At 46.9% G+C, this 71,835-nt stretch overlaps 2 protein-coding genes, 2 long non-coding RNA genes and 3 pseudogenes across 4 annotated transcripts; 5 read left to right on the top strand and 2 right to left on the bottom strand.

Annotated features, from left to right (window-relative positions):
* The first annotated feature begins 19,257 nt into the window (after positions 1-19,257).
* LOC136528889 (uncharacterized) lies at positions 19,258-20,248 on the top strand. Its single transcript, XM_066521884.1, has one exon. It carries the CDS (start codon positions 19,388-19,390, stop codon positions 19,793-19,795), a length of 408 nt encoding a protein of 135 aa, XP_066377981.1. The 5' UTR covers positions 19,258-19,387; the 3' UTR covers positions 19,796-20,248.
* A 6,017-nt stretch (positions 20,249-26,265) lies between these two features.
* Positions 26,266-27,453, bottom strand: LOC136525160 (uncharacterized). The gene is made up of 2 exons (XR_010776442.1): positions 27,031-27,453; positions 26,266-26,960 (listed from the first exon to the last, which is right to left on the bottom strand). It is a non-coding gene; the product is annotated as an uncharacterized lncRNA (long non-coding RNA).
* A 6,380-nt stretch (positions 27,454-33,833) lies between these two features.
* On the top strand, positions 33,834-34,994 carry LOC136529976 (uncharacterized). Its single transcript, XM_066523030.1, has 2 exons — positions 33,834-34,587; positions 34,824-34,994. The coding sequence occupies exon 1, from the start codon at positions 33,925-33,927 to the stop codon at positions 34,486-34,488; it is 564 nt and encodes a 187-aa protein (XP_066379127.1). The 5' UTR covers positions 33,834-33,924; the 3' UTR covers positions 34,489-34,587; positions 34,824-34,994.
* Positions 34,995-43,354: 8,360 nt separating this feature from the next.
* Positions 43,355-44,169, top strand: LOC136525742 (uncharacterized; annotated as a pseudogene).
* Positions 44,170-54,104: 9,935 nt separating this feature from the next.
* LOC136525741 (uncharacterized) lies at positions 54,105-54,919 on the top strand (annotated as a pseudogene).
* Positions 54,920-63,498: 8,579 nt separating this feature from the next.
* On the top strand, positions 63,499-64,625 carry LOC136529490 (uncharacterized; annotated as a pseudogene).
* Positions 64,626-69,107: 4,482 nt separating this feature from the next.
* Positions 69,108-71,684, bottom strand: LOC136528306 (uncharacterized). Its single transcript, XR_010777047.1, has 3 exons — positions 71,205-71,684; positions 69,444-69,656; positions 69,108-69,329 (listed from the first exon to the last, which is right to left on the bottom strand). It is a non-coding gene; the product is annotated as an uncharacterized lncRNA (long non-coding RNA).
* Positions 71,685-71,835: the final 151 nt, after the last annotated feature.

Raw genomic sequence — 71,835 nt, 5'->3', positions numbered from 1 at the left:
GTATAGTGTCAGTGTAGTAGCAGTAGCTTTGGAATTTCAGCTGTGTGGTAGTGTGCGTAAGAAATGACGACATAGGCAAAAGGGAGAATAGCAGAACCAAAGGAGGTGGTTGAATAAACGAAGGGAAGCGGTACAAGCAAAACTGCCGATTGGCCACTCCATGTCACATTTCCACGACCCGTCGGATCCACGGATGCTTTGCTTTGGAACGGAGCGGGGAGCCTAGGAGGACCGTACAATCTGAATATCTGATCCTGTATATATGTATCACAACAACTACAAGTGAAGAGCTCCTGTGTTGTCCTAGCGACAAGCGTGCTTGGACGAATTGTTCACCTTGTGCTACAGAAAACGGGCCGGGGAAGGCCGGGACGCTGGCCGTGCGGAAACGTGTACACAAACAGATCCTACAACTACACCTAGATTCCACGATCGCGTCCTTTGTGAGATCACCGGGTCCATGGATCCGTAGACGACGAGGTGCGTCGCATTCACTTCGTGGTTCCACGCGCGAGAGGCAACATAATTATTTTGGGGACTAACCCCGGTGAGACACCAGGAAATCGCAGCCGCTGGGGCTCGATCCCTGGCCGGCAAGGTCCAACCACCGGACCTTACCACCCGAGCTACGCTCGGTTCTCTACTGCACTCTACGCTTGCGCACGCGCCAGCACGGCCCCGGCCGCACGCCTCGTCCGCGCCGCTCGAAAGTGGCCCGTGCCATCAGATTACGCGTCGGGACCGCCCCTTCCCCTCGGATTCTCACGTGCATTGCAACATGTGCAACGACTGATTTTTTTTTACAATATCTAGATAAAACACTTATAACTTATATCTGAAATAAATAAAACACTTGCAACATACTTCTGAAATACTTGCAAAACATCTGAAAAACACTCGAAGGCCATTGCAAATATATGCAATATCCAGATGAAAACACTTGCAACATATATATGAAACATATGCAACATTCATATAATCACACTTGCAACTTACGTCTGGAAAAACAGATGAATGCTTGCAAAATATGTGTATGATCATTACAATATATGCAACATCCCGATCTACTTTTGCAATATCCATATAGAACACTTGTAACATACCTCTGAAACATATGCTTGCAACATGTCAGGCGCGACACTTTAGTGGGTGGCGAGCACCATGTGAGGCACATTGAGGAACTCAATAACGACATCGATGGGTAGATCGGGGTTGGGAGGCGGTGGAGCAAAGAGCACCACGAACTTAGCCGCCATGAGCTTCTTCCATTGGGGCACCAGGGCGCAAGGAGCCTCGAGACGGGTGCGAAGTACGACACGACCGATGAGGAGGACACTAGCGATGCAGGTAGGGGAGGTGGGAGGCGGGACTCTAGCGGGGGAGCCTGGCGTCGCGGAGGCGGGTGAGGGCCCTGGGGCAGAGGAAGTGGAGGTGGTCGTCGCTGGCGATGGTGGACGGGGAGCGGAACTTGTGGCGAGTGCGCGAGGCGAAGTGGGAGACTTTTTTTTAGAGGCCGCATCCGTCCGTCTGTACGCTCGCACCATAGCATTACCGTAACAAAATACAACAAATCTAGCGAGGCGGACAGTTGGTCTTTTTTGAACTATAATATTTGCAATATTTAGATTTATTTATTTATTTTTCTAATCTAAGCTAACTCTATTTTCATTAATCACAACGGGAATACTTATGTCCAAAAAATATTTGGATTTGTTACTTGAAAACAAATTTACAATAGTTTTATTTATTTATTTTATTGTAGTGTTCTCTGTCCATGCATCCTATTGCATTTATTGGCATAAACTTCATATAATTATTGTCGACCAATTTCTTGACGTGAAGCTATTGACCAATTGTCATCTCCATCTCCTCTTTCTATTTTTTCTCACTCTAATCCTGTGGCAACGCAACTTTTGTGAGGCGAAATCAACGTAGCCTTCGACTTTCTCTAGGTGAGCTTCATTTTGTACCTTCTCCTGTGGATCCGTAGTTGACATTTTTTTTCCTAAAACATCATCAAATTTATCATAACGATGCTCACCTATATCAGAGCCACTGCAGTCAAACAACTGTTGGTCCGTCTGGTCTTTGCACCAACATCAATTGGCGCTTCTAGCCTTTCCATACATACAATGGGACCGTCATTGGCGTTAGTGAGCTATTGGTCTTAGGCCCGCTGCCCATGTCACTCTACCACACTGTTATTTGGCCATGCTATTACCGCATTTGTTTGCGGTTGCGACCACACTGCCATTGGCAAATGTATACTTTATGAAACTAACTTTGAAGACAAATCTATCCTACTCCCAAGCATTCAAACTCGAGAAATAAAAAGTATTTTAATAGTCCTAATCTAGAATAGAATTGACTTAAGACACTTGAAAACCGTACTTATTTGTCACGAAGGGAATATTCAAAATTGTTTTTGTTTTCTAAAAATATGACTTGAAATATTCCATGCTTAATCCACCTTGCCATATTCAAAGACACGAAATATTTCATTCTTAGGGCTTGTCTGGATGCACACGTAGCTATCTCAATATGCGTAGGTTGAAGTGGATTGAGATGAAAATGAAACTCGGTTTGTTAGGACATGGATATGAGTCGCAGAGTACAAAGTTCGCAACCACTATAAGAACTAACGGCTAACGAGCTTTATGAACAGTGTGCAGGGAAATGAGGCATAGGCCTTCGCTCGGAGATTGCGCGAGGCGAAGACTAGGGAGCTGCGGCAAAGGCACCAGGACACGGTCTCGGGCAGAGGCTCTCGCGGCACAGGCGAAGGCTATGGCTCGGGCGCCAGAAGCAGAGGTCGGGAAGCTCCGGCGAAGGCTTCTTAGGTGGAGGCCCCGAAATAAGGGGAAGCCTCCCACTCGGCGGCGTTACTGGGCCGTGGGCCGGTGATGGGTTGTCGACGGTGGCCCAATAGACGACGGCAGTAAAGGAAAGGAGATACCCAAATTGCCCAGGATGCTTGTAATAGCATAGGAATATTCTGGGAATGTACTGTAACCGACAAGGGGTAGAAAATATAAAGAGTAGCTTAGGCAAGCAGAGCCCTATAAAAGGGGGACTCAAACTCTATGCAAAGAGAGAGACATTAATACAGCCCCAGTCAAGTTTGGGCCCACCTCACATTACTCTCGCCTTCGTCTGAGGCTCCAGACCGAGCGAAGGCAATCGTTGCCTTTCTTTGTCTCAACCGCTGAAAACTCAGCTTTCCAACATTGGCGCCCACCGCGTGTTGGCCAAGTAAGATCCACGATGGCAAGAAAGAGAGCAGCCTCCGCTAGGATTCCCGCGGAGCCCTCAACGAGAGGACGACCCAGGCGTAGTGCCCGCAGCACCTATGCTAGCGCCCCAGAAGATCAAGTTGAAGAAGAGCCCGCGGTCGAAGACCAACCTCCGGCATCCAAGGAGCAACAAGCCCCAAGTCCCACTCCGAAACAAGAGCTTCAACAACTACAGGCTCAGTTGCAGAGCATGCAGCAAGAAAGAGATAGGGTCACAGTAACCTTCGCCGCAAATCAACGGGCAGCCCAAGCATCAGCTCAGGCAACAGAGATCAGGCACTAGCTAGCCATCCTATAGGCCGAGATACAAAGTATGCAGCCTTCGCAATCTAACTTCAACACATCCAACCAGCTCCACTCATCAAATCAAAGCCATCCCAACCCCCCGCCATGTACCATAGCCAAACCAACCTTCGGCACACTCTACACTTTGTCACAAACCCACAGAACCATCGATTCCAAATCACCACTATCCGAAGGCATCCAGAGCTCATCTTGGCCCCCCTCCTACAAACCCATCACCTTGCACAAATTCAATGAAAGATTGGACCCATGACAATTCATCATGAGCTTCGAGGCAGCAGTAGCTTCCGCTGGTGGAAATGAAGCGGTGCTATCCAAATCTTTTGTCATCGCAGCTGAAGGCGACGCGCTAGCCTGATATTCAATGCTAAAGCCTAGTTCTGTCTATTCATGGGAAGATCTTCACGACAAGATCTTAGCAAATTTCAAAGGGTTCACAAGTGAATCCTTAACTTCCATGGACCTATTTCAATGCAAGCATAATCAAGGAGGAGCCTTAAAAGACTACTTCTAGAAATTCATGCAAATGAAGGCAAAAGCACCCAATGTCCCAGAGGACGTCGCTATCGAAGCAACAATCAAAGGCCTTCGCATAGGACCCTTCACAACTCATATAGCCAGGGAAAAGCCACAGACCATCGGAGACCTTTACAGCGAATTTGAGAAGTATTGCAGATTAGACAATGACTTCCGTAGAAGACTAGAAGAACAAAACCTGAGCAAGCAGTTCTATAGCAACAGTAGAAACGCCTAGAAGGGCAACCGAAGCCAAGGCTAGCCTTAGCCACAGCTAGAGCAAAGGCAGCAAGTCTTCAATATAGAACAACAAGGAAACAGCGAGCAGGGGCAGCAACCAGCGAAGGCAAGCCTAAACAATGTGCCCTAGAAACAATCTAAAAGCAAGGGAAATAGCCAAGGCAGAAACAAAAGCACATCACCATGGATTTCCCAGATGCCAAGGAGACCCAAGAAAGGATCAAAAGTAGAGTAAATCTGCCACAACAACCTGCAAAAGGTAAACCATACCTTTGCAGCATCTCAGCGGCAATACTGCCCAATTTACCCAAGCCTAAACTCCACCCAAATTCATCCGTCCGCTTTAGCCGCTGCCTTCTACCTAAACTTCCTACCCACATGGAGACCAAGTGCTTAGCAGCAGGGGCTGACTAACAACCAATGGGTAGAGGCCAACCTTACCTACATAAACCTGAGCCCTCCGCACATAACATTCATTGAGACCAACCAACCATTCCAAGTACATAATAGATAGCTAGAGACATTGCCTCCGCCTCCAACAACATAGCTGGCCACACCCAAAAACAAACCTAACCTAGAAACCCAACTCAACCCTCACACACCCCTACCCACCATCGACATGATACTGCCTATAGCCGGAGGCTCCTCGATGGAGTTCTAGACAAAGAAGCAGAAGAAGGATCACCTTAGGTTGGTCAACAACATAGCAGTTCAAGGCCTAGTGCGCTACATAGATTGGTCAAAGACGCCAATCACCTTCTCAGAACAAAATTTGCAGCTAGAAAGTTACCCTCATACTGACGCCATGGTAATCAAAGCTAACATTGTAGGATGGGAAATCAATAGGGTCCTCATAGACTCTAAAAGCTCTGTAGATATTATCTTTGTCAATGCCTTCGACCAGATGAAGCTAAGCAGGAGCTAGTTGCAGCCATCGGACTCACCATTAATTGGTTTTGGAGGGAAGAGGATCGATGCATTAGAAAAAATATCCCTGCCAGTCTCCTTCGGAGGTAAAAAAAATGCACGAACAGAATATTTGACCTTCGACATAGTAGATCTCTACTATCCCTACAATGCCATCTTCGGAAGAGGGTTCGCAAACAAATTTAATGTAGCCATCCATATGGGTTACCTATGTATGAAAATGTCAGCCTTGCATAGAATCATTACAGTCCACTGCAATCAGAAGGAGGCAAGAAACATAGAAAGAGCCATCTACAAATCGCAGAGCAATATCAACTCCGTCGAAGCTGCCAAAACCAACTCACCGGAGCCTTCAGACATGCCGAAGGGGAAAACATATCTCAAGGATCAAGAAGAAACAAAGACAGTCATGATCAAAGGCAACCTATCGAAAGAAGAGGAAGCAGAGCTCATAGAAACCTTAGCCAAAAACAAAGACATCTTTGCCTGGTCAGCCTCCGACCTGAAAGGGGTTAGCAGGGACATTATACAACACTCCCTTGACATCAATCCCAGAATAAAGCCAAAGAAGCAACGACAAAGGAAAATGTCGGAGTTTAGTAGCCAAAGCCAAAGTGCAGAGGTTGTTAAACACAAACATCATCAGAGAAGTCAAGTACTCAGAATGGCTGGCAAATGTAGTGCTGGTGCCAAAGAAAAATAGAAAGATGAGAATGTGCATAGACTTCACAGATCTAAACAAAGCATGCAAGAAATATCCATTTCCATTGCCAAGAATAGACACTTTTGTCGACAAGGCAGTAGGATGCAAGCGCTTCTGTCTCCTGGATTGCTTCTCAGGATACCACCAGATCTGGCTCAACAAAGAAGATGAGGAGAAGACAAGTTTTACTACCCCTTCGAAACTTATTGTTACACAAGAATGCCCGAAGGATTGAAAAACGTAGGATCAACCTTCGCTAGAATGACGATGGCAGTCCTCAGCCCACAGTTGCAGAAAAACATTATATCTTATGTTGATGATATTGTGGTGATGAGCAAGAATGAAGGAGACCACATAGCAGATTTAAAGGAAACCTTCGCCAATATAAGAGAAGCCGAGCTAAAACTCAATCCAAAAAAGTGTGTCTTCGGTGTAAGCAGAGGTAAAATGCTCGGGTACATCATAGGACCCGAAAGCATAAGAGCCAACCTAGAAAAAACAAAGGACATAATCTCAATGGTGGAACCATCAACTAAAAAGGAAGTCCAAAAACTCACAGGAAAAATAGTAGTCCTAAACAGATTCATTTCAAAGTCAGCAGAACATAGCCTCCCATTCTTCAAAGCTTTGAGAGGCGGAGATAAGGTAGAATGGGGGCTAGAATAGTCAAAGGCCTTCCAACAACTCAAAAATTATTTAGCTACCAAACTCATGGTGACAGTGTCGGATCCAGAGGCTCCATTGCTGTTATATGTTGCAGCCTCCGACCATGCGATTATTGGGGTGCTTGTCCAAGAGAAAGAAGAAGAGTCGAAGGTCGTTCAACAACCGGTCTACTACATCTTAGAAGCCCTATCAGGAGCAAAGTTGAACTATACAGAGGTTGAAAAAATAGCATATGCGGTGTTGATCTCTTTAAGGAAATTGAAGCACTACTTCCATACACATGAGATCACAGTACCCTCTTCACAACCACTCGGGGATATACTTAGCAACAAAGAAGCCTCCGGAAGAATAGGGATATGGGCAACAGAACTATCCTAGTTTGAACTCAACTATGTATTAAGAACAGCAATCAAGTCGTAGGCGCTAGTAGATTTCATGGCAGATTGGACACCTTCGGCACACTCATGCTCTAGATGAAGGCTCTAAAGCATAGAACGACCTCCTTGGCTAAATTAGCCCGTAACCTTGAGAAAGCCCTGTCCACATTTAGGCTTCAAGGATTCATCAAAATGACCAAAAAGGCCAAGCAAACCCGACAAAGACCTACCTTCGGCCTAGGCATCGGAAAAAGGCTTGTCATTATCAAGCTTCATATAACTATAAAAAATTAATGGCTAACGTACAATAGCAATAAAAGCTAGAAGATACACCAGGTATAGGAAAATCCGATGCTCATTACAACTTAAAAACATATCCAAGCAATAAACACTGGCCAACCACCAAGATTTATTAAAACATACAAGTAATAGGCTATAAAATCTAGCACCTAGTCAATACATTTTCATACCCCTACATCTAGAAGAGCGCCAGGGGGGAAGCCAAACCAATCAAAAAGCCAGTGCACTATAGAGCCAACCTAGAGTAAAATGGAAGCCGGAGTTTTTTTAGAAACGACAGACCAGGAGGTATCGTGCGAAGACTCGTAAATCCAGCAACTCACGCAGCCCGACAAAAGCCACGTTGAGGTTGTGCACATCATCCACCCGATGTTGTATAGCCTTCATGAGGCGTTGAATGACTTGAGTTCGACAACAAATAGTCAGTGTCAGAGGTTGCGGGAGGGTATTGCACGAAGGCTAGTAACACCCCCCCGCAACCGAAGACACCATCTGGCACAACCCGACATCAACCATGTTCGACGGGAGCGTAGTTTCTCCAGCACAGTTGAAGGCAAAAACAAGACAATCCAGGTGCAAGCGGAGGCAATGTCCAAGAAATGCTTCTTCGATCTCCGTTGCTTGCTCAAATTGCTCTGTGGCCTCTAGAGAAGCATCAAGAATAAAAATTAGCACCTCTGATGAATGCTCAAATTGCGCCAAAGCCTTTGCAACATCAGCAAGATCAAATACGAGCACCTCAGTTCCTCCACTGCGACGTGCTAAAACGCCCTTGTCAACTTCAAGCAAGCACAAAGACGGAGGCCAGAGCGACAAAACAAGCACCAAAGCCTCCACAAGGTGCCGAAGGTCAAAATCCAACAACTCAGCTCCTCCGCGCAAGAGCACAGACTCGTATTCAACGTCGGCCAGAGAAGAGAGAAGCGGAGGCAAGAGAGAAACTAAGGCACAGGAAATGTAACCCTTCGGCCTAGCCAAAGATTATAAGCAAGAATCCTTTGTAAAAAGAACCACACAAATAAACAGTCAAGGAAAAGTTTACTACAAAGCAGATATATAATTACAACAACGGCGCATTAGAAGCGCAATAGTACAAAAGCCCAAAGGCAACAAAAGGGTAAAGAAAAAAGAGGAGGCGTTATGGCCTTCCAAGTAACACCTACAAAGGCGCGAAGGCCAGCCAAACAAATCAGTTAAAAACTAAGGTTCACGCTCTCGCCAGGCTAATGACCTAGTAAACTCTGCACGTTCATTATCAATATCATACTTTACAAAAGCAAACACATATCATGAACAGAACGACGGGGGAAGGCTTCCCACCAATATTGCCATAGTTCACCACTAACATAAATCCCGTCTTGACACATAGTAACAGGAGGCATGTCCTGGACAGTCCCAGCAAAGGAGACCTACGTAGGACAACTTAACAATTTAGACCTAAATATATACAAAAGAAGGGCATCTGCAGCACATCGCCTTCGACCAAGCCTAAGAAAACTAACTAAAACCTACACTACACCTCCTAGTCAGTAGGAACAGGCGTAGGCTCCCAAGGCTTCAGGACCTCAGTAGCTGGAGATGGAGCCTTTGGAGCTGGCGCCTTCGTAGTTGGCAAGGATTGTGCCCCAGCAACACCATGTGCAGCCTCCTTCTTTAACTCCTGCAAAAATAATACCAAGTTATAAAAACAGCAAACAAGCAGCATAAAACTTAAGAGAAAAACAACAAGATATGAGGAAAAAACCAACCTTAGCTCGGTGTGCCTCTGCCATCGAGCGAGCCTCGGCCTGGCCAAATTTCACCCAGAATGACTTTATGAAGTGGCGGACTGATCTTCTGATATCAAGCGAAGTCGTTCCAAGATCAGCCGGACCGTCAAGATCTCTCTCCTTCACATCCTTGGCATGCAGGCAGCCATCCTACGCTAGCATCTTTGAAAGGTTCGTAGCGGAGGCCAAGGCTCCAAAGTCAACAACACCGCTAATGAAGTCAGGCAGCTTCATGAAGTTGGCCTTCATCTAGGAGAAGATGTTGAATGCCGAAGGCTCAGAGGGCAACGACGGCGTAGAGCCTCCGAACTGCTCAAGCGCACCCATGTAGAGCTCAGCTGCGACCAGTCCAATGGACTTGGCGTCTTCAAGGCGCTTGGGCAACATGTCCACTTGCGCCTTCAAGGCAGCGCCAGACTCCCTTTCGGCATCAACCTCCTTGCGAAGGTTATCGGTCGTCTCAATAGCCTTCAGGGCACGCTTAGCAGCCAATTGCTCGGTAGCCTTCGCGCCATCAGCCTCCTTGTTCAGCAAATCAACCTTCTTCTGTAGCTCCTCCAGCTCAGCACGGGCAATGCGGAGGCCATCAACCTCCCCTGCAAGATGACTCTTCTCCGCCTCAAGAGTTTCCACCTCTTTCTTCAAGGCCTCAATGGCCAAGTTGCGGTTGACCACCTCCCACGTGCCACGCTCCTCGATGGCCTCCGAAAGATAGTGGCTCTGTCAAGACAAACGTTAGCCACAAGCATAATAGAGTAATAGCTAAGAAAATGAAGAACAAAATATACCACACATTGCTGCTCTAAGTTCATCAGCAGCAACTTGAAATAGTCGACATTCTTCAAGTGGTGGCGAAGGAGGCCTAACAGCAAATCAAGCGAAAGAAACGTAAGACAAAAAGCAAGAAAACAAAAGATATAGGAAGAACAACCTCCCATATCATTGTAAATAGCTTCAAGGACATCCGCCCACCCACTTATTGTGCTGTCGGAGGCACCTAGAACAGCAACCAAGAATCAACAAGACCGAAACATAATATAATGTAGAAATGAAAAACAACAAGCAAAAAGCAACCTTCGCCGCCATCCAAGCCAGGTCCAGATGGGTGAGGAGCCACGCCCCCAAGCGGAGGCCTTAGAGGTGCTCCCAAGCCAATCTAGGCGAGGTCCACACCCAAAGGATCGTTAGGGTTTTCATCAGTTTTCCCAAGGGCCGTCAAACCCCCTGGAAAAATAAAAATAAGTCCTGATTTAACAGGAAAATACAAACAACAAAGGAAAAACAAAGCTAAGAGGCAACTTACCAAGATGTAAAGGACTCGGGGCAGCGTTTAAGCCACTAGCATCCTCGGCGTGATGACCAGTGGCCTGAAACCTCACATCTTGAAACAGAGCAACTGGAGAGCTTGCCTCCACCTCATCCTCGGACACCTCCACAAAACCGGCCATAGGACGATGAAGGCCAGTACTAATGGCCTTCCCTCCTCTTAGCGGAGAAGCATCACCACCAACACCTTCACCCTCAGAGCTGAAGGACTCGTCACCCAAAACACCAAGCATGGGCGCCACGGCGAAGGGTTCAATAGTAAGGCCATCGTGTATTGCTTGGAGGGCAGTGTTCACTAAATCATTGCCTCCAAGATCTAAAGAGGCAGTAGAGCGCTCTCCTCCCGTGTCGGCAGCAACGGAGCTAGAGCCTCCGCCAACATTTTTAGCAACCTCCTCATCATCATTGGTGGAGGTGACCGCAGATGCATCGGCGGAGGCGGCAGCAGAAGCAACCATGGTCTTCCACCTCTTGGTAATGACCTTGGGAGCAGCACCCCCTTTTCTCTTCTTTGCATCCGTCGCGATAGTTACATTCTTGGTGGTGGATTTCCTTGCTTTGTCCTCTATGGACTTGTGCACCTTCGTAGGAACATCATCCTCCTCGTGATGGATCCCGAACTCCTCAAAAACTCTGTTAAGTCGGAGAATTGTACTAGCGATGGTTTGGTGCGCCAGATACTCTCTGTCAGACATTTCCCTAAGTATCTCATGCGCCCCCGCCTCGGTGGACTTCACCAACTTCTCCGCACCCTAGCCCTCCTTCTTCTCAAACCCAAAGCATGAAAACAGAACCCCAACACCTTTGCCAAATACAGGCAGTCTGACCATCTCAATGGTCATGGCAGGCCTTTCCTGCCAAGGGGCCAGCAGTTAGCTGCCACCATCTCCTCAACCAAATCAAGGCCTCTAGAGTACCGGTAGGCTAGAGTGAAAGCCTTGTCGCATGCTTCACGACCCTCATAAGTCCCTGGACCTAGGGTCCCTTGAGTCAAAGGCCTCATTGGAGCCATCACTAAGGCCAGCAGATAGCGGGTATTCTTCTTCCCGTCTGAGCCGATAGATGTCATGCCTCTGGTCCTCACGTAGAACCAATATTGTATCCAATCCTTCGACCACTTGTTATTCTGGGCGAAGGAGATCTCCAACTTCTCGCCCTTTTGGTTCCTCCGCGGCATAAAAGTGCAGCTTCCATACTGCGCTACCAACTGGTCTTCGCCAACTCGCTTAGGCTAGTGCTGGAGCTCGTAGTACTCGCAGAAAGTACCAACGTTGGGCTCTGCGCCATAAGACAAGTGTTGACATTTATTAGCGTCGCTACTAAGAACAGAGTTTTAAATCTAGTCCCTAGTAACAGCACCAGAAATGCTTGCTGGTATTTATTAACGTGTCACTTGTTTTTAAGTAGCCACCTATTATAAACTTATGTCTCCTAACTTTACTAGGTTGTCATCCCTAGTGATGATATCAGAGATATTTGTTGGTACTACATAGCATTATTACTAAAATAATGCTAAGCAGTTCTTTATTAATTATGTGACTACGAAAAATAAATAAATATATGAATGAAAAGGATCTGTAAGCGCACAGATAATATACCATTGTAGCATTTTACCCGAGAGTATTTCATGTATCGTTATTTATATTTTTACCACATAGAAGGTCTAGCATGGACATGTATTGATAACTTGTTCTATTGAAGGAGAAGTAAACCATAACCAATATTCTACTTATAACAGGGGGTAAGTCATAGGATAAGATATATGATAAGTATTGATAATGATAAGTCACTCAGAGTACTCCTTTTTATGGCATTAGCATGGTAAGATAGAATATTAAAGGAATAATTCCTAAATCATTCTTAATTACAAGTCAAAGCATACAATGATTAGTTCAATTATACCTAGTAATCATTGCTAAGATCATCATCATATCTACACATAAGGGATATTACTAAGGAATATTAAGAACAGAGCTTGCTCTTCCTTCATAACCGAACCCTACATGTGCCTATATTCAGGGAGTGGACTACAAAGGACTCAACGGGAGTGTCACATCCGTGATCTACCACATGACCCAGAATATAGGGTGTATCCGCATGTAAATAACGTATAAGCACCACTCTTACACAATGTCGACCACCCACCCATGGATCCTTAGAGTGAGCGCTATACGAACTTATGCATGAACATAATGATAATCCAACTATACTAAGCATATATAATCAAAGTAGACCATGAACATTATAACGAAGAACATGAATAATATGAATACTAATAGTGTCATAACAATTGTAAATAGCATATAAAAGAATGGATATACAAAAGAGAGAAGGGTACAAAGATTATACCAAACCACGTTCTTGACAAGATCGAGAATCTAAGCGAAGCCTACTTGCATACCTCTAGATGTAGCCTAACTAGCTATGTCCTAGAATATGGTGGAGCTTTGAGGAGGATTGGGGTTTCTGTCTTCTCAAATGACTTATTGACTTGGGTTATGCCTGGGGGTGGCAAGGGCTGGTATATATAGGCCGGAGTGTCAACGTGAGCCCTTGGATCAAACTGACTTAAAGGACGGTGTAGATGCAACCTAGGAGGAGGTGGAGAACTGACATTGCAATGAGGGGTTGATAGGTGGGCCCTAGAGGCTGGGCAGGGTGGCATCTCGCCCTTCGCTTTGGTGTGGAGTCCTCCTGAGTCTTCTAGAACCTTCTGGTGTCTGTTTCGCTGTGGATAAGCGCAATTAATCTGACATGTAGGCCCACCTTGATGGTTTTTTGGATAAACCCTGCAGAAAATACAGATTCACTAAAACTCATGAAATTTGTTAGTTTAAACCCCTAAACCTTCATTGGTGATTATATTTATGCCCTTATACATGTTATATTGATGGTTTATAATGGTTGTTAACTACCATCAACAAACTCCCCCAAGCTTAACCTTTGTTAGTCCCTTAGCAAAGCTAAACTCAGTAAGTGGATCAGGAGTTTAAGCATTTTGAAAACATTGACGCAACTCCTCAAAAGTACATATGCGTTCAAACAAGAATTATCCTCCGGATTAGAATAGACCGATCTGACTTTCGAACGTACCCATATTACATTCAACCATGGAGCTTCTCAGCCTTCACTTAGGTCTTGAGCAATTGAAAGATAGAACGATCAAGTCAAGTACTATGTCTCAAGTTCTTTGCTCAACCATTATTCTAGAGTTTTTATAGATTTTCAAAATAAAACTCAGAACTTCCTTTGTATGACACTCTCAAGTCTTTCAATATATGTGATATTTGTAGATCCTCACCAAGGCAATAGTGATGTTATATCTTTCTCGTCCTACAACTAAAGCTTACGTGGAGCTTATAGGAATGGAGAAAGCATGAAAGAGCATACTTGCAATACATATATTGTAAAGTCAAACCTCAGATCTGAAGAGAGTTGAGTCATACAATCAAATCAAGATGTGCATGTGTATGGATATATTTGGTGGATATATATGGTGGCTAACCTAATTCTACTATGCTCCTTGAAAACATATCTCTCTCTCTTAAAACTTAGAAACAATTTTACAAGAAAACATGGGCTATCTTATTCTTCTTTCTTTTTTTAGGCGGGCATCTGAGTACCCATTGTTTTAAATATCTCGAACACTTGTTCATTTTTTTCTCATCTCTTTTTTCTTTTTTCTTTTTTTATGAATAACTTTTATATAGCCCCATGTCTCTTTTCTGCAACAAAACTTTTAAGAGATAGCAACAAGAACTTAGAGCATTTATTTGGTGGATATCCTATCAAGAATATTTTTCGTGTTTTCTCCTAGTGTAGGACAAGAATATTTTTGGTATTTTCTCCCGGTGTAGGAGTAAAATATTTTTGGATGGATCTAGATGGATTGGCATGTTGTTGCATCTACCCCCAGTGTAGGAGTAGTGCATATTTGGGTGGTGTGTACGTGATCTGAATTTTAAGAGCATGACAAACCTCTCATAAGGGTCAACAAAACTTGACTAAACTCAATGCAAAACAAGCAGCATATATGAGTAGAAGTTTTTCTAATCTAAATATCATGTATGGCTTTGGTAGGAATTCAAGCTTTGTCGTACAGGAGCTCATCATGCAGGATTTTTATATTTTTCAAAAGATAAATCTCTAGAACTTTAGTATCACTAGGAATAAGATAAACAGTAGCTCAGATCTTCTCATATTATATCCATCAATTACCTAGACTTAGATGAAGCATATGCAACCCACGAGTTTCAAGTTTAGAGTAAATTCTTATATCAAAATAGTCGTATCCAAAACCCAGGAGAATTCAAGGCTGAAAACTAGGTACTTGAAAGGAATTACGACAGTGCAACTATTCATTATTTCCATTACAAGAGATTATCCTCATAGTTCATTTATTTATTTAACTCTTAAAAATCTAACTAGACACACCCTTTTTTATTTTTTTTATTTTAAAGATCACACCTTACTATTATATAGCTAAGATATATTTTTATTTTGTTTTTAGTTTGTTATGCATCTTTTTATTTCTTTAGCAAATATGAAGCAAACTTAAAAATAGTAAAACCAAAAGGGAAAGTAATATTTAGCTAGATACATGGGGATGCTCCTTCCCCAAGTTGGATGTTGTCGTGGTCTTTCTTAGAGTGAAAGTCCTTCTCATCCGTCCAGAAATTGTGTTCCTCACGCAGCGAATGTAGTGACAGTTTGAGTAAATGTACTTCGGATGGATGGCCTTACTCTTGATTATCCTACAAAATATTCCAACAAGAACACCAAAACTCGTGGCATAGATTGAGATAAGGGGTTAGCGGACAACCATTTAGAGATTTGTTGTCCTTGAAGGTTTAGACATATTTCCTAATTGACAAAGTTCTAGTAGGATGTCTATTTAATATTTTTGGATTTTCTTATTTATATAATGCAGAAAGAAAATATGCATGCATGATATATATATATTTTTTATGCCACCACAATGAATCTTCCCGTGGGTGTTTACACACTAAAACTCGTGGAATTTATTAGTTTAAACCCCTAAAACTCTATTGGTGATTATGTTTATGCCCTTATACATGTTATATTGACTGTTTATAATGGTTGTTAACTACCGTCAACAACAAGCAGAACTTACTCAGGGTAACAATACCATTGGGGGTAAGATGGTGAAGTTGTACCTTGAACGCTTCCAAGACTTGGCGAAGGAAGCACGCTGCCGAGAAGCGAAGGCCGCAAAGGAAGAAATCCCTAAAAACCACGACATCAGTGGCTTTTGGCTTAGGAATCACCAAAGCAGCCCAACTGCCGTAACTCCTCGATCATGTCCTTCGTCATAAGCGAAGGTCCAAAATCCCATGTCCTAGATGAGCCAGCCATGTCTCCTGCCTCTTCAGCGGTTATCAAATCAGCGACGGAGGCCTCAACTCCAGAAAGCCTCCTTAAGCCCTAACGCCTCCGCACTAACAATCATACACTCCTCAAACCGCGAGGACCACCCACTAGACCTAACATCGAGAAGGTGGCGGTACGGCCCAAAGAAGGAAGCCCGGCACGGAGGAGGACTGACAGGCGTAGCCACTTCTAAGACTCAGCGACAGCCCAAAAGGGGAGCGAATGCAAAAACCAACTAAGTGAAAACTAGGCGTAAAGGGACAGTGCAGGAAGCAGTAGTAGCGAAAGCGATGGCTCGGATAGGGACGGGGAGAGTCTTCACCTACCGACCCTTATATAGCCCCCGCCGTGTCGCTTCGACTTCAGGGGCCAACGGTCACGTCTGTTCAAAAACACGACGGTTTCGCAGCCACCACGACGAATCAAATAACGACACGTCACCAACTCTGTGGTCTGATCTAGGCGTCCCAGGGGGGAAAGCGGCCAAAATCTCCACGTGCGCAAAAAGCCTCTGTGCCTCAGAGCTTGAGGACAAGGCCTGCCAGGGGAAAAGCCTCCGCGCCTTAAAACCTGAGGACTATGTTCTGAGGGCAAGGCCCGCCAGCATCAGACCAAGCCCTCAAGGGGAGAATTATTGAGACATGGATTTGAGTCGTGGAGGACAAAGTTCGCAACCGCTATAAGAACTAACGACTATCGAGCTTTATGAATAGTGTGTAGGGAAAGGAGGCATAGGCCTTCGCTCGGGAGATCGCGCGAGGCAAAGACCGGGGAGCTGCGACGAAGGCGCCAGGACGCGGTCTCGGGCGGAGGCTCTCGCGGCACAGGCGAAGGCTATGGCTCGGGTGCCAGAAGCGGAGGTTGGGAAGCTCTGGCGAAGACTTCTCGGGCAGAGGCCCCGGAATCAGGGGAAGCCTCCCACTCGGCGGCGTTACTAGACCGTGGGCCGGTGATGGGTCGTCGACGGTGGTCCAATAGGCAACGGCGGTAAAGGAAAGGAGATACCCAAATTGCCCCAGGAGGCTTGTAATAGCATAGGAATATTCCGGGAATGTACTGTAACCGACAAGGGGTAAAAAATATAAAGAGTAGCTTAGGCAAGCAGAGCCCTATAAAAGAGGGAACTCAAACTCTGTGCAAAGAGAGAGACATTAATATAGCCCTAGTCAAGTTCAGGCCCACCTCACATTACTCATGCCTTCGTCGGGGGCTCTAGACCAGGCGAAGGCAATTGTTGCCTTACTTTGTCTCGACGGCTAGAAACCGAGCTTTCCAACACGGTTCTACCCTGATCCACCCCAAACAAACATGGATTGAGGTGGATTGGATACAAGTGCATCCAACCAAGACGTTAACAAATCTGTTTGTGTTGTTCCTCCGATCCAATAATGTAAACTAAGAAACCATGGTTGTATATAAAACGATCGAAGGAGCAGTTTCATTACCTAGGCATGTGCCAAGCGTGCATCCTGTCACGTGCAGGCGACTTTGTTCCATGATCACCAGTTCACCACTGCTGACTGCAGGCTTTAGTTTTAGGCCATGAGTCCATGACCATGAAGTGATCCAGCAGACGCGTCGACGCGATCACCAATCCGGCCGAACTCTCTCCAGGGGATTTGCACTTGATGGGTGTGAACTTGATCATATCTCGTAGACTCGTAAGCTCGTGGTGCACCCGCCGTAAGCCCGTAACTGAACTGAAGGCGATGGCATGCTTTGGAGCGAGGGGAGGCCATCATGCTTGCAGCCATGGACACCCTTAGTTATACGCTTTGGTTGTGTGTGCCATTGTGCCATCACAAAAGCCATGCATACCACGTCCCGTGCTATATATATATATATAGCCTGGCAAAATCGAGCTTCCGTTGAACGAGACATCCACGAGTGACAGACATGGTGCATGCATCGATGAAGCGGGACGAGCGCGGTCCGACGTGTCTCTCGATCTCATCCGTCGAGTTTCAACGAGGGGAAGTTTCCGGGTAGCCCTGTTGAGGCCATCGAGTGTTAGTTTCGGCATACTTTGGTTTCTTGCGAAAATTCGCCCAACTTGCGCGGAACAATTGTTCAATTCAGCGGGGAGCTTCGCTCGAGAGGTTACGTGTCGTCCGTGCTTGCATTGCATGTCTGGGTCGAGTAACTACCGACCAGGGGGGTAGGAGGACTGAGATACTCCTGAGTGTACTCTGTTCTAAGGAGATAAGAAGGTGGTATCTTGACGAGGTCCTTTGCCTTTTTCTTTTTTTTTCTCTCGAGGAGAGCAGAGCTGTTGTGATTCGCACGCCGACGGATGATGTGGACTCTTAAGTTCACAAGAGCAAGGCTAATAATACAGCCGACTTGCTAGCTCTCAACCTATACATATAGTAGATAGCTCTTCATTGTTAATATATGGTCTATTTATCGGTTTTACAAAGTTTTTTGGTTCTTATTCTTAAGCCGGCTGTAAGCTTATAGCTCACTTTTCTTCTCTCCCCTTCCTTTTCTTCTCCATCTCAATATTTAGTCAGCTTACACCATATTATTATACTTGCTCTGAGTACGAAACGACTTTTTAGGGTTTAACCTGGACGCATGAATCCAAAGCCAGCTAGTATGGTTTAAACAATTGCATCCATGGTAAATAAACACCCGGCCGTTGCTTGACCAGGCCCCTTTTTGTTTGGCATTGAGATTTCGGAGGCAGGTATGCTTTTTGTTTGTTTCGGAATTCTTTCTATGGTACGGAGTACATTATATATCTATTGTACAGCAGATTCACGGTGGCTGACTGGGGTGTTTGGATACCTTCGGTCATGTCATATCGGACGTTTGAATATTAATTAGGAAAACTAAATATGAGTTAATTATAAAATTAATTGTACAGATAGAGATTAATTTGTGAAACGAATTTATTAAGCATAATTAATCCATCAAAGCCGTAGCACCACATAGCCGAATCATGGTCTAATTAGGTTTAATAGATTCATCTCATAAATTAGTCTTCATCTATGTAATTAGTTTTATAATTAGCCTCTAACTTAGTGTCAAACATTTGATGTCACCAGCCGTCCTGATCGTGGCTGATAGGAAACTAACCGTGAACCTACACGACGGCACACGGCAGCAAGTGTACGTGGTGCATTCGTGGCTGATAGGAAACCTACACGAGCACACAAATGACCTGGCACCTGCGGTGAGTGCTGCTGACTGTGAGGTTGGCCCGCGCACGCCACACCTTTTCCTTTTGCAACCTCCAACTCCAATCAATATACAGCCGAGCGCACGAATCGTGGGGCCATTGCCACGAGACAATTGCAAAAATGAAACTCGAAATATTAGTCGTGTATAAATTTGACACTGAATTCATATTTATAGACACAGATAAATCTATTTATTATCCACCCGACTGTCAACGTGATCGAAGAGTCATTCTTTGGAGTCCATTGCCACCCACGCCGTCTATTTGTTTTTATAAAAGTCCAGCCTCCGCGATCTCGGCCTCAGTCATCTCCTTCCTTCGCTTCGCCCTTCATTTCAAGCCTAGTCCAACAAGAAACTCCACCACGCACGCACGGTCACACCTGCTCCGCCATGGATTCCTTCATCGCGCTCACCTTTGTGTTTGGCTTCAACGCCCTCCTCTTCTGCCTCCAACTTCTTGGTAGTGTTGCGGACACCATGACCACGGCCCAGGCCGCTTCGCAGAGTGGTGGCCTCGCGCCGCGCCTGGCCGCGGCCGCTCTCGTCCCGGCGGTTCTGGCCACCCTTGTGCTCACTCCGCTGCTCTTATACGCGCACGTGTGGGCTCTCGGCCGTGGCGGCGCCGGGGGCGGGGGCCGTCTCGTGACCGCCCTTGCCAAGGCGACCGTCCTCGCGGCGACGGTGGCTCTCGCATGCGCCCTGCTGCTGCTGGGTGCCGACGGCGCCGTGGTTCAGCTCGGCGCCGACGGGCATCTCGATCGTGGCCGCGGCGACGTCGCGCGGCTGAACATCAAGTGAGTAAGAACCGATCCCCCCCTTCTCCCGACTAGTAAAAACAACCTGTACCAAGTGGTTGCAGGCTTGCAGCGGCACGGCCCACGGCGTGTCGCTGCCGGACTCGCAGGCATCTGGACGATCGGACCTCTAGGTCCTCTGCGCCTGAGTTCTGTGACTGGGCAGTCTGAAGAAGGGGAAGGGGACTGGTTCTGGATTATATATGATAAAATGTTTGGTGCCCCCGTGCCAGTAAAAAAGAGAGGATACTGTACCTCATTTGATCATCGATGATTGTTGCCGTACTACGGCTTTTCGTTTGTGGTGCACACTACTAGTAGTTTACTGTCTTAAGTAATCCCGCTGTGTATTGGTATTGGTATTGGTATTGGTATGTGTATGTGTATTGGTATTTGTATGTGTATGTGTCTTGTAAAATACAGTATTTCAGTTATATATGTTCTTGTATGCTACAAATGCTACTTGTGATTTGGATTTGCTCCTTCATCAAACCATTCAGTCGCAGTACAACCGGGACATATTGATTGATATGACTCGGAACTAAAACAATCATGGCCAAAATTCCTGATTTTTTTTTCTCCTCAAGTAGCTCGGATTCTTTTCGCTTTTTTTTTGTACGAAAGTATCTTTTCACTTTTCAACGCTTATTTTTCAACTTCAAGTTTTGTTTTCTGTTCTACTGCCAGTAGCACCATAATCTGTCCCAAATATTTTGCTCCTTTCTGTCGGCCAATAATTATTACTAGCTTTTGTGTGGTGGATACTTGTGACCCCACGCCAGACGGGTTCAATTACTCTTTTCTTTTCTTTGACTCGAAAGCCTCTTCCTCTTTCTTGTCTTATATATTATCTCTTATTTTATTTTCATTATGCACTCTGCAGTAATAATTTCTTACGGTAGGGTTCATCAAGTACGGTAAAAGGATAATATATCTAGTATTTTTATATTAGAAAGACAAATATCCTCTAGTAAACTAGTAGCATATTTTGGCACCTATAAATCAATAAATCAGTGGAAACAATTGCTATGAGAGTAAACTAGTAGCATATTTTGGCGGTGTTTCTAGAAGTTTTTAGAGCGTTATTATTCTCATTGCAAAAATTATTCATTAGCGACAAGCCTTGTTCACTGCCTTCACCCACCTATGCTTTAGGCCCAGTTTAGATGCAAATTTTTTTACAAAATGAGCACTGTAGCGTTTTCGTTGTTATTTGGCAATTAGTGTCCAATCATAGTCTAATTAGGCTTAAAAGATTCGTCTCGTGGATTTCGTCTAAACTGTGTAATTAGTTTTATTTTTTATTTATATTTAATGCTTCATGCATGCGTCCAAAGATTCGATGTGACGGGAAATCTTGAAAAATTTAGCAAAACGAAGTGGAACTAAACAGGGCCTTACTTCCAGGCTCCGGCCATCTCTGACCACCCCCATCTAAGGGCGTCCACAATGGTCCTACACTATTGCTAGCTAGGAGCAAGTCCACATCAGCTAGAGAGACAACATGGCCATGTTTAGTTCCCTCAAAATCTAGAATTTGGCACTATGCAAAAAGAAGATTCCCCGTCACATCAAATTTGCGGTACATGCATGGAGTACTAAATGTTGACGAAATCAAAAACTAATTACACAGTTTGGTTGTACTTTACAAGACGAACGTTTTGAGCCTAATTAGTCAACGATTGGACAATTATTACCAAATAAAAACAAAATGCTACAGTAGCTACAGTATACCGACTGAATTCGGCGGCGCCGATTCAGTGGCCATCTAAACACGGCCCATACAAATTTCTCATCCAATAGTTCACATTCCCCAAGAAGTATAGGTCCCACTTGTAGAATTTTTTTTACTATAAATTAGCACCGAAGCAGCAGGGACTTCTCCTCAAGCCATGCGCTGGATGGTTCAAATGTGCACATCGTGGGCTACTTCCTTGGGACACGAGCAAATAGATTGACTAGGGGCTACTTCCTTGGGACACGAGCAAATAGATTGACTAGTTGCTCGTCGCTAGCGACTTTGGTTTTCTACGTCCTCTTGTCTCCAGCTCAGCACTAATCTGATGTGTGCTACGTCGCCCATCGTGGGGGACGCCCTAACCAAACGCCATCCATCACAGATTTGGATGTTGCGACCAACGTGCCAAGCAAACAATGGAATAAGAACAAGAGCCTCCACGCTAGTATAAAAAGTCACCACCGGGCCTCTAAACAATGGAATAAGAAGTCACCCAAAAGATAAAAACAAGTACCGCACTGGCGTACTTTTGCACGTTCTCTGAATCCGTCGAGAATATATGGCATGTTCGGTTTGCTGATAAGCAATGACTAAAAGTACCGTTGATTGATTTATTGTGAAAGAAAAATACTATTTATTGATTAAAAAAATTTGACTTATAAGCTAAGCAAGACTGTACTCATGGACCCCTGCTGTACTGCATAACGTATTAACATGAAGTCACTCAGTCTGAAAGAGACTATTATTTTAGAATGAATCTGGACAAGCACTTGTCTACCTTAGTTCCTAAAACAATAGTCTTTTTTTAGGGAGTACTACCTGGGATGAGTCACCACCGGGCTCCGAAAATTGAAAAGGGCCCAAATGACATGCCATTTCGCCGCTCGTACGGATGCCTGAGGCGAGAAGGCGAAGGAGACGAGTCATACGGGGAGCTGCAGTGAGGCGAAATGCATAGCTCCAGCCTCTTGAGAATTTTCCATCACTAGTCTTGGAGAAAAGAACGAAATTCTCGTCACTTGACATGTTTTATTTTAAAGAAGAAGAAAAAAAGTGCACGAATTCTGACTGGTTCAGGTCGCCGCTTGGTTGGACGGTTCGATTGGGCGGACACACAGTACTCCCGTGGCTGACTGGCTGTCGCTCTCGTACCTCAAGCATGCTGGCTGGTTCGCAGACTGGCGGGCACATTAATCACCCCGAGCCGCAAAGTGCGTTTTGTCGATCCTATTTTGTCAGTTAAAAGATAGTAATTTTTTTCACACTAAATTAACTTTTCGGCCATGTCTTATCAGTCATGCGAATATAACAATAATTATTAGGACCTCACCGGACCGACGGTCCGACCTATAAAAGACCAAACCCGAGGCTACACTGGTTCGGTTCACTTCAAAGGCCGTTCATGCAATCGGACCGGTAAAAACCGGACGGACCAGCCGGGTTTTTTTTTATAGAACCGGTGAACAGGCCGGTTTCATTCGAACCGGGCGGCTTGAAAAGGCGGCGTGCGGCAGCGTGCTCTGGCCATGCACCTGCGCGCCTGCCGCGGTGGAGGGTGGACCATGCAGGGCCCCACATAGCTACTTTTGCCGCTGCCCCCTGGTGATTCGCGACTGGATTGGAGTACTACCGGACATTGCATGCATGCGTACTGGACTATTTTTTTATAACTCATGCGTACTGGCCTTTGCTGGTGCTGCAGCTCACGTTGGCGCTTTCTTTTAATTTCAAAATTTAATAACTTTTTCTTATGAGTTTTAAACTAGATAAATAATATTATTTCAACGAGCTCCTTGCAATAGTGCAATCTATTAGGGCATCTAAGATTATTTTGGCCATGTTCGTTTCTCTTATAATCGGTCTTTTTCAGCTTGCTTTTCAGCCGAAATAGTGTTTTTCTCTAACAACAAATCATCCGAACAGTGTTTCGGCTTGTTTTTTCAGCGAAGCGAACGATACCTTTATAACAATGAATATTTAAATTACTATTTAAGTCCTTTTTCCACCAATTTGTAAGTGCTCTGTATATTCTTTTTTTCATGCGTATTTTTTACATGATCTTGTAAAAGAACTCTAGAGTTGGTTATGTAATTGTGTTTTTATCATCTTATTTGTGCATTAATCAAATACATGTTGCTAATTATTTGTTGTATATTATTAAATTGTACCTGTTCAAAGTATTTGTGGGCGGTTCAATTCATCCGGTCCAAAACAATCAAACCGACGGTTCAACCGGTTCTTAACGGTTAGACCAGTGAACTAGCGAACCGAAGGTCTCACCGGTTCGATGTCCGGTCCGGTCCTAATAAATATGCTTCTCATCACCCTCATCTAGAAAGCAGACGGCAAGAAGCCAACAAGTGTGAAACGAACTGGCGCGTTTGCGTGGACGGTTTGTCCTTCCTACATCACGAAAATAGCCCACGCAAGAAAAATCGACGCCGGATCAGACTGTGACGACCACAGCTTATACGGGCGGCGAGACTCGCTCTGCGTCTTCGATGAAGCAAAGCGGGACAAGAGAAGAGATCCACTTACCGGTCCGCACCTCTCTGGACACACGGTAACAGAGACGCAGTGCGGGCGGAGCCTGAGTGAGCGCAGAGGCCGCCGGATCGTAGCATTAGAGTCCAGCGCAAGCGCAACGTGATAGATACAGCCCACAGCCGTGGTACTAGTACTAGCCCAGCCAAGATGGGCGGCTGCGGTGGTACGAGCCGGATAGATCAGACTAAGCACTGAACAAGTCAGCCCAAGGCAAAGAGGATGGGTTATTCCGTTTTACCTCCTCCGTCACCAATGACCTCTCCTTTCTTGTCACCTTTCGCTTCACAGAAATGATTGTTTGGTGAGTAGGAACCAATTCTAGTTTTGGCATTATCAGAAGAAAAAAAATCTAGTTTCGGATTTTGTGGCCACCGGTGATGCCGCGTCGATTGCTTCGGCTAACATGTCATCGCTGAGTTCAGACGCTAGAGAAAAAGGCCTAAGCTGTCCTTTCCTTCAAATAGTCGATGCATAGACAGTGACAAGACACGGCACTAGAAAAAAAAAGTACATTAGATTTATGAGACTGTCTCCAACAACAACAACACGTACCCAATCCGAGACCCATTCAATGGTTTAGGTCACGTACAGGTACAGTAGCCCGAGTCCGGCACCCAAAACAGGTCTTCTCCAACAGCGTATGCAGAAGTCATCGCCAACCACCGCCCGCTCCACATCAGCCTCTCCTCTCTTTCCCTTCTCTCGGCGACTGGAGAGGAGCTGAGGAGAAGGACGAGCAGGAGGAGGAGGCAGAGAGGATACCAAAACAAAACATCCGCCACCAAATGCTCCAAAGAAACCCATCAATGGCGGCTCAGATCCCACGTAGGACGACCATGCCCGCGAGTCCGCGACAAGAACCCGCCGCGGACCCCACCCCCACGGTCCCCTACGCCAGCCCCCGCTGCCGCAGCACCATCGCCAGCACAAGCGTCCGCAATCCGACGCGGCGCGGCGGGGCGGGGAGAAGGGTGGCCCCGGGAGAGCGTGGATCCGAGGATGGCCGCCGCTCAAGAGCCGGTCTGGTGCCAACCGCGGCGCCCTTCCTCATCGCCGGCTCGAAGGAGGAGTCCTCCCCGCTGTGGTCCGCCTGACCGCGCTCGAAGGTGGAGGAGCAACCGCGAGTGTGGGCGAGCGGGGTCAGCACGGGCGCGGCGGCGCGGCCGGTGCGGGAGCGGGCCACCTCGGCGTTGCGGAGGCGTGCGCGGGCGGGCCACCATCGGAGATTTGCGTACCGAGGAGAGAGGGGATGCTTTTTTGCATATCGTTTCAGTCAGTAGGCAAAATGGGTGGTACGTCTGGGTGAGCCGTTGGAGAGTGTTTTTGGTAGGCAAAACCACTGTAGAGGACGTATTTTGGGTTTGCATTTCGTTGTTGGAGACAGTATGATGAGTGCTATGTTTATAGATAGCTTTTGTCCATATGTAAGCTTGTAGCATAGATTTGGATAAATACTTATTTTAATAATTTACCACGCGAAAAAATACTCACTTTAAACCACATATCAAAGATGAAGATTAACTTTAATTTATATAAATACTTCGTGACAACATATTTCATAAAAAACGAAGAATTCAAATAAAAGATATAATAAGCACTAGAGTTTTAACTTGACACGCGAATTTTTTTTTACAAGAACTAATAAGATAAAAGTTTCTAAGTTACAGTATAGATTCATGGTGTCAAAGAAAGCTATTAAACAAGAGTTTACATAATTTTTTTTTGAGGGAAGAGTTTACATAATTTAAGTTTAGGTTTTAACTAAATAAATGTCACACCAGAAATGATAAATTCTAAAAATTCTAAGAAGAGGTCCCTAATGAAATCCTTCACGCTCATCCCCACAAGATGGGCTAAAAAAAGATAAATCTAAAAATTCTTCAAAAAAAGGATTTGGTGATCGTATCAATATACCCTAGTCACTTCAAAAAAATATTGTTTTATGACAACAATTAGTTTTATCCCATAGAGCATATTATACAAAACCAACAAAACAAATTTCATATTTTTAGCATTTTTCTACATTTAGTTATGCATTTCACAAGAATTAGCACATTTATAGAAATTAATAAAACACTGAAAAAGGAAAAAGAGCTTCGGGACCAAAGTGGCCCAGCTCAGCCCAACAGCGCGAGCAGGCCGGCCCACACAGGGAGGACAGGCCGGCCTAGCGTGGCCTGGCCTGGTGGTTTCGCAGAAAAACCCTCAGACTTTCCTCAAACCAATCCGCAATCTAGCCACTGTTTAGCACTATTTACATAAGTCAAGGATTTCGCATCTAGACCCTCGTCGCGCCGGAGGCTCAACGACGGGCAGGCGGCCTCGCCAGCAGCTGGCTGCTGGCGGCCCCGCACGGCCCCAAGCCCGTGCACGTCCTTTGCGCCGAGGCCCGCGCGTCCGCGTACGCCGCCGAGCTAGATCCGCGTACACAGCAGACAGCGACAGGCGCAACCCCACGCATCATCCCGTGATGTAGATCCGCACCACCTCCGCGCGCCCCGCAGCTTCCGGCCGGCGGCCCCGCAGCCTGCGCCTTCAGTAGCCGCGACCGGCGTCAACATCAGGACGCCCTCCACCTTCACAGATCCAGTGTCCTCGCGCACGGATCGAGCCCGTAGGAGCACGGATCTGGTTGAAATGTGCCCGGATCGAGAGATTTGGGGTTGAGGGATGGTGCAGAGGAGAGAGAATGGAGGGAAGGACGAGGAAGAAAGCTTTTTTGAGCTCATTCCCCTGGCCGCCGCCACCGCCACCGACGAGGAGGCGAGGTGCTGCGGTGGCGGCCGAGCCGGCGAGGCGCTAGGCCGGGTGGGCGAGCGCCCTCGAGGCGCCTCAACGGGAGACGACGCGACTGTTTTTGCTCAAGCCTCTTTGACTTCTCCTGCTGATACCTTGTATTTGAGAACGGAAAAAAGCATTTATTTTAGGAATAGATACAAAACTATTGCACATACCTGTATCGAAGCATCGTATCCCTTGTCAGAAATAATTTTCCTTTGAAATTAAATATATAGTGCGTTGCATGCATCCTCTATATTCCCTTGATCGAGCCCGGACCAGCTCGGCTCCATATCTTCGTCGATAACGAGCTCAGTGCACCCCGGCCCGGCCCGTTCCGTGTGTACCGTGCGCCACCGGAGCCCATAGCTCCAGATGAACACGATGACACTGATTGTCTGATACACTCTGATTCCATCCTAGAGCACCGTTCCATCGACGACGCTCCACAAGCTGACCCCTGTTCCATGACCATCGCTTCAGCCTTCAGAGTCCTTCGTCCATGTTGCGCGCTGAGTACGTACTGATCGTTGCTCATGCCTTGCACTTCACGGGTCTCCAATAACACTCCCATCCCATGAACTGAAACGGCCGCGATCCTCGATGTCCATGGTGCACCTGCCGTAGCTGGAGTTGATGCCATGCATGCTCTAGCGCCATGAATGGTGGTTTATATAGAGTGCCAACCGAGCGAACTGACACCTAGAATCAGCACGGTCGATGATGCGTCTCCGTGACTCCCACCAGTCACCCACCAAGATCCAACGACGGAGATTTGGAGAAGCATGGCTGCACTGCATTGGTGAGGCTGGCCGACAAGTGTTGCTTTCGAAATGCCTTAAATTTTCCGACGAAATTTCCTGGAACCTGCTCGGCGCATTGGCGTCCCGAGGGGTTCCGTGCTTGAATGGATTTGAGCTCCGGCAAGTCTTTGCTTGGATTTTCTCTCTTCGTGGCCAGCTTTTGACCGCAGTGTCTGAAAACAGTGGCAGATCGCGTATCGTTGTTCGTTGTGTGAAAAGTAGTACTCCTACAGTACAGCAGATAACTGTACATGAATTGTGATTCAGAACTAAAGTAATCGCATTTATGGTTGATGCTTACCACTTTTACTAATATCATATATGGGCCCGTTCGATTCTCTTATAATTCTTACTTTTTAGCTGGTTTTTTCAGCCGGAACTGTATTTTTTTCTCACAACAAATCAGCTGGAATAGTATTTCGACTTGTTTTTTTAGCGAAGCGAACAGGGCCATTACGGAGTACGTATAATGTCAGGTGATGAGATGAAAGGTGATTTGGCTAGTTGGATTGGGTCAGAAGTCTGTGGTGGGGGAAGAACTGCGTGCCACAGGTTGGGCTTGGGCATCCTCTTTTCCATCAACCCCGGCCGGGGACATGCGGGTTTAGGGATGCTGGAGAAAATGTAAATATACAACTCCATAAAACTCCTAGATTCCGCGCAACCAGAGCGTTTTGGTTACTGTTTAGGCATTGTTCCCCAATCTCGTGTTGCCACGTGCGTGTACCAGCATCGGTTTTGTGTCTTGCGATTAATTGCTGCCGCTCGGCTTCGGGGAAAACTTCAATCCCTCCTAAATAAAAAAACGCACCTCCTCGCAGACTCCGCTTCTCCCATCCTCGTGCCGCTCCGCCGTCGCCTTCTCCTCTGCCAGGGCCCTTGCTGCCCCGTCACTTGCCTTCTCAGTTCCAGTGCCGCCGGCCATTGCGCCTTCTCCACGTCTCCTTCCTCATCTTCACCTCGATCTTGCCCTCGCCTCGGCTGATCCGCCGCCACCGCGGCATCGCCTCCTCCTCCTCCTGGATCTGGACATGAGCACTGGCCAGTGGTGGACATCGAGAAGGCGCGGCGGAACACAGGTCCTGTGCGGCCAGCGATGGACGGGAGGGCCAGCGGCGCTCGGGTCCGGTGCGCGCCACCTCTGGCCTGGGACGGCAGTGGCGACGATTTAGGGCTATGTGGTGTCCTCCTATCGAGGTCAATGCTCTATCTTTCTGTCTCGCGTCCCCTCAACTGATTTGGTTCTTAATTCGTCTAGGGTTCAAGTTGTGATGCCTACCGCTGCTGGATGGCCGGTGTTAAGCTAGCTCACATGTAAGTACTTCCCTGTCAAACTTCTCATCTAGGCACACCCGTTGCTATCACATCCTATTTATTCAACTAATGGTGGTTCACTTAGAGGAGTGGTTGCATATAAAATCGAGGTGTACTGCATCTGCATCTTCTGTGCTACACTTTTTTTATAGCTCATGTGACCTTCTATTATTGCTTGCTATTTACCTCTAAACCTCATACCTATTATCCTGTATTACCGAGATTGCAATTTCTGCTAGATGATTCCTTGGTCTGATTTGGGGCTTGGTTGAACCAAAGGTTCTAACATTCAGACAAATACAGAATATAGAGATATGTTACCTACCTTATAGGGATCTTTCCATAGGTCAGGTTCAATGTTTCCTATATGTAAATTTTGGTTGTACACAGTAATGCTCAACACATATAGCGCAAAAGAAAAAACATTATATATATGCCTGTTTTCTACTATGTTCAGGCTATTGCGATAGCCACTGATGGTGCTTTGGATTTCTTATCATAGGGAAAATACAGGAACTTGAAGAACTGGATCAATTGTAAGGCCACGGTATAGTTCTGTCCACATATTGCATGCCTTATGTATTAATTGCAAGCCTATGTGTTATTTTCGTTATCATGGAAAGAAATTTGCTCCTTTACATTCTTGCGATTTCCGCATACCTCTGTACACCTTTGGTTTTCAGGCTATGAAACTAATTTGGCAATTATTATTACTTCTAATACAGTCTCAATTGAATGGATCCATTGAGAATCTTATTAAGTCATTCTGGAATGGTAACGATTTATGGTATATTAATAAATGTAATATTGAACCAGCTTCTGACTTGGGTTGTTTCATTTGCTAACCATATAGAAATGCTATGCAATGTTCATGCCTCCACAATGTTCATTTAGTGTACTGCTGATACAACCCAAATTACTTTCTGCCATGTATCTTTGATATGTTCTGCAGTACACAATCTTATATTTTGGCTAAAGCATGTGCAATTGATTTAAAACACATAAGATAATCGTTTTTTCCTTTTCTATGCCTTAGCTTGAAATACATGAGCCCTGTTTTAGGACATCCATGGTCACATGACCTTTCATTAATGGATTTTAGATAAATATGTTCTTTCTGAACTGATTTCTACGCCTTTTTATACAGTTAGTAGTTATTACACAATACCATCATTAGCGTTTACATGCTTACCTCACATCTACAATGGACAGGCTCCAAAATAAAAAGAGCTTCTGAATAGGAGTAACAGGGAGACAGGTAACACATGTCCACATTTTGTGACAGCACATAGACCGCAAAACATGAAATGTGATAGAATTGGGCTTCCAAATGATGAGCATCATCTATTGTAGTTAGGTTTTGGCCTCATTTCTCAAATCAGGGTATCTAGGTTCAAAGCAGCATATGAAGTAGTGCAGTAGATATGCCTGAGAATCTGGTAAGGTTCACAGGAAAAAAAAGACGCCATTTGCTTACACATGTCCTTGATGTGATTCCAGCACCATACTTATTTTTGTGAATTTGAGGCTATCAACTTCTCTACATGAGGAATGTGATGCCTGCATCCTAACTGCTCTTTGCGCCTGCAAAATTCTGTTTCATATTCTATCCTTTTTGCACTGCAAGCTTGCAGTGCACACGAACCTGTGGCCTATAATATACCAACTAATATGTGCCATTTTTATGCAGGGCTCCTTGGACGAAATGGTCAAAAACATGGAAGGGCAACATATATTCCATAATATTTAGATCCAGATGAAAGGTTCATCTAGGTACTAATTGTTTCCGTGCTTGCCCAATGGTACTGAACATTTCCTTCCTTTGATCTATAACATAATCTATTTGTATGCTATCATGTTATTTCTGCTCTATGTAAATAACTAACAGAACTCAAGCACTTTCTCTTTCGTGGGATCCCCTGCATCTACGAGCTATCCAGTTTCAGTCTTCAGCTTTGATATACTTTCTCTATGGGTTGCTGTTGTTTTTAAATTGCTTTTGGGATAAAAGGATTGGTCCATGCGTCTACACTGCATTACATTATTGTTTAGATTTAACGCCAATAACCTTAGCTAGGTCGGACACGTATATGGCATGTCTTACAATTGTTTTCACGAATCGCGTAACATTATCATATATTCAAATTCATCACAGTGAATTTTGAGAGCGGAATTGCATATCCCTGGTAGCCTTGATATCCTTGGCTTGATGATGCATTAATCGTTACTTATTCTACCAAGGTAACAAAGACAATACCTGGCCTAATAGAAATATGTATTTATTTTATTTCTATTACCTTATGGATATTCGACATTGGATGGCCATTTTACCTTTTTATATCCATGGAGGTAATCATACAAAATTGAAAAAAATATGTGCCATCTATCTATCTATTTTTCTTTCTTGGCATTGCTTCCATTTGTTTATATGTACTATCAATGCTTATCTTCTGTCTAACAAATTTCCACTTCAAATTGTCTCAGGATTGTTGCCTGCATATTATATACCGAATTACTATATTAATGTCTTATGGTTAAGTCCCTTATTCAGATGTTCCCTACTTCATTCCAGCTGAGTTCTTGGTTAATCACATGACCTCCTTGTGACTTAATAAGTGCTTTGATTTTGTTCCCTAAAGTTCCATGACATGCATATGCTTCAGGAAAGAAACTATTATCACTAGCATAACAGATAGTCATTTCTCCACTGTGGTAGACAGGCAAATAAAATCGTATTATCTTTTGTGTCGCCCCTTTTAGATTAATGTCGTTTCCTACTGGTATTAATCTTTTGTATTAAAAATATTGGAATAATCATTTTCGTTTTTGTAGGGAGAGCTACTATTCCTACCATGGAGTTTCACGATGCATTTATTTCAACAGGGATGCTCATGAATTCTGAAATACGATGCTCAAATTAGTTGGCCCTTTTTCATGTCCTGTTTATGCATGGTCCTTTTTTTCATTTTTATTCTGCAACTTATCATTTCCCCATCGTTAGTTGGACACGTTTGTTTTCGTGTATACATAAGAATTGTCCTTAACTATTTAGTACCAACTGTGATGGGTATGTTTGTATTGTGTATGCCAAAAATTTTAGTTAGTCGGTCTTGAAATGAATAGCTTGCTGGCACATGGACCTTGAAGAGTCTGTTTTCCCTCTTCAAATGGATACCTTGCTGGCATTCTATGTAGGCTACTGTGTGCTATACACAATGGTATTACTCAGAGACACTTTTGCTAAATCAAAATATGTGTTTGCCTAATTCATTTTAAGCAACCGCAACCATCAACAAACGAAGACAAACGTGCCAGAATAGGGCGGGCGCGGCGGAGCGCGCCTACCGTCCTAGTAACTTATAACAGCACAAGTGGCTTGGCTTAAACAATTGGGGAAAAAAACCGCTACACAGGCACTCCAGTGTTGATTTCAGAGGCTGCACGATGCATCCAAAGATTTGTAGGACTCCGATTTTTGTTGGCGAGCACAAGTATCTCACGTGGGCATGCACGTGGCTGCTTCGCTCTCTGTCCTCGCCCACTTGTCATCCACGGCCCAATTAACCAAAATCGCGCAGAAAAGCACACGTCGGCGAAGATAGCTTAAATTTTGTTTGTGCAAAGGCCTTGACGTAGCCTTCATTGATTGAAAAAAAATGATTAGACTAGTGACATCAAATCATTATCTCAAGTGAACTGTTTGTATATTTATATGCTATTTATATACAGTATCTTACAAGCAGTTTCTCCTCCAAAAGAAGAACTGATTTGTATATTGAAAAAGTCTACAAACCTCCGACTATTTAAGGTGGACTACTTCACCTTCCAAACTATAAAACCGGATTTTCTAACCCTTGTCTAAAACCGGTCAAATAACCCTCCAAGCGGTTTTGGACGGTGATTTTGCTATGACGGCTTTAGGTTATTATAAGTTTGGTCATGAGTATGTGCCGACCCTGGCGTCAATTTATCCTGGATTCGCCACTGGATGACAGTGACGCCGAACCAGGACGACCACCGGAGGGAACTCTTTCGCCGTGGACGAGGACGACGGAGGGTTTTCATCGAGGGCTTTGGGCTTTCGCTCCGCAGTGACGACCAACACCAACGTCTCGCAACTCCGGAGTCCCATCATGAAGGGACGGGAAAAAAAATTTGGTGGGCCGTGGGCCAATTCGATTTGAGTCGTAGTGCTGTTCGGTGGAGCTTCAGCATGACGAATGACCACCACCACGTACATGTACCGCACGTGTGCAACCGCGGTCCGGTCACGGCAGCAAGCAAAGGTTTCTTCTCTCTAGACTTGACGTCCAGGAGAATCGATCGTCGGAACACGAAGAGCATCATCCATGCGGCGGCGGCGCGGTGGGCCGAGCAACTAGCGCGGTCGATGTCAATCTCCGTACAACTAGTGCCGTCTCGTAATAGACAGCGCAAGCATTGATGGCGATCCATCAATTAGATTAGAAAAATCTATCTTTTCTTTATATAAAATGCATGGTCGGTGTCAATCTTGCTGTCGTGTTCTTCCTGAGCTTTTTTGTTCCATTCACGGTCCTCGGTCGCCGCCAGCGCCGAGTTGCGCGCGGTTGGGCCATGGCTGCAATTGACGAATCGGGGAAGCGAGTCGGCTCCGATGAGATGCTGCCCCGTTGAAAAGAATGGGTTATTTATTTCTCCACGTCACGTGTCAAAAAACTGGAAGTTAAAATTTTAAAAAAAAAAACTGTAAGTTGACAAGATGAAGATGCGCCCCCAACTTTAATCCCCTGTGGTGTACTGGTGTGGGGGTGGTCCGGGTCGTTGGCCTATAAAATGATGATGATGCGGCCAGCCAGCCACACACCACATCAGTACAGCAGTAAGCGAGTAATTACCAGCACAGCGGAGAGGCCAGAGCCCGAACAAGCGACCGCGAGCTCGATCGACTGACCTTTCGGGTTTCCATCTCCCATGGCGGGTGCGGGTCTTGTTCCGCAGGCCATTGTTCTCGCCCTCGGCGCCGGGGCGTTGGGCGGGTCCGACGCACTGCGCCTCCTGCTCCAGCTCGCGGGCCGGATCAGCCCCGCCGCGGACCTCGCCATCTGCGTCGCCATCATCAGCCTCCTCACCGCCCCGCTACTCGGCACCATGCTGCTGGCACGCTTCGTCCGCAAGGCGCGCGCGGGCGCGGGCGGCGGCGCCGCGCCGGCGGCGACGGACCTCTTCGCCCAGGTGACCGCGACGGTCTCCGTCGGCGCCGCCTTCCTCGTGACCGCGTGCCTCCTCGTCGTGCCCGGCGGCGGCGCCGTCCGCCTCCCGATCGACACTTCGCCGTCGAGAACCCGGTCGTGGTCACCGTTCTCGCCATGTGCGCCGCCTTCGCCGCCGCCGCCGTGGCTCTGCGGGCCCGCCGCTTCTTCCGCGTGGCGGGTCGCAATCGTCACGGTCGCGGGCACCATGCTTCTTGTCCGGTGCTCACGCAGGGCGCGTAATACCGCCGGCGCCGGTGGTGGCGCCGCTGCCCGTACAAGCTGACGCCCGTGGCGTCTCCATCGTCGTTACCCTCTCCTGTCTCCTTGTCGGTATCGCGTCTGCGCTGCCCGAACTCGAATTGAGCACGCATGCCTTGCTTAGGCCTCGTTTAGATTCCAAGTTTTTTCACTCTCTCTCCATCACATCAAATCTTTAGACATATGCATAGAGTATTAAATGTAGATAAAAAAATAACTAATTACATAATTTGATTGTAAATTACGAGACGAATCTTTTGAGCCTAGTTAGGCCATGATTGAACAATAATTGTTAAATGCAAACGAAAGTGCTACAGTACCAAATACTGATTCTCAACAATCATCTAAACAAGGCCTTAGTATAGTACTAGTAGAGATAGTTAACAAACTGTATAACAAAGATAGAGATAGTCTGAAAAGAAAAGTGAAATAAAAAAGAACACATAAACATAAATAGCTAGAGCCATCCAAGGCCTGTAACTATCAGAAACTATTCAGGGTCCTCTCTTGCACTTGGGCTCCACTTTTGGTAATTGTCACGGTCTCGGGAGACGTGAGATATTTAGCCTGTTCGTTTGGCTGGTCGTAAATGATCGAAAATTTTAAGCCAAAATAGTATTTTCCTCTCACACAAATCAGCCCGCACTTCTTCAATGAAAACAGTACACCTACAGCACCCTATTGTGCGTTTCGGTACTGTTATTAATTTGGTGAGGAATCAAGCATCAGCTTGGATCGTTTTTCAGAGAAAAGAAAAGCCCTGTGACGGGGGAGGTCCTAAAGATCGCATGTGCATCTGCTAATGTACCTCGTACGTCAAGTGCGGCGGAATCAGAATTTGAACATAAAGAAGGCCATTTAACAATTACACAAGACGAAAGATAGTTTCTTGATATAGTTTCTTTTTTTCTCGAATACGCAAGAGCATTGCGTATCATTTGTATTAAGAAGGAAGAAAGTTTAAATTACAAATGGCCTACGCCGGCCCGGCAATAAAAGCTTAAAGGGGGATTACATAGGCGTTAAGAACTATCTGCGGACACGGTTTATCGCCGTGTTCTATCCTGCTCCTGGCGTCACGATCGCCGGCCTAATGTCAGCCACGAGCGTCCGCAAGTTGTCTTGGCGCGCTCTGGAGTTCAGACCCCGTACGTTCCACGATAAAATGGAGATGTTATCCATTGATGTATACGACGTTCGACAGACGGTGGTCAAGGCCTAGTTGGCCAGGACCGTGGCCCAGCGGACTACTCGACCAGCTCGTGTTTTTGTTGCTGGGAATAGTTCGTCCAGGGCAGCTACTTGTGAAGTTGTGAGGTTACCTGATAGAATGGCATCATAGGCCCACTTGGCCCCTGGTGATGGTGGCGCCGTGTTCTGCAGAATCCCCATTTTCCTCATGAGAAGCACTTCCCCACGCTTGATGCTGGGACGTGCGCCAGCTGTTGCGAGGTGATCCGGCTGCTACATAACGGCATGGCCCTCTTTTTCGTCGGGGCTTGCTGGGCTGGCGGAGTGTTGAGCAGTGGTGATCTGGTGTTTTGTATCACCTCATCAGCGAAGCATGCCAGCCGTCGAGCGGCTTCATTCGACGATGGGGTGGCTTCACTCGCCGTGGCGCACACGTTTGTGGTGGTGGCGTCCGGAGCAGAGGTATTGTCTGATGTTAACATGGGTTGTGTTGTTGATGGCGAAACTGCCGGTGGTGTGGCTGTCGGCGGGGTGACAGGCGCCCCGGTCCCCGCAGCTGCTGTGTGGCCTAGGGGCTCACAGGTTGCAACCACATTGGCCGCCACATGGTCACCACCTTCGTTGTCCGTAGGGACGGCGTGAGGGTTGGTCACTTTAGCGGTGCCTGCCTCTTCGGCGCTCGCTGGGTTGTCGACTTGCATGACTGTTGGCGTTGTGGGGTCACTGAGGAATCCTGCCTCGAGGATCATTGGATCCGAGGCCGACTCGACTCCAGTGCATTGGCCGTCGTTTAGCATGTGGCCAAATTCGAGTGGGAGTGGGGCCCCTAGTTCAGGCGTCGTGGAAGGCTCCGGCAGGTCGTTCTCCCGCCTGGGAACGGTATGGTCGCAAAAGCAGGATTCACCTGCATTTCTCCATATAGTTTCATAGCGTAGAGACACTACTTCTAGTTTTTCTAAAACGTTAGTTAGTGCCTTTAGGTGAAGCTAACAATGGCTGCTGCCCGTGTTGGTGAAGCCCTCATCGATTCCTTTTGATAGAGATTCTACACACACGTCCCAGACTTTACAGGCCGCCGCCACGACGTGAAGGGGCAGGCACGCTCAAACTACTAAAGACGTAATAATAAAGCGATAGTACAAGTACGTGCTCTATCCGTCTCCTAGGAGTGTCATTTTCATTTCCAAGACGTTAAACTTTTTTTTAACTTTGACCAAATATATATATAGAAAATATTCATATTTATGTTGTATAATTAATATCATTAGATTACTAGTGGAATATATTTTCATAATAAATTTATTTGGAGATATAAATGTTGTTAATGTAATGGCTGGGTTCGGTTGTTGTGTTGATGGAGAAGTGTGACATTTGTCTTTGATAATACAATGGCCGGGGCATCGCCCTAGAACTTTAAAAAAAATGTTGCTATTGTTTTTTTATAAATCTAGTTAAACTTAACAAAATTAACAAATACATATCTTATAGTAGCCTTCTTTTTGGGACAGGGGGAGTATTTATTTGTGTCTGACTTGCAGTCCTGTGTCTCCAAGGCTGTCGTGTTCTAGCGTACTGAAAATGTATAGTTCACTACTGGACTCGCATGCTTTGCCGAGGGCCTCCCAGAAACCCTCGCCCTCGGCAAAGACCCATCGGAGAATTTTTAGACGGCGAAGGGGTCTTTGTCGAGGGCCCTTTATCGGGCACTCGGCAAAGCCTTTGCCGAGGGCCAAGACGGCACTCGGCAAAGAAAAGAAGCCGTCACGCGCCGGCGCCGTTGGCGGTTTCTTTGCCGAGGGCCGACCCTCGGCAAAGAAATGGTTTTTTTTTTAATTTTTTTTGCCGAGGGCCGGCCTCGGCAAATAATTTTTTTTATTTTTTTAAAAAAACCTTTGCCGAGGGCCTCCTCCCTGGCCCTCGGCAAAGAAATTTTTATGATTTTTCCCAAAAAAATCTTTGCCGAGGGCTATTGCCAGGGCCCTCGGCAAAGGTTTTTTTTTTAAAAAAAAATTGTTTGCTAAGGGCCGGCCCTCGGCAAAGAAATTTTCAGGATTTTTCCCAAAAAAATCTTTGCCGAGGGCTATTGCTAGGGCCCTCGGCAAAGGACCCTTCTTTGCCGAGGGCCTTGGTCATTGCCCTCGGCAAAGAGGCAGAAATTTAAATTTTTTTTGTTTTTTGCATTCCATCGACACAAGTATTTCATATATATACATATATATATATATATATATATATCACACAGAACCCATTTTCTCACAATATATCACAACCATAATTGTGAACCACAAATCACAATTTATTACAACGACAAGTCACATGTTCATTATCATTCACATGTTTATTACGACAAGTTAATGAAATCCAAGCACAAGTCACAACCATAAATCACAAATCACGCTAAAATCTAACCACATCACCTAGCACGAGTCCTCATCAAGCTAGCCTATGAGACGATGGTGAAGGAAAAGCAGGATCACCCGGTGACGCACTAGCGAGGTTGATTGGAACCCGCGGACGGAAGCTGCATAAAGGAGCAGAGATTGCATGTGTGAGTAATCCGGAAAAACAGTTTTAGAACTTAGAGATTGCATCTAGTAATCTAGGAATACAAAAAGATTAGACTCAATTGAAAATTTCGGCAGCACCTCCTCTGCACGGGGAGGTTTCCAAAACCTGCAAGAAACGACGGCACGAACGCCGACATCCACAACGGCACGAACGCCGACATACATGCAAAGCACAAGCGAAAAGTGAACTTTCATACTTACAGAAGTAGCTGCAGGAGTATGAGGTGGAGGAGCTGAAAACTACATAGGTACACCCGATGCTTACCCAAGACTTTGCATGATCACCATCATCTCCGCCATCTGCTTCTGCGCGGCTACGATAGACATGCGGAAAAAGAGGTTATTTATACCTAGGGTGTCGGTGAAGTAAGGCTAGCGAGGCAGTGGTGAATCGACGCGGTGGCGAGGCGACGCAGTGCAGGCAGAACCGCGACGTCGACAAAGACGATCGGGGTCCTCCGGGTCCCCTCCGACGTACTCTTCTCCTGCATAAAAAGACAATAGGTTATTGTTTGTTCAAAATTTCGGCAGCACCTCCCCTGCACGGGGAGGTTTCCAAAACCTACAAAAAACGACACGATGGCCGACATTCACAACGGCACGAAGGCCGACAACCACAATGGCACGAAGGCCCTCATATCAACTTACGGCACGAAGGCCGACAATGAGAGTTTTACCTAGGGTTGCGGTGGAGTCGGGCGTCGCGGTGCGGGGGTCACTTTCTTCTCCGGCGAGGTCGAGCGGCGTTGGAGTACTCCTCTCCCCCTCTTCCCTTTCTTCTCTCTTTTCCTCTTCTTCTCCTTCTCTTCCCCTTCCTCCTTCTCCTCTTCTTCTCCTTTTCTTCCCCTTCCTCCTTCTCCTCTTCTCCTTCTCTTCTTCCTCCAACTTCACCCTCTGCCTCCTCCCCTCCAACAGCAGCCAGCGAAGGGGGCGGCCTGGGGGCTGGGGTCGGGGCGGGAAGGCCGGCGAGGGGGGGCCGCCAGAGGGCCGGCCGGGGCGGCCGACCTCCCCTTGCTCGACGGAGACGGGGAAGGGAGGCAGGGCGCGACCTCGCCCGCCACTGGGCGTGGTGGCGCGGCGGGGCGCGCTGGGCGGCCGAGCGCGGGGTGGCCAGGCGCGCAGCGGCGGGGTGCGCGGCGGCGGTGGTGGAGACGCGGGGCGACCGGGGTGCACGCGCGGCGGTGGGGGCGCGCGGGGCGGCCGGGCGCGCGGCGGTGGTGGAGGCGCGGGGCGGCCGGGGTGCGCGCGCGGCGGTGGGGCGCGCGGGGGCGGCCGGGCTCGGGCAGCCGACGCGCGCGGCGACCGAGCGCGCAGCGGCGGGAGCGCGGCGGCGGGGTGTTCGGCGGCGGTGGTGGAGGCGCGGGGCCGGCCGCGAGCGGGCGCGTGGGGAGGGAGATGTGGTTTCGATCGGGAATTTTTTTTGGGAAGATTTCAATCGGGAATTTGGGCTGGCGGCCCGATTTAGGTTTGGGCCCTTTGCCGAGGGCCCAGATCCAGGGCCCTCGGCAAAGATTTTTTTTATTTTTTTAAAAAAAAAATCTTTACCGAGGGCCACGGGCCAGGCCCTCGGCAAAGAGCCCTCGGTGATTTTTTTTGGTTTTTTTAACCCAGTTTTTTTGTGGGGCTATAATACTTTATTTAAAATTTAATTTTAAAATTTGGAGATGTGTGGGTTTCAGGCATCCGACGTCGCAACTCGCTCGAAATATTCTCAATTTTTTACCACAGCCTACACATGCGATAACATGACATCTCGCCAAGTTTCGTGATTTTCGGACTTCGTATGGATTTTATATAATTTTAAAACACTTTTCCGTCAAGTCGGTCGTCATGTTACGCGAAGAAGATGCGCGAAATTTGATGTGAGTTCGTGGATAGGGACTCAACATGCACCAATTAACATGAATAACATTTTTCGAAACACTACATTGCAATATTCCATGCACCTGCAGTTCAAATTTGACATATTCGAAAAAAAATCAACGAATCGAAATAAATTAAGGAAATATACAAAAACAAAAGTCAAAATTGGCCCAAATTTTAAAATGGAAAAAGTCTACTCCACCCCCTCAACTATGGAAGGTGGTCTACATAACCCCCTCAACTATGAAACCGTCTATTTTACCCCCTGAACTTTCCAAAACCGTCTAATTTACCCGCTGGGCGGTTTTCAGGGCGGGTTTGCTACAGTAACAGCGGGTCTGCTACAGTGGCAGCAGGTTTGCTACAGTACCACTGTTTTGAATTTTCTGTTTTTTTATTTTCGTTGAATTTTTGAAAAATCATAGTAAATCGTAGAAAAATCGTAAAATGAAAAATCTAATTTTATTGGACTCCACATGAGTAGATCTACACAGTGAATATATAATACGGTATGTTTTAGTATAAAATTTTTTGTAGCTTTAGATTAATTGGAAAATCTAATTTTGTCTGTAATTAATTGGAATAATTCATAGCTGCAGCTTCTATGGTCCAATTGTGGTGAAATTTTTATGGTATGCTAATTATTGTATGTTTGAACTATAGTAAAAATTTCGTACTCATTGGACTATGTATAACTTAGTTATAGATAAATTCTAATTAATTACAGACAAAATTGGATTTTCCAATTAATCTAAAGCTACAAAAAAAATTTGTACTAAAACATACCGTATTATATATTCACTGTGTAGATCTACTCATGTGAAGTCCAATAAAATTAGATTTTTCATTTTACGATTTTTCTATGATTTACTATGATTTTTCAAAAATTCAACGAAAATAAACAAAAAAAGAGAAAATTCAAAACACTGGTACTGTAGCAAACCCGCTACCACTGTAGCAGACCTGCTGTTACTGTAGCAAAACCGCCCTGAAAAACCTCCCAGGGCGTGAATTAGATGGTTTTGGAAAGTTCAGGGGGTAAAACAGACGGTTTCATAGTTGAGGGGGTTATGTAGACCACCTTCCATAGTTGAGGGGGTGGAGTAGACTTTTTCCATTTTAAAATTGAGTTCAAAACAATATATTGTAGCACCACAAAAAAACTGGTCTAAAAAAACCAAAAAAAAAATCTTTGCCGAGGGTCTAGCCTGGCCCTCGGCAAAGGGATTCTTTGCCGAGGGCCTAGCCTCGGGCCCTCGGCAAAGACGATTTATAAAAAAAAAATTTGGCCGAAAAACTAGTTCAAAAAAAATCTTTACCGAGGGCCTGGTCTAGGGCCCTCGGCAAAGATTTTTTTAAAAAAAAATTTGCCGAAAAACTGGTTTCACAGAAAAAAAAAACCTTTGCCGAGGGCCTAACGGGTGGCCCTTTGCAAAGCTTAACGGGAATGGCCGCCGTGACCCAACGGGCCTAATTTGCCGAGGGCCCTCGGCAAAGATTTGATTTGGCGTGGGCCTGTCTTTGCCGAGGGCCGTTCTTTGCCGAGGGCTCCTGTGGCTGGCCCTCGGCAAAGAGTGTCTTTGCTGAGTGTCCGAGATTTGGTCCTCGGCAAAGCCTCAAGCCATCGGCAAAGCACGCGTTTTCAGTAGTGGTTTTAGACAAGTGTATGCGTTGATTCATATCTAGAACCACAGTTTTATTGAGACAGAAGGAGCAAGTGATATATATAGTTTTTGATGGCATACCAGAATTTTCTCTAAAACCTGAGAAACGTTCGGACGGAAGTTGGACTTCGGATCACATCACTCAGCAGTCCAGAGACCAGAGTGCCATTCAGGTTGTATTTGTGAGCACAATTGGAGGTCAAAATGGTCAATCCACACATGAGCGAGCACGAGAGCGAGAGGAGTGGCTGTCAGTTTGACTTTGGCTTATATCAAGGAGAGGCAGCTAGTCTGGCTTGATGGTACCTTTGTGCTTTGTTCGTCATGAGTCATGACCGATGACTCACACGATGGTGGTTCTCTCTACAGATGCCAACTCAATCTTTTCTTCGATTTTTGTCCGATGACCAACCCTAAGCTAAGATAACTGCAGTACCACTCAACCATGGATCACAGTGAGGAGCAGCATACCTCGTCGATAGGTTAGGTTGTCTCTTGGAGTTCAGGGCCTGGTGTGAATTACAAATGGAGTCCTAAAATTTGAAATTCGTATGATCAAAACTCACTTTCTCAAGTCTCCACTGCCGGCAAGACAAGGAATGCATCCATACACTTCACAGAATCACGGTGCAGGATACGCTGACCTATGGTAGGGAGAAGGAGACAAACAAGCGAACTAGCGCGTGTTTTTTCAATTTTTCTCTTTGGTAGTCTTCAGAGTAGAGTGGTCGACCACAGTGCCGTAGTGGTGCTGAGCCTAGGCTCGTTGTTGTAACTATGTGACCCCACTTTTAATTTTTCTTTTCTCTCGTCTAATAAAAATGCCTTTCGAAAAAAACGTCTCCTTTGAAGCTTCGGAGTACAAAGGATGAAGGATCTAATCAGTAAGCATCACATATGGGGCATTCGGATCTTTACCTTTTATTCCTGATCATGTACTTAAAAGATAATAATAACTATGTAATTTGGGCGTCCTAATTTTTACGGCACCCTTGCGATCGGCCACGTTGCCTTTGCTGATCGACGGGCCTGATAGCAAAGCCCATTTCCGCCCGCACGGTAGATCAGTCCCAAATACTGTTAACATCGACCTTTAAAAATTTCCAAAGTTTGCAACCATGTAAAAGTCACAGTTTCACCCCGATTCCAACCAGAGTTGCAAGGCCAAGGTAGTTCGGTCTGTGAAGAAAGAATGGCCATTTCATCGTTCAGAAAAAGAATGGCCACCCCATCCCTGTTGGCCGTTATCATGACTCGAAAGTTTTCTGCGAAACCTGGTGGCAAGTAATCTTTTGTATAATAAAAGTTTAATGTGCCTATGCGAGAGGTTGCTTACACATGCCCGCCGCTACGAACGCCGCCGTTCACAACACATAACAAAATAGCCACGACACCGAGGTCCACCACGTCGTCGACGCCATCTGCACCCAGATGCACCTGGGCGTCATGGATCTTCAGGTCTTCAAGCACTAACCCGAGCAGTATCTTGTGATCTTCAGCGTCCCTCGCAACATGCAGAGAGCGGTCAGGCAGCGCTACATAGTCAGAAGCGGACGCACCTCCAACTTCGCGCCATGGGACGAGACCAGAGAAGCCGTCGACGCCCACATGGAGTTCCGGGCCTATGTGCGCATCGAGGGGATCCCTCTACACGCATGGGGCCTGGAGGTTGATGAGAAGGTGTTGGGCAAGGAATGTGCCATCCACCACGTGAAGGAGCACACCAGGCGCAAGGAGAGGACCAGGACGTTCGACCTCTAGACTTCGTGCTCGGACCCCTGCAAGATCCCGACTGAGGTTTGGCTCACCATTGCTGATCCTGATGCAGAACAGCCGCCCGTGGACATCCCACAGGCTCCAGTCCACCGTGACCCTCCCACCGACATCAAGCATGGACTGACATACCGCATCCTACTGCACGTGGCGACTGTTGAGGACCTCTCCTTCATCAGGGGCAATGGAGGCCCTGGTGGACCGCCTAACCGCAAGCGTCGTCGGAACTTCGATTGGCGCTATGGCATCCCTGACATCCTGGGAGAGGCACGTGGACGTCAGCATGAGGGCCGTGGCCGTGATGGCCATGGACATCACAGGAGGGATGATGATGATGAAGACCGCATAGGTCATCACCGTCGTCACAGGAGTGCTTCAGCTTGGGGAAGGATCACCCGCTGCCGTACTGGACCTGCGGAGTGCTACAGCTCGAACTTCAGGGGAGCTTGGGGCTCCTTTCATGCTGGGGGATCTCATAGGTCGAGGGCCTGGATGCCTGAACCAATGAAGCTTGTCTACAAGGTCAAAGTGGCGCCAACACCTCTACCAAATAGTAAGAGCATAAAGCGAATTACTTTTGCAGACCCTCTGTTCTCTTTCTGTGAGGATCCCCTGCCGCAGCTTGACATTAACTGTGAGCAGGCATGATTTCTGTGTCCCCCTTAATACGATGACGGATGAAGATAATTTTTATATATAAATTATAGACCTCGATGAGATCTACAACTTTTTAGTTTTGAGTTTTTTCATTTGAGGACAGTAAGATGCTCGAAAAAATAATATAAAATTTCAGCACCATAATAATCGCCAACTAGCGCTTGCCACATTAGAGCACTAATATATTATTTATATGGAGTTAAATGAAAATACTTTTTATACCAAAGTTGTAGCTCTCAATGAGATCTACAACTTTGTAGTTTTGAGTTTTTTCATTTGAGGACGTTAAGATGCTTAAAAAAATAATATAAAATTTCGGCGCCTCCTGGAAATATCAAAAGTACTGTTCATACGCAAAACCGCCCAGAAGGATGAAAGTCGAACTTTTTCAAGAGTTGGAGGACCAAAGTTATCCGGTTTTGAAGTTCGAGGTTGAAATCTATACTTTGGCGATAGTTGGAGGGTGTAAATTATACTTTACCTTTTATCAAATTAGACATGTCCAAGGCTTTTGACTGTGTTGGATGGCAGTATCTGTTCAGTACCATGTGGCGCAATTGGATATCCTCAATCCTTGGAACATCATCTTCAAGAATCATTATCAATGGAAGAACGACTCAAAACATCAAGCATGCAAAAGGATCGAGACAGGGTGATCCTCTGTCTCCGTTGCTCTTCATCATTGCTATTGATCCGCTGCAAGGAATAATTGATCAAGCGGCTACGCAGGGCCTATTGCAACCGGTGCTGCCAACCAAGGCGAATCTACGATGCTCCCTCTACGCAGACAATGCTGCACTTTTTGCACATCCATCACCGGTAGAAATAGATAGGCTGCAAAAAAATTTGTTGCTATTTGGGGAGTGCTCAGGGCTGAAAGTGAACATGAACAAAACAGAGATTTTCCCAATCCGGCTGCAACCTGAAATAGTGAACAATATCGTGCGAAATTTCCCAGGAAAAATAAGTACGTTCCCTGGGAGATACCTGGGGCTACCACTACACACTAGAAAGTTAAGAAAGATAGAGGTTCAACCGTTGGTGGATAAAATTGGTGCAAGGCTACCCGGTTGGAAAGGGAAATTTCTCTCATCAGCTGGAAGAGAAACCTTGGTGAAAACCGTCCTGTCAAGTTTGCCAATATATCATTTAACTGTATTCTAAGCGCAAAAATGGTTGATTAAGAAAATAGATCGCATTGGAAGAAGTTTCCTATGGAGAGGGGAAACTCCGGACAGGACCAGCGGAGGACACTCACTAATAAATTGGCCCACAACATGCTTGCCCAAGAACAAGGGTGGATTGGGGATATTGGACATGGACAGGTTTACTAGAGCTCTTAGGCTCCAGTGGATGTTGTTTCAATGGAAGCAGAAAAATAGAGCGTGCACTAATTTGGAAGTTCCTTGTGATAGAGTGGATCGAGAACTGTTCTATGCTTCTACCATTGTTACCGTTGGCGATGGCAAGATGGCCCCTTTCTGGACGTCTTGTTGGATAAATGGGAACATGGCAAAATCAATAGCGCCGTTGCTGTATGCAAAGTCAAGAAGAAAGAAGATAACCGTCCACCAAGCACTGAAGAATGAAAAATGGATCGATCATATTTATCCGCCCGCAACGAGTGAGGAAGTAACACAATTTGTCAGGCTTTGGGAGGCAATAAGGGAAGTTGCTCGGAATGAAACAGTCGAAGACACTATAACCTGGAAATGGACGATGGATGGAGAATACACTACAAAGAGTGCTTAGTCTTAAGTAAGCTGAAATTGACACCGATATGGAAGGCTAAAGCGGAACAGAAATGCCGGTTTTTTGCGTGGACCTTGTTGCATAAGTACAGCAAATAATCTCTTTAAAAGAGGTTGGACTGATAACATGGAGTGCAAGCTATGTTTAGGTGATCAAGAAACTCCAGTGCACCTGTGCAAAGACTGCCCTTTCACAAAGGAGGTTTGGGGCATTATAAAACAATGGTTCAATCTCTCAGCTTTGGATTCAGTTAATATTGCAGGATCTCTGCACACGTATTGGTGGAGATGCCGGTGGAAAATCGATAAAAACCAGAGAAGGCAAGTTGATGGGATCTTCATCTATTTCTGGTGGAGTATTTGGAAGGAGAGAAATCGAAGAATCTTTCAACATACCTCCCTTAGCCCGCTGCAGGTCGCTGGACGTTGCAAGGATGAGATCATGCAATACCGGTTAGCTACGGCTCCCAGGGATGACGAAACGCAATCGCAGTAGTAGAAGAGCGGGTTCAGTTTTACTAGTTTTAGTGTTTTCATCTCAGATCCTTCCCGGTCGTTGGTGTTATTTGTTCTTAGTTTTCTTAGTTGTTCGGATGGTTGTTTTGCTTCAGCGGCTTTCGTTCCGGTGGTTTTCTGTTTTCAGAGTTGGGAGGAAGAGTTGGAGTTGTGGCCCAGCTTGGGCTGCATCTTGTAAAAAAAGTTTTGTAAAGTTTTTTTTTTATGGTCTAATAAAATCCACGGCAAAGCTTTTGCGGTCCTTCAAAAAAAACATGATTCACACACCGGTGACAGTTTGTGCCTATATAGTCCACTCACGGCTTGTAAACTCTTCACTGTCCCGACAGTCGCAGCCTACACAGGAACACTCGTCGGAGATCAAGCAGTGGAGATTTCGTACGACACAAAGTGCTGAACCACGGCAGCCTCACCAGCCATGGCAGCAGCTTCTCTTCCAACGATCATTATCCTAGCCCTTGGTGCGGCCGCTCTGGGCGGCCCCGACGCGCTCCGCGTCCTTCTCGAGTTCACGGGGCAGAGCCCCTGCCTCGACATCGCCATCTGCATATCCGTCTTGTTCATGGTCACCGCGTACCTTCTCGGCACCGTGCTCCTTGTGCGCTTCGTCCGGGACGCCCGGTCCGGAGACGCCGCCGGCGCGGGCGGTGGAGTTGGAGCTCTGGGACACGGGGCGGCGGCCACGGCCACGGACTGCCTCGCGCAGGTGAGCCTGCTGGTGTCGGTGTGCGTCGGGTTCCTCGTCGCCGCGTGCCTAATTGCCCTGCCGTCCGTCCCGTCCGGCGGCCTTGGTACACTCGGCTTCTTAACGTACTTCGACGGCAAGAACTCCTTCGTCGCCGTCGCTGTCACCGTGGCCATCATCGCCGCTGCCGCAGCCACCGCGGTCCGCTGAACCAGGCCTGTGCTGCGCTTCGTCCGCGGGGCGGGTAATGCAGGCGACGCCGCCCCTGCCGCACGCGCTTCGGAGCGCTTCTCCAGGACGAGCCAGACGGTGTGCTTCATCTTCATCGTTGTGCTCCTCGCCGCCGTCTCTTCCGCCGCGTCCGGTGGCCTCGACCTCGACGCACAGCGCCTCTTTCCCGGCTTCCCCTACCGGAGCGCGATCACCGACGTGCCCATCGGCGTCGGCGTCGCAATCGCCACGGTCGCTGGAACGACGCTTGTCGTCCGCTTCTCCCGCTTGGTGCGTAGTGCCGCCGGCGCCGCTGCCACTACGCCCGCCAGGGCAACGAGCACGTGGCGGCGGCGCTTCGGCAAGCTGACGTCTCCGGCCGCCGTGGCCGGCGTCCTCGCTATGGTGTATGCGCACTCCCAGTCCGGGAGCGAGTCCGACGGCGGGGACCACGCAAACTCAGCTTGAAGGTTGAAACAATGATGCCCGTGTCGCAGTCGCAGGCGGGCAGGCGGCAGTGCAGTGTGCAGTGCATCAACAGGTTTGTAGTAACGGTATTCGAGGCATGTCGGAACGGTAGAACTGGGAATTCAGGGCATGTATTCTCAGCAAGTCAGCATCGTGAGTAGTGTAAATTCAGGAGGTGTTTGAATGTATGTATAGATGGGTGTGAGATTGTACAGTTTATGGACGGTGAATTTGCTAATGTCTTTCGTGGATGAAATTTCATCCGACCGAGACTAACTACGAACTGCATAGTGATTCAGAACAGAAACGAACGCAATCAAAAGCAGCAGTTGATGGCTCCATTTTCTCCATGGTCAAATATAGATAAGAATGATTGTTGGGAAAGGATTTTTTTTTTTTAAAAAAAAGCGTATCACGCACAGCGGATTTCACGCTCCAAACGAAACTGCAAATCACTAGTAAGCGCTGCTTCGTACTACTAGTGCATATCAAGAAGAGGCACCTATACCTTTTTCTGTGGGGTTGGTTTGCTAACCAGTACTGTACGTTCGAGTAGGCGGCAAGGACAAAAACTTGTGTTTGCCGTACGCTGAGGAAGTTGTGTGTACCTGCTGCACACCGTTGGTCATATCAGCAATGACCACCATCACCAGGGATTCAATGGTGAGATGTTGTCCCACTCAATCAAATGGAGTGGCACATGCATGCGCATACCCTTCTATGGGTTTATTTATGTTTCTTGTTCAGAAATGCCAGGAACAACCGGTTGTTTTGACTCAATCTAGCAACCAAATTTGTGGCCGTCGGATTGGGCACGTGTCGTGATCTCGCTTTGTTTGGCTAGCCGCCCCAGGTCACCTACGCTCCGAAGCCGCAGCACCACCGTCTGCTCTCTCTCTCTCTCTTCCACTTCTTCGATGCCAACAACAGCTCTGCCCCGCATCCGCCGCCGCTGCCCATGAAGCCCGTCTCCTACGCTCCAAAGCCGCAGCAGCAGGCCCCGCCCGAGGAGTCCGCCGCCCTGGTAATCCCAGACGCTGGCCCGAGGTGCCAATCCCCATTGCCACGACGGCTGCAGCCGCCGATGCCGCCGCGGGAGTGGACACAGCATGATATGAGGTACGTGAAGGACGCGGCCCCTAGGCTGCCCGCCCCCAAGCCGCACCGCCGCCGCTGATTCGTCTCCGGGCTTCGTCGGGTGTGCGTCTGACCGAATGGAATGGAAGGGAAGAGAAAGGAAGGGATAATTTGTATTTTTTTCTGAAATTTGTGCATAATTTGTATCAATTTGATGATATTTGTGAACTATTTGAGGTATATTTCTCTGATTACTGGAATCCATTGAAATAATTTGTATTTTTTTTGAAAATTTTGGCATATATTTATGTTATTCCTAAATTACATCACTCTGTCCAATAAATTACACTAATGAGATCATTGTAAATATAGTAATATGATAGTGTAAATATAGCTATATGACAGTGTAAGTGGATGAGAAAAATCTGGTTGTTGGGAGAATTAAAAACAACCAGTTGTTACCTAGCCACTTCCTTTTTTTTTTTTTGAGAAAACAGTTGGGGCGGAGCCCGTACTGGAATGGCTATGGCCCTGTTCGTTTTGCTGAAAAGCTATGACTGAACGTATTGTTCACTGATTTGTTGTGAGAGAAAAAAACTATTTGTTCGCTGAAATATTATGGCTCATAAGACAAGCAAACAGAGCCTATGTGTCTAGGTAGGAGCTCTAGATTTGTGTTTACTACTACTGTTTTCGGTGAGGCATGGCATCAATGCATCATCTGCTTGAATATAGTATTAGAGCGAGGCTAATAATACAGCCGGCTTGCTGGCTGTAAGGTTCTTTGCAGCTTTCTCTCAGTCCACTCATATAGTAGTTAGTTCTTTACAGTTAATACATGGCCCACTAGTCACTCCTCTCCCCCTCTTCCCTTTCTCTTCTCTCTTATATTCTTCTCTTCTCTCCCCTTCCTCGTCTCCCTTCTTTCTTTTCCCCTTCCTCTCCTCTCTCCTTCTCTTCTTCCTCCAACTTCACCCTCTGCCTCCTCCCTCCAACAGCAGCCAGCGAAGGGGCGGCCTGGGGGCTGGGGTCGGGGCGGGAAGGAAGGAGGCGGGGGGGCCGCCAGAGGGCCGCCGCGGGCGGCCGACCTCCCCTTGCTGACGGAGAGAAGGGGAAGGGAGGCAGGGCGCGACCTCAGCCCGCCAACTGGGCGTGGTGGCGGCGGCGCGCGGGCGGACGAGCGAGCGGGGTGGACCAGGCGCGCAGCGGGGGGTGCGCGGCGGCGGTGGTGGAGAGCGGGGCGACCGGGGTGGCAACGCGCGGCGGTGGGGGCGGCGGGGGGGGGGCGGCGGGCGGGGGGTGGAGGCGCGGGGCTGGAGGGTGTGGCGCGGGGGGGGGCGCGCGGGGCGGCCGGGGCTCGGGGCAGCCGACGCGCGCGCGACGCGAGCGCCAGCGGAGGGAGCGCGGCGGGGCGGTGTTCGGCGGCGGTGGTGGAGGCGCGGGGCCGGCCGCGAGCGTGGGCGCTCGTGGGGAGATGGAGATGTGGTTTCGATCGGGGAATTTTTTATTTGGGAAGATTTCAATCGGGAATTTGGGCTGGCGGCCCGATTTAGGTTTGGGCCCTTTGCCGAGGGCCCAGATCCAGGGCCCTCGGCAAGATTTTTTTTATTTTTTTAAAAAAAAAATCTTTACCGAGGGCCACGGGCCAGGCCCTCGGCAAAAGAGCCCTCGGTGATTTTTTTGGTTTTTTAACCCAGTTTTTTTGTGGGGCTATAATACTTTTATTTAAAATTTAATTTTAAAATTTGGAGATGTGTGGGTTTCAGGCATCCGACGTCGCAACTCGCTCGAAATATTCTCAATTTTTTACCACAGCCTACACATGCGATAACATGACATCTCGCCAAGTTTCGTGATTTTCGGACTTCGTATGGATTTTATATAATTTTAAAACACTTTTCCGTCAAGTCGGTCGTCATGTTACGCGAAGAAGATGCGCGAAATTTGATGTGAGTTCGTGGATAGGGACTCAACATGCACCAATTAACATGAATAACATTTTTCGAAACACTACATTGCAATATTCCATGCACCTGCAGTTCAAATTTGACATATTCGAAAAAAAATCAACGAATCGAAATAAATTAAGGAAATATACAAAAACAAAAGTCAAAATTGGCCCAAATTTTAAAATGGAAAAAGTCTACTCCACCCCCTCAACTATGGAAGGTGGTCTACATAACCCCCTCAACTATGAAACCGTCTATTTTACCCCCTGAACTTTCCAAAACCGTCTAATTTACCCGCTGGGCGGTTTTCAGGGCGGGTTTGCTACAGTAACAGCGGGTCTGCTACAGTGGCAGCAGGTTTGCTACAGTACCACTGTTTTGAATTTTCTGTTTTTTTATTTTCGTTGAATTTTTGAAAAATCATAGTAAATCGTAGAAAAATCGTAAAATGAAAAATCTAATTTTATTGGACTCCACATGAGTAGATCTACACAGTGAATATATAATACGGTATGTTTTAGTATAAAATTTTTTGTAGCTTTAGATTAATTGGAAAATCTAATTTTGTCTGTAATTAATTGGAATAATTCATAGCTGCAGCTTCTATGGTCCAATTGTGGTGAAATTTTTATGGTATGCTAATTATTGTATGTTTGAACTATAGTAAAAATTTCGTACTCATTGGACTATGTATAACTTAGTTATAGATAAATTCTAATTAATTACAGACAAAATTGGATTTTCCAATTAATCTAAAGCTACAAAAAAATTTGTACTAAAACATACCGTATTATATATTCACTGTGTAGATCTACTCATGTGAAGTCCAATAAAATTAGATTTTTCATTTTACGATTTTTCTATGATTTACTATGATTTTTCAAAAATTCAACGAAAATAAACAAAAAAAGAGAAAATTCAAAACACTGGTACTGTAGCAAACCCGCTACCACTGTAGCAGACCTGCTGTTACTGTAGCAAAACCGCCCTGAAAAACCTCCCAGGGCGTGAATTAGATGGTTTTGGAAAGTTCAGGGGGTAAAACAGACGGTTTCATAGTTGAGGGGGTTATGTAGACCACCTTCCATAGTTGAGGGGGTGGAGTAGACTTTTTCCATTTTAAAATTGAGTTCAAAACAATATATTGTAGCACCACAAAAAAACTGGTCTAAAAAAACCAAAAAAAAAATCTTTGCCGAGGGTCTAGCCTGGCCCTCGGCAAAGGGATTCTTTGCCGAGGGCCTAGCCTCGGGCCCTCGGCAAAGACGATTTATAAAAAAAAAATTTGGCCGAAAAACTAGTTCAAAAAAAATCTTTACCGAGGGCCTGGTCTAGGGCCCTCGGCAAAGATTTTTTTAAAAAAAAATTTGCCGAAAAACTGGTTTCACAGAAAAAAAAAACCTTTGCCGAGGGCCTAACGGGTGGCCCTTTGCAAAGCTTAACGGGAATGGCCGCCGTGACCCAACGGGCCTAATTTGCCGAGGGCCCTCGGCAAAGATTTGATTTGGCGTGGGCCTGTCTTTGCCGAGGGCCGTTCTTTGCCGAGGGCTCCTGTGGCTGGCCCTCGGCAAAGAGTGTCTTTGCTGAGTGTCCGAGATTTGGTCCTCGGCAAAGCCTCAAGCCATCGGCAAAGCACGCGTTTTCAGTAGTGGTTTTAGACAAGTGTATGCGTTGATTCATATCTAGAACCACAGTTTTATTGAGACAGAAGGAGCAAGTGATATATATAGTTTTTGATGGCATACCAGAATTTTCTCTAAAACCTGAGAAACGTTCGGACGGAAGTTGGACTTCGGATCACATCACTCAGCAGTCCAGAGACCAGAGTGCCATTCAGGTTGTATTTGTGAGCACAATTGGAGGTCAAAATGGTCAATCCACACATGAGCGAGCACGAGAGCGAGAGGAGTGGCTGTCAGTTTGACTTTGGCTTATATCAAGGAGAGGCAGCTAGTCTGGCTTGATGGTACCTTTGTGCTTTGTTCGTCATGAGTCATGACCGATGACTCACACGATGGTGGTTCTCTCTACAGATGCCAACTCAATCTTTTCTTCGATTTTTGTCCGATGACCAACCCTAAGCTAAGATAACTGCAGTACCACTCAACCATGGATCACAGTGAGGAGCAGCATACCTCGTCGATAGGTTAGGTTGTCTCTTGGAGTTCAGGGCCTGGTGTGAATTACAAATGGAGTCCTAAAATTTGAAATTCGTATGATCAAAACTCACTTTCTCAAGTCTCCACTGCCGGCAAGACAAGGAATGCATCCATACACTTCACAGAATCACGGTGCAGGATACGCTGACCTATGGTAGGGAGAAGGAGACAAACAAGCGAACTAGCGCGTGTTTTTTCAATTTTTCTCTTTGGTAGTCTTCAGAGTAGAGTGGTCGACCACAGTGCCGTAGTGGTGCTGAGCCTAGGCTCGTTGTTGTAACTATGTGACCCCACTTTTAATTTTTCTTTTCTCTCGTCTAATAAAAATGCCTTTCGAAAAAAACGTCTCCTTTGAAGCTTCGGAGTACAAAGGATGAAGGATCTAATCAGTAAGCATCACATATGGGGCATTCGGATCTTTACCTTTTATTCCTGATCATGTACTTAAAAGATAATAATAACTATGTAATTTGGGCGTCCTAATTTTTACGGCACCCTTGCGATCGGCCACGTTGCCTTTGCTGATCGACGGGCCTGATAGCAAAGCCCATTTCCGCCCGCACGGTAGATCAGTCCCAAATACTGTTAACATCGACCTTTAAAAATTTCCAAAGTTTGCAACCATGTAAAAGTCACAGTTTCACCCCGATTCCAACCAGAGTTGCAAGGCCAAGGTAGTTCGGTCTGTGAAGAAAGAATGGCCATTTCATCGTTCAGAAAAAGAATGGCCACCCCATCCCTGTTGGCCGTTATCATGACTCGAAAGTTTTCTGCGAAACCTGGTGGCAAGTAATCTTTTGTATAATAAAAGTTTAATGTGCCTATGCGAGAGGTTGCTTACACATGCCCGCCGCTACGAACGCCGCCGTTCACAACACATAACAAAATAGCCACGACACCGAGGTCCACCACGTCGTCGACGCCATCTGCACCCAGATGCACCTGGGCGTCATGGATCTTCAGGTCTTCAAGCACTAACCCGAGCAGTATCTTGTGATCTTCAGCGTCCCTCGCAACATGCAGAGAGCGGTCAGGCAGCGCTACATAGTCAGAAGCGGACGCACCTCCAACTTCGCGCCATGGGACGAGACCAGAGAAGCCGTCGACGCCCACATGGAGTTCCGGGCCTATGTGCGCATCGAGGGGATCCCTCTACACGCATGGGGCCTGGAGGTTGATGAGAAGGTGTTGGGCAAGGAATGTGCCATCCACCACGTGAAGGAGCACACCAGGCGCAAGGAGAGGACCAGGACGTTCGACCTCTAGACTTCGTGCTCGGACCCCTGCAAGATCCCGACTGAGGTTTGGCTCACCATTGCTGATCCTGATGCAGAACAGCCGCCCGTGGACATCCCACAGGCTCCAGTCCACCGTGACCCTCCCACCGACATCAAGCATGGACTGACATACCGCATCCTACTGCACGTGGCGACTGTTGAGGACCTCTCCTTCATCAGGGGCAATGGAGGCCCTGGTGGACCGCCTAACCGCAAGCGTCGTCGGAACTTCGATTGGCGCTATGGCATCCCTGACATCCTGGGAGAGGCACGTGGACGTCAGCATGAGGGCCGTGGCCGTGATGGCCATGGACATCACAGGAGGGATGATGATGATGAAGACCGCATAGGTCATCACCGTCGTCACAGGAGTGCTTCAGCTTGGGGAAGGATCACCCGCTGCCGTACTGGACCTGCGGAGTGCTACAGCTCGAACTTCAGGGGAGCTTGGGGCTCCTTTCATGCTGGGGGATCTCATAGGTCGAGGGCCTGGATGCCTGAACCAATGAAGCTTGTCTACAAGGTCAAAGTGGCGCCAACACCTCTACCAAATAGTAAGAGCATAAAGCGAATTACTTTTGCAGACCCTCTGTTCTCTTTCTGTGAGGATCCCCTGCCGCAGCTTGACATTAACTGTGAGCAGGCATGATTTCTGTGTCCCCCTTAATACGATGACGGATGAAGATAATTTTTATATATAAATTATAGACCTCGATGAGATCTACAACTTTTTAGTTTTGAGTTTTTTCATTTGAGGACAGTAAGATGCTCGAAAAAATAATATAAAATTTCAGCACCATAATAATCGCCAACTAGCGCTTGCCACATTAGAGCACTAATATATTATTTATATGGAGTTAAATGAAAATACTTTTTATACCAAAGTTGTAGCTCTCAATGAGATCTACAACTTTGTAGTTTTGAGTTTTTTCATTTGAGGACGTTAAGATGCTTAAAAAAATAATATAAAATTTCGGCGCCTCCTGGAAATATCAAAAGTACTGTTCATACGCAAAACCGCCCAGAAGGATGAAAGTCGAACTTTTTCAAGAGTTGGAGGACCAAAGTTATCCGGTTTTGAAGTTCGAGGTTGAAATCTATACTTTGGCGATAGTTGGAGGGTGTAAATTATACTTTACCTTTTATCAAATTAGACATGTCCAAGGCTTTTGACTGTGTTGGATGGCAGTATCTGTTCAGTACCATGTGGCGCAATTGGATATCCTCAATCCTTGGAACATCATCTTCAAGAATCATTATCAATGGAAGAACGACTCAAAACATCAAGCATGCAAAAGGATCGAGACAGGGTGATCCTCTGTCTCCGTTGCTCTTCATCATTGCTATTGATCCGCTGCAAGGAATAATTGATCAAGCGGCTACGCAGGGCCTATTGCAACCGGTGCTGCCAACCAAGGCGAATCTACGATGCTCCCTCTACGCAGACAATGCTGCACTTTTTGCACATCCATCACCGGTAGAAATAGATAGGACTGCAAAAAAATTGTTGCTATTTGGGGAGTGCTCAGGGCTGAAAGTGAACATGAACAAAACAGAGATTTTCCCAATCCGTCTGCAACCTGAAATAGTGAACAATATCGTGCGAAATTTCCCAGGAAAAATAAGTACGTTCCCTGGGAGATACCTGGGGCTACCACTACACACTAGAAAGTTAAGAAAGATAGAGGTTCAACCGTTGGTGGATAAAATTGGTGCAAGGCTACCCGGTTGGAAAGGGAAATTTCTCTCATCAGCTGGAAGAGAAACCTTGGTGAAAACCGTCCTGTCAAGTTTGCCAATATATCATTTAACTGTATTCTAAGCGCAAAAATGGTTGATTAAGAAAATAGATCGCATTGGAAGAAGTTTCCTATGGAGAGGGGAAACTCCGGACAGGACCAGCGGAGGACACTCACTAATAAATTGGCCCACAACATGCTTGCCCAAGAACAAGGGTGGATTGGGGATATTGGACATGGACAGGTTTACTAGAGCTCTTAGGCTCCAGTGGATGTTGTTTCAATGGAAGCAGAAAAATAGAGCGTGCACTAATTTGGAAGTTCCTTGTGATAGAGTGGATCGAGAACTGTTCTATGCTTCTACCATTGTTACCGTTGGCGATGGCAAGATGGCCCCTTTCTGGACGTCTTGTTGGATAAATGGGAACATGGCAAAATCAATAGCGCCGTTGCTGTATGCAAAGTCAAGAAGAAAGAAGATAACCGTCCACCAAGCACTGAAGAATGAAAAATGGATCGATCATATTTATCCGCCCGCAACGAGTGAGGAAGTAACACAATTTGTCAGGCTTTGGGAGGCAATAAGGGAAGTTGCTCGGAATGAAACAGTCGAAGACACTATAACCTGGAAATGGACGATGGATGGAGAATACACTACAAAGAGTGCTTAGTCTTAAGTAAGCTGAAATTGACACCGATATGGAAGGCTAAAGCGGAACAGAAATGCCGGTTTTTTGCGTGGACCTTGTTGCATAAGTACAGCAAATAATCTCTTTAAAAGAGGTTGGACTGATAACATGGAGTGCAAGCTATGTTTAGGTGATCAAGAAACTCCAGTGCACCTGTGCAAAGACTGCCCTTTCACAAAGGAGGTTTGGGGCATTATAAAACAATGGTTCAATCTCTCAGCTTTGGATTCAGTTAATATTGCAGGATCTCTGCACACGTATTGGTGGAGATGCCGGTGGAAATCGATAAAAACCAGAGAAGGCAAGTTGATGGGATCTTCATCTATTTCTGGTGGAGTATTTGGAAGGAGAGAAATCGAAGAATCTTTCAACATACCTCCCTTAGCCCGCTGCAGGTCGCTGGACGTTGCAAGGATGAGATCATGCAATACCGGTTAGCTACGGCTCCCAGGGATGACGAAACGCAATCGCAGTAGTAGAAGAGCGGGTTCAGTTTTACTAGTTTTAGTGTTTTCATCTCAGATCCTTCCCGGTCGTTGGTGTTATTTGTTCTTAGTTTTCTTAGTTGTTCGGATGGTTGTTTTGCTTCAGCGGCTTTCGTTCCGGTGGTTTTCTGTTTTCAGAGTTGGGAGGAAGAGTTGGAGTTGTGGCCCAGCTTGGGCTGCATCTTGTAAAAAAAGTTTTGTAAAGTTTTTTTTTTATGGTCTAATAAAATCCACGGCAAAGCTTTTGCGGTCCTTCAAAAAAAACATGATTCACACACCGGTGACAGTTTGTGCCTATATAGTCCACTCACGGCTTGTAAACTCTTCACTGTCCCGACAGTCGCAGCCTACACAGGAACACTCGTCGGAGATCAAGCAGTGGAGATTTCGTACGACACAAAGTGCTGAACCACGGCAGCCTCACCAGCCATGGCAGCAGCTTCTCTTCCAACGATCATTATCCTAGCCCTTGGTGCGGCCGCTCTGGGCGGCCCCGACGCGCTCCGCGTCCTTCTCGAGTTCACGGGGCAGAGCCCCTGCCTCGACATCGCCATCTGCATATCCGTCTTGTTCATGGTCACCGCGTACCTTCTCGGCACCGTGCTCCTTGTGCGCTTCGTCCGGGACGCCCGGTCCGGAGACGCCGCCGGCGCGGGCGGTGGAGTTGGAGCTCTGGGACACGGGGCGGCGGCCACGGCCACGGACTGCCTCGCGCAGGTGAGCCTGCTGGTGTCGGTGTGCGTCGGGTTCCTCGTCGCCGCGTGCCTAATTGCCCTGCCGTCCGTCCCGTCCGGCGGCCTTGGTACACTCGGCTTCTTAACGTACTTCGACGGCAAGAACTCCTTCGTCGCCGTCGCTGTCACCGTGGCCATCATCGCCGCTGCCGCAGCCACCGCGGTCCGCTGAACCAGGCCTGTGCTGCGCTTCGTCCGCGGGGCGGGTAATGCAGGCGACGCCGCCCCTGCCGCACGCGCTTCGGAGCGCTTCTCCAGGACGAGCCAGACGGTGTGCTTCATCTTCATCGTTGTGCTCCTCGCCGCCGTCTCTTCCGCCGCGTCCGGTGGCCTCGACCTCGACGCACAGCGCCTCTTTCCCGGCTTCCCCTACCGGAGCGCGATCACCGACGTGCCCATCGGCGTCGGCGTCGCAATCGCCACGGTCGCTGGAACGACGCTTGTCGTCCGCTTCTCCCGCTTGGTGCGTAGTGCCGCCGGCGCCGCTGCCACTACGCCCGCCAGGGCAACGAGCACGTGGCGGCGGCGCTTCGGCAAGCTGACGTCTCCGGCCGCCGTGGCCGGCGTCCTCGCTATGGTGTATGCGCACTCCCAGTCCGGGAGCGAGTCCGACGGCGGGGACCACGCAAACTCAGCTTGAAGGTTGAAACAATGATGCCCGTGTCGCAGTCGCAGGCGGGCAGGCGGCAGTGCAGTGTGCAGTGCATCAACAGGTTTGTAGTAACGGTATTCGAGGCATGTCGGAACGGTAGAACTGGGAATTCAGGGCATGTATTCTCAGCAAGTCAGCATCGTGAGTAGTGTAAATTCAGGAGGTGTTTGAATGTATGTATAGATGGGTGTGAGATTGTACAGTTTATGGACGGTGAATTTGCTAATGTCTTTCGTGGATGAAATTTCATCCGACCGAGACTAACTACGAACTGCATAGTGATTCAGAACAGAAACGAACGCAATCAAAAGCAGCAGTTGATGGCTCCATTTTCTCCATGGTCAAATATAGATAAGAATGATTGTTGGGAAAGGATTTTTTTTTTTTAAAAAAAAAGCGTATCACGCACAGCGGATTTCACGCTCCAAACGAAACTGCAAATCACTAGTAAGCGCTGCTTCGTACTACTAGTGCATATCAAGAAGAGGCACCTATACCTTTTTCTGTGGGGTTGGTTTGCTAACCAGTACTGTACGTTCGAGTAGGCGGCAAGGACAAAAACTTGTGTTTGCCGTACGCTGAGGAAGTTGTGTGTACCTGCTGCACACCGTTGGTCATATCAGCAATGACCACCATCACCAGGGATTCAATGGTGAGATGTTGTCCCACTCAATCAAATGGAGTGGCACATGCATGCGCATACCCTTCTATGGGTTTATTTATGTTTCTTGTTCAGAAATGCCAGGAACAACCGGTTGTTTTGACTCAATCTAGCAACCAAATTTGTGGCCGTCGGATTGGGCACGTGTCGTGATCTCGCTTTGTTTGGCTAGCCGCCCCAGGTCACCTACGCTCCGAAGCCGCAGCACCACCGTCTGCTCTCTCTCTCTCTCTTCCACTTCTTCGATGCCAACAACAGCTCTGCCCCGCATCCGCCGCCGCTGCCCATGAAGCCCGTCTCCTACGCTCCAAAGCCGCAGCAGCAGGCCCCGCCCGAGGAGTCCGCCGCCCTGGTAATCCCAGACGCTGGCCCGAGGTGCCAATCCCCATTGCCACGACGGCTGCAGCCGCCGATGCCGCCGCGGGAGTGGACACAGCATGATATGAGGTACGTGAAGGACGCGGCCCCTAGGCTGCCCGCCCCCAAGCCGCACCGCCGCCGCTGATTCGTCTCCGGGCTTCGTCGGGTGTGCGTCTGACCGAATGGAATGGAAGGGAAGAGAAAGGAAGGGATAATTTGTATTTTTTTCTGAAATTTGTGCATAATTTGTATCAATTTGATGATATTTGTGAACTATTTGAGGTATATTTCTCTGATTACTGGAATCCATTGAAATAATTTGTATTTTTTTTGAAAATTTTGGCATATATTTATGTTATTCCTAAATTACATCACTCTGTCCAATAAATTACACTAATGAGATCATTGTAAATATAGTAATATGATAGTGTAAATATAGCTATATGACAGTGTAAGTGGATGAGAAAAATCTGGTTGTTGGGAGAATTAAAAACAACCAGTTGTTACCTAGCCACTTCCTTTTTTTTTTTTTGAGAAAACAGTTGGGGCGGAGCCCGTACTGGAATGGCTATGGCCCTGTTCGTTTTGCTGAAAAGCTATGACTGAACGTATTGTTCACTGATTTGTTGTGAGAGAAAAAAACTATTTGTTCGCTGAAATATTATGGCTCATAAGACAAGCAAACAGAGCCTATGTGTCTAGGTAGGAGCTCTAGATTTGTGTTTACTACTACTGTTTTCGGTGAGGCATGGCATCAATGCATCATCTGCTTGAATATAGTATTAGAGCGAGGCTAATAATACAGCCGGCTTGCTGGCTGTAAGGTTCTTTGCAGCTTTCTCTCAGTCCACTCATATAGTAGTTAGTTCTTTACAGTTAATACATGGCCCACTAGTCTCTCTCACAGACTTTCTTGGTTCTTATGCCCAAGCCGGCTGTAAGCTTACAGCCCGCTTCTCCTCTCTCTCCTCCCCTCTCTCCTCCACCTCAGCATTTAGTCGGCTTACAGCCTGCTATTATACTTGCTCTTACTGTAATGGTGATTTTAGCGTTGATGGTTGGTCCTGAATGGATGGGCCTCGGGCGGTACGTTGGCGGCTCTCAATTCCCTGTGCCTTCTGCTAGCACTTCCATGTGATGCTATACCTATACGCATGGCAATTACCACTACTCGACCTACCATAAAGCTCCTAGCCTTCTACGGTATTATTCCTTCCCACTCAGAATATCTATCGTTTTCGTTTTCCGAGAAACAACTTTAATAAAAATATATATTAAAAAATATTAATATTTATGGTGCATAATTGATATCATGGAAAAGATCTTTGAATCTAGTTTTTAAATAAATTTATTTGAAAATACAAATGTTGCATATATTTTTTACAAATCAATGGAAATCAAAAGCGACAGAGGGAGTAGTACGTTTTAGTAAAAGGGGAAATAAGCAAAGACATCTGCAGCTTTCGACTTTCGTGGAATCATCGGTCATCACTTCCCCAAGAATGGACGATGTGATTTATCCTTAAAAGAACAGTTCAAAATGCGGTGTACTACCCCACCTCCGATCCTTAAACAAAGCGCGTGTTTAGTTCCTATCCCAAATTCTCAAAAAGTGCTACAGTAGTCGTCACATCGAATCTTGCGATACATGCATGGAGCATTAAATGTAGACAAAAAAAAAATTAATTACACAGTTTAGTTGGAAATTGCGAGACGAACGTTTTGAACCTAATTAGTCCATGATTAAACACTATTCGCCAAACAAAAAACGAAAATGCTACAGTAACCCCAAATTCCTAAATTCAGGGAACTAAACACGCTCAAACACGCAAAACGTACGGAGTAGATCCTTTTCAGATCTCATTCAGGCTCTCCTCTCTGAGCTCTCATCCTTTTTCAGATCTCGCGGTGGATTCTGAGGAGTGAGGACCTAGGACTACAAGTACAACTGTATGGAAGGTGTTGGACAGGACAGCACGCAAGGCCTAATCCAACCGCAACCGGACGTGCAGCACCCGATCGTCCGTCGATTCTGTTTGTGGATACGCGTGACGGGCAAAATATTGCGAGCCGCGGCACGATCCCAAGAAGAGGCGGGGCTAGGCGCCCAGGCCAATGGAAATGAAAAGAGGTAGCACAAGGAAAAAGGAACAAATATCACTGTTCGTACCATGATGCCTTCATGCAGCGGCTGTGGCATCCTGACCACATGCTAGCCTTTGCTTCTCCTAGTCTTCCTGTCCTAACTTATTAGTTCAACCGTCGTCTGATCTGATCCACAACCACAACCTCGAGAATTTTTCAGCTCCTTCGATCACCGTTCGTTTATATCAAAAGAACCACACACACACAAAAAAAATAAGCAAAAGGGAAAATATGGTACCGAACATTGGCATGAATATATTGAATCCTAATCCACACCATTTGTCAAAGTGATGGGTACTTTCCGGGGGGGCAGTAACATCATTGACTCATGTAATCTTTTGAAGGCGCCTTTTGCTTCCCGGCTTATCCGATGATGATGCGTGATGCGTGAAGCCCGCGAAATGCAGCAGCCGTCAGTCTGTGACGCTTTCTCTTACGCTCGTGTAGGGGAGGGCGGCTCAGATCGCAAGAGCCCTAGCTTTTCGCCCAAACGCTTGCTAGCAAGTATCCATCGTATACCGATCAAAAAAAATCCATCGTATACTCTCTGTATTTGTATTCGACGAAATACAAATGCCGTAAGAAATATTCCTTGAAAAAATGGATGTCAACATGGTTTTATCATAACTAGCAAATGCGTTCGTGCGTCGCAACGAAATTTATAGCATGTTGCATGCTTAATATCATAAAGAAATATGGCTTTATCATAATGATGGATGTGGGTAATTTAGAAGGTTACTTTATATTATCGTCCATGATGGCAAAAGGTTGGATAATTTAGGTGCAAATCTAGAAGGTTACTTTAGTTAGCCGTTATAGTGGCTGAAATGAGTAAATTCAGACGCATATCCAGTGGGTTACTTCATGCTATTGCTCAAAATGTTACATATGGATTTACCTTTGTTTCAAAAAAAAAAAAAACTCCTATAACATCCAATGTCTATTATTGTCTATGATGATCAGTCTACCAAATCGATCTCCATAAGGATTTCGGTTTATTCCACTTCCTCAAACAGCATAAGAGCTGCAGTTCCTCTCATCTCAGGGCTCAGGCTCATCTCCCCCAGTCCCCGGTCCTGCTCAGATCGCACGTAGATTATGTGTCCCTTTGCCCTGTTCGATTGGCTGATAAGCCATAACTGAAAATACTATTGACTGATTTGTTGTGAGAGAAAAATAATGTTCGTTGACTGAAAAAGTACGGCTTATAAGCCAAGCGAACAGGGCCTATGTGTCCCTTACGGCTTGATCCACCCGGCAAAGGTAGCCCCACCCCGTTGACGAAGCTGGAACCATGTCTGCTTCACCTGTGCGCACGAAGCAATCGTTCCGATCGAACGAAGGGGTAGGTTTCAGACCAGATGCGGTGCAACCTTTCGCCGCCGGATCTTATTGCAGATTTGCGTGCCGGAGAGGAGCTGATCACCAATGGGGTGAGAGGTAGCACGCAGGAGTAACAAATACAATAATGAGCCGAGTCATTCACGGCATTGGCATGCTTCCTGGCGTCTCCCTTATCGGTTATTACAGCCTTGCGAAAAAGAGCAGTGGCCAGTGGATCACGCACGTGGACGAGTCCAACGTTTTGGTGACCGTCAAAGGCCTTCTAGAGCGAAAGCTTGAATCCTTGCACAAATTCTTTGACTTGATCGCGTGCGTGATTCAGCACGTGACACGTAGTGCCAACGTGCTCACCACTCTCATATGTAGTTTGTAGCCTTTGTGCTTGTGCCTGGCAACTCCAATGACCATCCGGAGCACTGAACTCGTCAGTCCTTGCGACATTCCCTATAAAATTCACTCCACACTGCTCACAGAGTCACGGCAGCACAGGACGACAGAGAGAGAGAGGGGGTGATCCACATCCACATGGCGGAGGGCCTCGTTCCGAGGATCATCGTCCTGGCTCTGGGCGCCGGGACGTTGGGGTTCCCCGACGCGCTCCGCGTCCTCCTCGACATCGCGGGGCGGCGGAGCCCCCTAACCGACATCGCCATCTGCATCTTCGCCATGGCCGTGGTCACCGCCCAGGCCCTCGGCGCCATGCTGCTGGCGCGCTTCGTCCGCAAGGCGGCGCGCTGGAGGTGACGCGCCGCCGCCGCGCACTGATCCGCTTCGCGCAGGTGACCCTGGTCGTGTCCCTCGTCGTCGCCTTCCTCGTCTCCGCGTGCCTCCTTGTCGCGTCCGGCGCCGGAGGCCTCGGCCTGCTCCACCTTGTTGCCGACGTCGTCAGGAAGAGCCCTGCTTATCGCAGCCCTTGCCACCGGCGCCAGGCCTCTGCTCCGCGTCGTCCGCGAGGAGGATCACTCGCAGTCGCACGGCGCCGCCGCTGCTTCGAGGTGCCACGGGGGCGGGGCGCTTCGGCAACATGACCCAGGTAGCAAGCTTCACCGGCGTTGCAGCGGTCGTCGGCACCATGCTTCTTGCCCGCTTCACCCGAAAGGCGCGTAATGCCGCCGGCGCAGGTGGCCGCGGCGCTGCCCCTGCTTCTGCCGCGGACACGCGGCGCGTCGACGGCAAGCTGACGAGGACTGGCTGCCGTACCTGGCCGTCGTCGCCTAGCCTCCTCTGCTGCCTCGTCCTCACCACGGATGCCCCGCTCGAGAGCGGGCCCGACGGCGCCAAGTACCCATGACCATGCTCTGCTTTGATGTTTGTGTCGTAGCGCGTCGACCTGGAAGGAGGAATGGCGGCTGTCGAATGTCGATGTTCCTGCGCCGGCGCTGTTCACGTGGTGGGCCACCGGTGCCGGTGCCGGTACCGGTATACCTCAACTGCAAGTCTTCAAAAGTAGAGTATTAGCAGGATTTGGGAATCGATCATGCCTAAGTACCATATATGTTACGATACTAGCTCATGCAAATTGCAAAACACCGGACTATTCTCAGCTTGTTCGCTTGCTCGTATATGATTGTGGATTATAAGCTGAAATAATATTTTTCTCTCACACCAAACCAACCAGCAGTGTTTACGATGAAACGAAATAGCTATCTATGCGGGCGACATACTCCATCTAGTCTAATCATCAATCAGCCTATCGGGATTCAGGAAAGACACCTTTGCTAAGGCAAAAGGCCACTGCAGTTGCATTGCATTGGTTCATCAAAAAACCGAGCCACCAGTTCACCATAGGCCATGTTTAGTTCCACCAAAATCCAAATTTTGGCACTATGTAAAAAGAAGATTCCCTGTCACATCAAATTTGTGGTACATGCATAGAGTACTAAATGTTGACGAAATTAAAAATTAATTGCACAGTTTGATTGTACTTTGCGAGACGAACGTTTTGAGCCTAATTAGTCAACGATTGGACAATTATTAACAAATTCAAACTAAATGCTACAGTGCGCTACAGTATACAGGAATCGGGGCGGCGCCGATTCTGCCTGCAACTAAACGCGGCCATAGTCAAATTCCATCCACACACCTGACAGCAGCCAGTGAGTACATGAAGGCATGTCGAGTTTTCAGAGCCTCGTTTTAGTTTCCTTGCATGCTTATCCGATGAATGAAGCGTCGTCAAAAGGCCGGAAACACACACAATCGCCGGTCACAGTCACCGGCGTCGTCTGGTACTACCTTTCGCCGCGCTCGTGGTCAGGGCCGGCGTGTGGGAGACGGCCCAGCATCCGCACCTGACCTCCAAAGCGCCGAGACTCGGACAGGTGATGAGCGGGCGTGGTCCAGCTCCGGCATTCCCTCATTCCATCCTCAGCTGAAGATCGGAAAACCAAACCAACGCCGAAAAAGAAAGCCTGAAACCTTTCGGATATTCTACCTTTGTCCTTTGCCTTTTCGTTTCTTTCTTAGCCTGTTCGCTGTTTGGTTTCTGGACTAATAAGTCTGACTGATGCTGGTTTGTTGTGAGAGAAAATAGTATAGGCTGACTGATAAGCCTTGGCTGAAACCAAGGGCCAAGGCCGAGACTGTCTGGAACACTGGTCACACTCATTGACACATCTGAGTCCACGGTCCACCACCAGTACGTGTCCATCCAATTCAACTGGGTAATCCCATAAGGACGAATTTTTTGCTGTGGCTACAGTATTTAACTGAACATGAATATATACATGATTTAGCATGTGCAGTAATAATGATCCAATCAGGCAACCACCTCTACGAGCTTGCAGCAGTTTTAGCGTCGCTTCTAGTCGATGCTGCCTTCACCATACGTAACATCATCTAGTCCTCCATGTCACCATGTCGATCCTATCACAGAAGATTATTGTAACGCCCTAGCCCGGAAAAAATGGCTAAGATTCACTCTACCAAGGAATGGACCACGCCTACTAATTAACTCACTTACGCTTTCGTCCTCGCTTCGCGCAAAAAATTCAAACCGAAGTTCTTTAGCTTTCCCGGAGCTGAGTTTTTAAGTTGGTTTTGGCCCCCTTCCAGATTCCGATGTGGGACTAAACTCGCGCAGCTACAGTGTTCCGCGTGCTACAGTACCGGAAACCCCCTCCGTGCTACAGCAGTCCACGGCCCAGCCCATCATCAGACCGGCCCAAGGCCCATTAGTGGGGTCTCACATGCACCCACCTTTAAAGACTCGACGTCCTCGTGGAGGGCCGAAACCAACCTACCCAAACGGGACAAATATCCAGGATCGACTCTCTTGGCTCACGTATATATTCCCAGCTCCCCGGCCCAAGTGCTATGCTCTCACAGGAGCCATGCGCAGCCTGTCCGAGTTCCCGAGCCATATATCCGTGAAACCGAGAGTTGGCTCTAAATACCATTTGTAACGCCCCAGCCCGGAAAAAACGACTAAGATCCACTCTACCGAGAAATGGACCACGTCTGCTAATTAACTCACTTGCGCTTTCGTCCTCGCTTCGCGCAAAAAATTCAAACCGAAGTTCTTTAGCTTTCCCGGAGCTGAGTTTTTAAGTTGGTTTCGGCCCCCTTCCAGATTCCGATGTGGGACTAAACTCGCGCAGCTACAGTGTTCCGCATGCTACAGTACCCGGAAACCCCTCCGTGCTACAGCAGTCCACGGCCCAGCCCATCATCAGACCGGCCCAAGGCCCATTAGTGGGGTCTCACAATTATGCCGCAGAATAATAATATTTATGCGAGTTTAATAACGATGCTCCTAGTTTATTTGGCATATTAAGAGCTTCGTTTCCAGTTTCACAAAAGATATATATGTTCACGTTTCTACAGCATTTGCAAAAAAAGAACTCACTTTAGCTTGGACTTGGGTCCAAGCAAGCCGAGTCAAGCAACTAATATTTCGTCCTGCAGAAATGTACTACCCCCGATAGATTCGGTGACGGCCTTATCTGCAGCCTCGCTCGTCACCCACGGTCGACGGGAGAACCTGTCCTTTCTTTTCGTCCACCTCTTTGTCCCTGTGTGGTCCTGATGTTTCCACACGTTCTAACGTCCAAGCCAGTTGCCCTGACGCTGACCGGCCGGCAGCCCGGCACGCATACTTTCCCCTAGCAACAAAGGCTGCTAAAGGCAAAATCTGAAGTTCTCTGAACATAGACCGATCGGCACAGTGTTGCTTTGGTCAGTACGTACTCAGTAATTTATCTATACGTTGCCGCGTTCCGAAATTTCGGATCAGGCGATGCCACTGAGATCTCTCGTACTCTCACTCAGTCACTCTCATGTGTCACTGTTTTGGTGACCGGCGCACTTGGATGACAATATTCCTTTGGATATTTTCCTCAAAAGAAACCTAAACAGTTCCTTTGTTGCCTTGATGTCCAGCTTTCCGCATCCCTGATAATATCACACATGACCTCTTTCAAGGAGTCATTGCGAGACTCAAAGCTCAGCCTATTGCAGGCAATCCATTCTGACCGAATGAGGCAAGTGCAGAGCAGAACCAATCATCCATGGCCGACGTCGCTCTCCTCTGGCGAGATGAATTCCTAAGCAGTCATTCTACCCCCCACCCCCCCCCCCCCCCCCCCCCCCCCCCCCAAAAAAAAAACCTAAGCAGTCCCAAATGTGAGAGGCTATAGGACAGGAAACAAAGATGTGATCCCCGGTCTCTTGAGTACCAAGGCAATTCTGGTAGGATGATTCCTCCAGCTTCCAAATGTTCTCGTTAGACGTTAGCCTGGGAGCTTAAGCCTGTTGTTGTCAAGAAGCCAGCCGAAGAGATGAGCATGTATATCCGGGATGTAGTAGTAGACGCGGTGTTAGAGAGACGGCCGGAGAGGGATGCTCACATCACCATCGAGGACGTTGCATGTGTAGCACGACTTTTTTTTAGATGAAGGAATATTTGTAGCACGGCTTAAGCTTGAAGAAAGTTCACTTCGGTATCTGGTGTGTGTTGTTAACAAATCGACATGGTCACTCATGCAGATCTAAAGTGAGCGGTTCATCACGTCCAAAGCATCCATATTCAGCATGTCGTCTCAGGTACTGAATTTCAAGGATGCTAGCTAAGTTGATCACGGCAAGTAGCTTTACTGCCTAGTCGAGGGCCGCTTCTGAAAGTGAAGTCGCAGAGCAGTTTTCAGAATTCAGAATCTGAAAAAAGGTATATTCTGCTGAGCATACATGCACGTTACTGAGTAAATAAAGGAAAATAAGGCGTGATTATACTTTACTGACTAGTGAGTGAACTCTGGATCTTACAGCTAGTACTGTTGTGCTTCCAGACGAAGGCCCCATTCGGCTGGCAGAATTTTGGCTGAAACTGGCTGAAAAACACTGTTCTGATTGAATTGAGAAAAATACCGTTCCGGCTAAAAAAAGAAGCCAAACAAGTCGAATATGGGGTAAGCCAATGGGCCCGAACATCAATTCACCCTGCTGTAAAAACACACTGCACTCTGAAATTGTTCAAAAGGAGGAAGCAATTAACCGTTGTACATCTCATACAGGGGACTTTTAGTTATGTATGAGCGGCTAATTTATTCTTCTTCCTAACCAAAACATTAGAGTCTAACAAAGGGACCTTAAATGATAATTTTTCAAAAGATGGATACCACATCCTGTGCAACAATCATGCACATACGCCAATCTGAACTGTTCTTTCCAGGACGTAAAAACCTTGTCGCTTTCTGTATTACAGTCTTTTTTTTCCCCATTTCTTGTCTCGATCCACCACAAAGTATGTAAAAAAAATTCTTTGCCGAGTGCACTCGGCAAAGCTAGAAAAATGAGACCATTTTTCTAGCTTTGCCGAGTGCTGTGACCATGGCACTTGGCAACGGGGTCCTTTGCCGAGTGCAACACTCGGCAAAGTGACCCAAAACGGAAATTTTTAATTTTTTTTTACATTCCATCCTGATAAATAAATTCATAGAATCATATATCTCATCCATCACATATATATCTCATTCATCACATATATATCTCATCCATCACATATATATCTCATCCATCCGCACATATCACATCTATCATAATATATATCACATATATAATAATAAGTGCTCAAGTCCATCCAAATAAATCCATAAGTCCAACAAAGTCTACAAGTGCATCACAAGTCCATCACCAAGTGAACAAAAAAAAATACAACGTGCACTCATCTCAGCCACTGCGACTATGGTGAAGGGCCAGCTCCATCATTCGGAGGTGCATGAGGTGGATTATTCGAACCACCGTCAGATGGAGACTGCACAAAGGAGAAAAGATTGCATGTGAGACAAAATTATTTGGATAGCTAATCTAGAAAAGTAGAGGCCATACAAGCAAAGCACAAGCGAAAGTAAAAAACTTTCATACTCACAGGAGTAGCTGGAGCTGCAAGACGCGGAGGCGGAGGTGGAACCAACAGCCCAGCTGGCAGAGAGAAGCCCACACGTTGCCCAAGCCCTTGTAGGAACTCCGTAATGTCCGTCAGCCTCTGCGCCTGGGCCTGCCGCTCGGCCCGTTCGGCCTCCAGCTAGGGCCGCCATCCTCTTGTGCCCGGCCCGTAGATCTTATGCTTCTAATCAAATCTCTATCACCCAAAAAAATAGCATGGAATTAATCTCTATCATCCAAACCAGTCAGAAACCACATCTAGGCTCACTAAACTGAATCAGAAAAAAGGAGAACAAAATAGGGGGAAGCATACCTTGACAGTGATAGTGGGACTCATAAATCATGCAGTAGTTAGCGAGCACCACTATGTTCTACTATTAGTGCTAAGGAAAATGAGATACATAATCAGCTCCAGTGGAGGCAACCACATTGGGTCCTACTAGCAAAAAAGATCACAGCCCATAGCATCCAGAGCATGATCACAGAATTACGGAATTAAAGGCCTAAACACTACTACCTTTCTCAAGGTGTTTGGTGACATCCTTATTTGCAGCATTCCAATGGAAAATTGCAGAAACCACAATTTTTAATTCGCCAAAGGATTTAGCCAGCTTTTTCTGGTTGTTAGAAGCATTTGAAGAGTGGACAAGTGACTCAAGGATCATACTGTAATGATATCGACAAAGAAAAAAATCAAATCACCTAGATATGCATTTTTATGTCATATAAATCGTACTGTTGGGAGTAGCTTATGATCTGCATTTTTAAAAACACAAACCTAACATGCTGCTCTAAACATACTATAAACTTTTGCATGCTTCGCGGCACCCTACGATATGAAATATGAGTATAGAACTCTTTGGAAGCATAAGCAAATTAACTACAATTCTCTAATACATTGTATCACGATATTCAGAATGTAAGCCCAAATAATCGATTTTATCTATACTGTACAGTTTCTGCAGAGCCAAACTTGTATATTAGCAATAGAAATCTGTTGGGGTAGTAATCTGTTTGGGTGCTTGAGGGTAAAACTAGAAACCAATTTTTTAATCAAGATTGACGAATAGCAGCAATAGAAATCGCAAGATCAGCTAGCAAATTGGTATAGGTCATAGATGCATGCAGCCCAGGTGTGCAGAGACTCGCACACAGGCACCGAGGAATTTTCATCAAGATCTACTCAAAATAAGAATCAGTAAATCACTTGGAAGATAAAAAAAGGTATGGATCATCTATAACACGAAATGGACCAGCAGAAGCTGCTCGTCTGCCCGAATATGCACTCGAGTCGTCGCACATTATATGGATTAAGCAAATCATATGTCAAGACCACCATGAACTAATTGTCATTGTTGTCTGCATTCATGGGGCAATGCTAGAAGGAAAATCGAAATACGTATACAGTGAAGCAATAGTACTCACATATATAATATATTCTAAAGGAATAATCTGTGCTAATCCGATGGGAGTGGCCTCCAGGTTGAACGAGTACCATAATATAGTTACCAGAACGTGTACAGTTGGTTATGATAATTAGAGAATGTCTTCAGTAATTACGAGAAACTATTTACGATAATTAGAGATCGAATGCCTTCAGTAATTTACCATAACTTGTGGGAGCTAATAATATTTACGAGATTTTATATTATGAACTTTCCTACGATATTTGCGAGATCTATATGTCAGAAAGGAAACCAGAGATTTAGAATCAATTATCACTAGAAAGAAAAGAGAGAATCACCAAATCCGTGCCTCCTCGTGGACGAGGCCTGCCCAGGTCCTACATCCGCCATGGCAGAAGGCCGCCCGGGCTGTCCATAGGGACAGCGCCCCCTACCATGCTTGGAGGTGGCCGTCAACGCCACGACGGGGAGCTCCGGACTGGCCGCCCCCTCCATGGATTCGTCGTGGACCAGCCCTCGCCCAGATCTGCCATGGGAAGAGGGCTGCTGGGGGTACCGGAGGGAGGGCGCGCCACAGGGCCGCCGGCGAGGTCGACGCCGCAGTGAGGGCGCGCCACAGGGACACCGGCGAGGTCGACGTGGTGGAGGTCTCCGTCGGTCACGCGGTGCAGGTCGACGCCGCTGGGAGCGCGCTAGAGGAGCGCGCCACTGTCGCTCAGTGCTGGCGGCGAACGCGAGCAGGGCCGGCCATGGCCTGGCTAGCGGGCTGCGCGTCGGAGCTGCGCCGGGCCGCCGTGTGCCGAGCCCGACGCCGGAGAAAGGAGTGCGTGTGTGCGGGCCGGTTGGGCCGGCAGGTTAAATCACCCTTTGGCGAGTGCCCCATCCGGCACTCGGCAAAGTTTTTTTTTAACTTTTTTTTAATTCTTTGTCGAGTGTCATCTGACCTGACACTTGGCAAAGTGATTTTTT

This window comes from Miscanthus floridulus, chromosome 19 (genome assembly GCF_019320115.1).
Source record: "Miscanthus floridulus cultivar M001 chromosome 19, ASM1932011v1, whole genome shotgun sequence".
Classification (NCBI taxonomy): domain Eukaryota; kingdom Viridiplantae; phylum Streptophyta; class Magnoliopsida; order Poales; family Poaceae; genus Miscanthus; species Miscanthus floridulus.
The sequence above is the reverse complement of the archived record's forward strand: the minus strand, read 5'-3'. Positions and strand labels throughout refer to the sequence as shown.

Excerpts from the sequence above, each read along its gene's own strand:
- LOC136528889 (XM_066521884.1), top strand. The coding sequence starts at position 19,388 with ATGGATTCCTTCATCGCGCTCACCTTTGTGTTTGGCTTCAACGCCCTC.
- LOC136529976 (XM_066523030.1), top strand. The coding sequence starts at position 33,925 with ATGGCGGGTGCGGGTCTTGTTCCGCAGGCCATTGTTCTCGCCCTCGGC.